At 37.1% G+C, this 63,190-nt stretch overlaps 2 protein-coding genes across 4 annotated transcripts; one reads left to right on the forward strand and one right to left on the reverse strand.

Annotated features, from left to right (window-relative positions):
* The first annotated feature begins 1,403 nt into the window (after positions 1 to 1,403).
* On the forward strand, positions 1,404 to 39,406 carry CRLF3 (cytokine receptor like factor 3). 2 transcript variants are annotated; one of them, XM_070937785.1, is made up of 8 exons: positions 1,404 to 1,528; positions 12,501 to 12,708; positions 15,173 to 15,260; positions 16,694 to 16,871; positions 18,335 to 18,557; positions 19,889 to 20,021; positions 26,593 to 26,705; positions 38,895 to 39,406. In XM_070937785.1, exons 1-8 carry the CDS (start codon positions 1,418 to 1,420, stop codon positions 38,927 to 38,929), a joined length of 1,089 nt encoding a protein of 362 aa, XP_070793886.1. In that variant the 5' UTR covers positions 1,404 to 1,417; the 3' UTR covers positions 38,930 to 39,406. The 2 variants fall into 2 exon arrangements, with proteins under 2 accessions (XP_070793886.1, XP_070793885.1); XM_070937784.1 differs by lacking the exon at positions 38,895 to 39,406 and adding an exon at positions 28,010 to 31,254.
* SUZ12 (SUZ12 polycomb repressive complex 2 subunit) lies at positions 33,360 to 58,020 on the reverse strand. 2 transcript variants are annotated; one of them, XM_070937782.1, is made up of 16 exons: positions 57,648 to 58,020; positions 55,955 to 56,001; positions 55,805 to 55,869; positions 50,306 to 50,374; positions 46,389 to 46,438; positions 45,098 to 45,183; positions 43,042 to 43,273; positions 41,915 to 42,017; positions 40,368 to 40,473; positions 39,668 to 39,845; positions 38,829 to 38,920; positions 38,342 to 38,485; positions 37,871 to 38,028; positions 37,382 to 37,580; positions 35,862 to 35,941; positions 33,360 to 35,557 (listed from the first exon to the last, which is right to left on the reverse strand). In XM_070937782.1, the coding sequence occupies exons 1-16, from the start codon at positions 58,018 to 58,020 to the stop codon at positions 35,209 to 35,211; spliced, it is 2,331 nt and encodes a 776-aa protein (XP_070793883.1). In that variant the 3' UTR covers positions 33,360 to 35,208. The 2 variants fall into 2 exon arrangements, with proteins under 2 accessions (XP_070793883.1, XP_070793884.1); XM_070937783.1 differs by lacking the exon at positions 50,306 to 50,374.
* Positions 58,021 to 63,190: the final 5,170 nt, after the last annotated feature.

Here is a 63,190-nt window from a genome sequence, read left to right on the forward strand (position 1 = left end):
AGTTACAACAACACTGAAAAAAGTGACTTATGATAGCTTTTCACACTTACGACTGTTGCTGCATCCCCATGGTCATGATCAAAGTTTGGATGCTTCACAACTGACTTATTTATGATGGTTGTAGTGTCCCAGGATCATGTGATTATCTTTTGCAACCCTCTGGCAAGCAAAGTCAATGGGAAAACCAGATTCACTTAACTGTTTTCTTAACCTAAAAGCTGCAGTGATTCACTTAACGACTGTGGCAAGGAAGGTCATAAAATGGGGCAAACTTCACTTAACAAATATCTCACTTAACAATAGAAATTTTGGGCTCCATTGTGGTTGTAAGTCAAGGACTACCTCTGGGCATGTCGATTTTTTCACCTTTCAATTTCCAAACATTTGGGGTGCTCAAAAGTTGTGACATGCCTTGAGGATTGTAAACATTTTGGTTGCTTTAATGTAATTTAGATGTGGTTTGTAACTACCGGTAACTATATAAATATAACTTTTTAACATTGTTTCATTTGTACAACAGCATGTAACACAAGTATGGAACAGCAGTGTTTAGATTATGACCTCACATCACACAATTTATCGTTTTGGAATCATCTTGGCTAGCTGAAAAAGCTATTCATAGATTTGTATTTATACTAATTACTTTGCAGTAATTATTGAAAGCTAGTGATTTATATTGTCCCTAGCATCCTTCTCTATGGGTTGATGGATGGTGCAAGTCCTGAGTGAGAAAGAACAACTATCAAGTTAAATAACTGACTCATGAAATATACTGCTCAAAAAAATAAAGGGAACACAAGCAGAAGACATCCGAGATCTGAATGAATGAAATAGCCTTATTAAATACTTTGTTCTTTACATACAGTAGTTTATACACTGCTCAAACAACTAAAGGGAACACAAAACTACTGTATGTAACGAACAAAGTATTTAATAAGGCTATTTCATTCATTCAGATCTCGGATGTCTTCTGCTTGTGTACCCTTTATTTTTTTGAGCAGTGTAGTTTCTCGGAATGACGATTTTATTCTTTTTAACACTATCTGCCCGTCTACCATAATTTGGGTGTTGTTGTTTTTTAAAAAAAGTCCTTTTTGATGTAATTAACTACGTCGGTTCGGTTAAAATCAGTCAAGGAAACAGCTCCGGATTAATAATCTTCATTCATTCTTCAGAGTCAGGCAATTGGAATCGGTGATAATTCCGAAAATAAAAACACTAAAATACGGGATTCGCAGCAACGAGCGGAGAACCTCGGAGACTCCGCCCCTGTTCCTGTCTCTCGCACGATTGAAATGCCCGGATGTTCTTCGCTTCCGGTTGTGAAGCTACTGCCCATAGTGGGCTTGGCTGAGCGGAGGGCCTGCCGCTCTCGCTGCCGACTGGCGGTGGGTTATCTATCATCGGGGGGTGGGAAATGGAGACGGAGACGTTGTTGCAGGAAGCGCACGAGAGCATCGAGGCGGCGCGTACCTACCGCCGTGAGCTGCAGCAACGCCTCAAAGGGCTGCACCTGGCTCGCCAGCAGGTAACGATGCCGGGGCGTGATGCAGCCGGCGCCCGCCTGCAGAGCTTTGTCTTGCGGCGATGGGTGTGTGGAGGGAGAGCGGATGTGCGGGGGAACCTGAGGAATGTACGCTCTTCCTTGCAATGCATTGGTCTCCTCTAACCTGGAAATAAGCGGGCTCCCTGGTTTGAGTTTTGCAAAGCGCTGCGGCGTTTTAGTCCATCCGAGGGGGCAGCTATAGACTCCCTCTGCAAAAAGGTTGCCAGAATGACACGGCGTTCACCCCCTTTTAACGAAGTATATAAAGCGTCGATTGCCTTGCCCCTTCCGTTCTGCTTCTTACGGGCTACTTTGCAGGGAGAACTTTCCTTGGGAGCCTAAGCGTTGTTTCTTTTCGCCGTGTACGGTTAATAGTGGCTGCTTCCAGCCCGAAGGGAAATTGAGTATAATTCCAGAAAGTTGGAGTGCCGTCTGTTATAATTTGAAGCATGCTTGGGTCCAAAGGAAGGGGGCTGGGAATGCAGAAGGGTTAGAGCCTTGGTGGTGCAGCGGACTAAGTGCTGTTATGTAGCACTTAGCTGCAATTAGTGCGAGTTAAAATCTCACCAGGCTCAAGGTTGACTCAGCCTTCCATCCTTCCGAGATAGGTAAATTGAGGACCCGGATTGTGGGGGCAATAAGCTGACTTTGTAGAAACACCGCTTATGAGGGGTCAAAAGCCCTAATAAACAGGTATATACAAAAGAATGAAGGCTATTGCTATAAGTGCATTATAAGCTGCCCTGAGTCTTCGGAGGAGGGCGGCATATAAATTGAACTAATAAATAAATCTCATAATAGATGAAGTATTGCTATGGTGCTGGCAAGAAATAACAGCACCAAAAAGAACTCTTAGCTCCTATTTCCGTGGCCTCATCTCTAAAATGGCAATATACCCTCGGTTTTTATTTGTGGGCTGAGACTTGCAAGGACTGCAAGCCTTTTAGGTACGTTTGTGAGAAGGAGCATTGCAGAATGAATGATGGAGAAGGATAATATTAAATGAAGTAAAAAGCTCCAGTACTCCAGTATTATTCTCTCTAGTTAGATTAGATTTGTTTTTATATTTTGAAATAAATTACTTATACAGGTAGCCCTCGACTTAAAACCATTCGTTTAGTGACTTTAGTTAACGACACTGAAAAAAGTGACTTATGATAGTTTTTCCCACTTACTACAGTTACAGCATCTCCGGTCACATGATCCAAATTTGGACTCTTGGCAACTGGCTCATATTTATGAAGGTTATAGTGTCCTGGGATCATATGATCACTTAATGCAATCTTCTGACAAGCAAAGTCAATGAAGAAGCCAGATTCACTTAACAACCATGTTACTAATTTAACTGCACTAATTCACTTAACAACTGTGGCAAGAAAGAAAGAAAGGTCGTAAAATGGGGTAACCCTCACTTAACAATTGACTTGAACGGAACTTTTGGGCTCAGTTGTGTGGTATTAAGGACTACCTGTATATTGATTTTTATTGCAATGTTATTTCCAGGTATGATTGATGCAGTTTATGAAGAGAAAAATGCAACTTGATTAAAATTTCTATAGTTTGTATTAAGATGATTTCTTTATTAAGATTAACTTGTATTACAAAATACTGTATGAATGCTTTCACTTTATGTATAGGTAGACAAACATCAGACAACATATTTTCAAAGTTTTTGAAAGTGCTCACATTAGTCGAAAGTTTCTCAGTCTCTCCCTTACTCACAAGTTTTCATTTCCCTTATATATTTGTCTTACAATTTGATTTTCATTCCTTTTGCTAATGAAACATCTTAAGGTGCTTTTTCATGTGGTATTCAATCTACATTCATTCAACACCCTATCATTCAGTCTTACCCCTACTTCTTGTTTTAGGGCAGATGTGTTAAGAAAGCCATCCCCACTGCTTCCAATTTACTTTTATGTTTATCCTGATAACCAATTCTCCCTGCCATAAAACAGAACTTAGAGAAACATATAAAAGCCACTTTTGCTTCTTTAACATTTATGCCATAGAACAGACCACATACATACAACCTTTCTACCAAAATTTCCATGTTTCCATATAGAAATCTGGACTGATTTTTGACTTCGTATGTTTTTGTATATTTTTGAGTGTATTTTATAACACTGTCTATAACTTGCAGTAGTTCATTCTGTTTTCACAGTCAAACACAAACATCTTCAGTCTTCCGTATTATTGCTGAGATTCATATATTACAGATCTGACTCTATGACCCATGAATTTAACATTTGCTGTAATCATTCAAGTTCTCAGTCAATAATAATATGGCATAGTCATGTTCAGAGCTACATACATATTCATACTCCTAGCCAAGATAGCTTTAATCACAAAACATTCCTTACATGTTATTTAAGACATTCATTAAATAATCAAGGGGTATCCTATATTCTTGTGTTACTCTATGTTTGGTTTTGAACCATGAAAATTTGTATAATACTAAAGTCTGTTTACTCCATTCTTTGATCAAATATCCATATAAGATGCCAGTCTCCATATTTTGATAATGCCAACTAAACAACATTAAAAATTATATGCGGAGGTGGGAGGGAAACATCGTGCCCAGACACCCATATTTACAGTTCTTACAGTTCTTATGAAGATCAGGTTGATGGGTTACTTACAGTTCTTATGAAGACCAGGTAGATGGGTTATTTCATATAGCACAATGGATGTCTGCCTATTTGGAGAGGGAAGAGAAGTAGCTAAAAGGTGGCTGGTATCTCAAGAGAAATGAGCATTTTCTTCTCTCCTGCTTTGCGTGATGGAGTTGGAAGAGCCTCAAAATTAGTCTAGTCCAGGGGTGGGCAAACGTGGCTCTTTTACAACCTGTGGACTTCAACTCCCAGAATTCCTGAGACAGACAAGCTGGCTCAGGAATTCTGGGAGTTGAAGTCCAAAGGTTGTAAAAGAGCCACATTTGCCCACCCCTGATCTAGTCCAAAGTTCTGCTACCTAAAATATCTCCAATGTGACTGATGCTTCTGAGTATCGTCGTCAGGCTGTTCAGTTTCATCTTAATTCTCTCCAACGAAACAGAGTTTATTAGCTCTTTGGGTAATGCGTTCTGCCTAAGGTCCTTACTGTTAGGTTTTTTTCCCTCTAAAGAATTTATAATGGAATAGGGAATAGGGAAGAGGAAGAGGATAGAATAGACCACGGAGGGCTTCAGAGTTGGAAGGGACCAGGTTGGACCTCTCTTTGATTACTTTCCATCTGTTGTTTCTTCTCTTGCCTTTGGGTGCTTTGGAAAATAGGTTGACCTCTTCTTTGAGAGAACTGAAATCTGCTTTCCTATAATTTTCTTGACTCAGCTCTGTCTTCTGTGATGTCCTTCAGATATTTATAAATTGCTACAACATTCCCCCATCATCTTCTCATTTTATGAAATAAATATATTTAGCTATTTCCATTGTTTCCCTTAGAGCTTTTCCAGACACTCAGCATCCTGATGGCTTTACTTTGAATGCATTCCAGCTCTTGCTGTCCTTAAATGTTGTGCCCAGTGTTCTAAATGCAGCCTAATTAACATGGAATACAGTGGAATTATTATTTCCTCAACCAGTGCTTCTAGGACTACTAAATGCTTTTTTAAAAAATAACTGCATCATATTGCTGACTCATATTTAGTTTGTGTATTCAACTAAAAGCCCAAATTGCATATCAGTTGTCTGGGAATCTCTCTCTCTCTCTCACACACACACACCCACACACACCCACACCCACACATACATTTTTAATGTCTAAAGTGCAAGATCTACATTTCTTTCAATTACATGTCATTTTAATTTAATTTATTTATATGCTATAAATATTATTTTGTTAGATCTGTATCCTGCCCATTTCTCCAGAAACTCAGATAGTGTGTATGGGTATGTTCCTTATCCCTTAGTAGGTAGCCTATAACAACCAATAAGGTTGGTGTAAGAGACAAGATTGGAGCAAAAATTTCCATAGCTTGGGTGGACTTGAATCTGAGTTTCCCCATCCCAGTTCAGGTTGTAACCATAACAGTAAGTAAATATGTGAACCAGATGGGTTTTTTTTCCTTTCTCTGTCTGCCTGGTTTTTCTGTGTGCAAAACAGAGGTTAACAAGTGGAATATTTCTGGTTGGCTGCACCATTTCCAACAGCAACCATTTTATGATTAGTTGTGCCCCACTTCTCCACTACCCTCATTTTGTGGTTGTACCCATCATACTTTTTCAAAATTCAAAATGCAGTGATTGAACCCACCCAGTTTATCACCCAGGGCTTCTCGTATTCTGTGTAGTAAGTAGTGTTGTAACATGAACTTCAGTGCAGATTGCACTTCTGATAGCCTTTGTGATCTGCACGGTGAGTAAAACAGAAAGTTTGTGTTCAGTGATATATAAAGATGTTCTGAACTAGAAGAGGGCAGTGATACGATCCGTTTTTCATATAATTTCATTATTGCTATGTGCTTCCATGGTGATTTTTCTAAAGGGGAAGGAAGACAGTGTCAGCTTCTTAGTAAAAAAAAATTGGCTTAATTTTGCCTTAATTTTTAGAGAAGAGATTGGCTATGCTTGCTGACAGTTGTAGCCGCAGTACATATTGAGGATGCCAGACTGAGGAAATCTGATTTAATAAATGAATTTCAATGTCTCATCCCTGGCTAATGAGCCCATTCTGTTTTGTGCTATAGAACATTATAGAAGGACAGTTACTTTTATTTCAACATCAGTATCAGAATGCATACTATGCCTGCAGATAGCCTTAACCTTTCTGGCATTCCCCCATCTACTTCCAGTCACTGTAAAAGTTTCTTATAATCATTTACAAATAGTCCTTGACTTACAACAGCTCATTTACTCCATTCGAAGTTACAAGGACACTGAAAAAAGTTACTTACATCTGCTTTTCACTTACAAACATTGCAGCATCTCCATGGTCATGTGATCAAAATTCAGATGCTTGGCAACTGAGTCATATTTATGACGGTTGCAATGTCCCAGGGTCATATGATCACCTTTTGCGATCTGCAAGCAATGTCAATGGAGAAGCCAGATTCACTTAACAACTGTGTTACTAGCTGAATAACAGCAGCGATTCACTTAACAACTGTGGCAAAAAAGGTTGTAATATGGGGCAAAACTCACTTAACAACTGTCTTGCATAGCGACAGAAATTTTGGGCTCAGTTGTGGTCATAAGTTGACAACTACCTACATATCCATGTCTACATTTCAATAATAAGGCTCTATTTGCATTTTGAAGTATGGTGTGAACATATCCTTCCAATTTGAGTAAATCAGTCTACAGAAAAAAAACTAGAGTACCATATTTTCTATCAGACTGGTTTATACTTCGATGGAAAACCACTGAGGAATTTCAAGGCTACAGATAGGCCAGAAGGTTAAATAAAATCAGAGAGGACATTGGAAACAAATAATTTCTGTACTGCTGCGAGAAAATTAGATGGATGAGTTTATGAAATCGCCAGGAGTCAGTCTTGAGTCATAGGACTTTTATCTTCTATAATTTTACCAACTGATTGATCAAGGTTGGGGTTAAGGGCAGTTGGAATTCCGGATTTTCAGTTTAAAGACTGCACATATATTTTGTCTTAGCATTAAATGCAAAAACACAGAAAACCCACTGGTACTTCACGTTTAGCCTCCATTATTAATTAAGAATAGTTTTAATCAATTGTGTGACATGTCAGGACACTTTTTAAAATTTTGTAATTAAGTGCCAATCACTTGCAGTAAGCAGAAGGTGAAAAATCTGAGTCAATTTGAGGATGTTAGAATGTTTATAAATGTGACCTGTCTCAATTCTGGCTCCTTACAAAGAGTTTCTCCCATGATGCCAATTGGCATCCTGTTCTTAATCATTAACTTGCCATCTATGAAGAGTAGTGGTAAATGTAAAGGTTTCCCTGGTCCAGTTATGTCTGACTCTAGGGGGCGGTACTCACCTTTGTTTCCTAGCCAAGGGAAACGACATTGTCCAAAAATGCTTCCGTGGTCATGTGGCTGACATGACTACATGCCGAGGCACATGGGATGCTGTTACCTTCCCACTGAAGTGGTATCTATTCATCTACTTACACTTGCATGCTTTCGAACTGCTAGGTTGGCAAGAGTAGCGGCAAGTAACGGCAGTTCACCCTGTTGCACGGCCCTCAGGTCTCGAACTGCCGACCTTCTGGTCGACAAGACCAGTGTCTTAACCTACAGGCCACCATGCCCCCTATGAAGAATATGTACCTGAATACATACATGTATTTTCAGATGATAATGTTGAGTAGATCAATAAGATCCTAATCGGTTACTAGCATAACTTTGGTTGTTCTTCCTCCATCAACTTTAGCCCTATCACTGCATTGTAGTCTAGGTCATTGCAAGTACCATATTTTTCAGACTATAAGACATACCTAAATTTAGAAGAGGAAATCAACAAAAAAAAATCTTTGGCCTCTGCGCGCCCCATTTTTGGGCCTTTTCCAGCCTTTTTTCTGCCCATTTTCTAGGCTTTTTTTAATTTATTTAAAAAGTTTTTTTTATTTTATAAACAAACAAACAAACAATACATAATCAATCATTCAGTGTATCATCTGAATACATCTTTTGTGTCTTCTTCTTACTCCTCCAATATTTATCATATCTTAATATTATCATTTCATTTATTATGACATTTCCCCCACATTTCTTACTTCTCTATTAATACATTTATCTATCTTTTTATTTTATTAAAAATTATACAACAATTTTATCCCTACACAACCTTCAACCCCCCCCTCCCCACACACACCCCGACTTCCCAGAGCAAAAACAGGGTATAACATTTAACAAACATAAGCTAAAATACGCTAACTTACTACAAGATTCAAAACTCCCTCACACCCATTTTCCAGGCTTTTTTTGGCCTGTTTTCAAGGCTATTTTTGGCCCATTTTCTAGGCTTTTTTTGGCCTGTTTTCAAGGCTTTTTTCAGCCCATTTTCTAGGGTTTTTTTGGCCTGTTTTTGAGGCTTTTTACAGTCCGTTTTTGAGGCTTTTTTCAGGCCATTTTTTCTGAAAAAATTGCCCCCCAAAAAAACAGGCCTAAAGAAACCTTGAAATTGGGCTAAAAAAAGCCTTGAAAACGGGCAAAAAAAAAAAGCCAAAAAAAGGGCCAAAAAAGCCTAGAAAATGGGCTGAAAAAGCCTGAAAAATGGTCCGAAAAAGGCCTGAAAAAGGCCAAAAAAAAAAAAAAAAAAGGCCTGAAAATGGGGCGTGCAGAGGCAAAAAAATGGCTAGTGGGTGGGCAGGGCTTCAGCAATATTTGGCCTATAAGATGCAAAGACATTTTCACCCCCTTTTGGGAGACAAAAAAGTGCATCTTATAGTCTGAAAAATACGGTAATTCCTGCATCCTCATACTCGCTCCAATCACAACTTGCTCCTACTCTAATGTCTTCTGCTGATGTTTTGCAGCAATGGGACAGTTTGAGAGAAAGGAAACCTAGCTGTACTTTTCCCTCCTCCTCCTACAGAATGCTGTTGTCATGCATGACCATACCACTATAGCTTTTGTTATGTGATGCTCTATTTATCCACCACAGTATGAAGAATCACATTTATGTAATCCAGATCTAAGTCACCAGTGAGTCCTCCAAGGTTCTAATGTCCACCCTTCCCAGCATCCATTTCATAGACTCACGTTCAAGACTTAAAAGATTTTTTTTTAAAAAAAAAAATGAGAACATAATTATTTCATCTTTCCTGCCACTTCTGTGGGTTTGGTTTTTTTTTAAATGTACAGAGGCATATACTTCCTTCTTTGAGTCATGGAGACTTGAAATAATAAAACTAACTGCAGAAGGACTACAAAATCCTACAAGTGTGACATAAAGAGGAAGTCAGTTTTGCATAACCTGACCAATGTAATGTATCCTGGGTTGTTTGTTAGTACTTAAAGAGATCAAGAAGCTACTTCTGGCTGGTTTTGCTCAGCTTTTCATTACGATAAGCCTTTTCCTTCTTGTAACTGTTCATGACTATTTCCTTCCTAAACAGAATTTTAAAAATTGGACTAAACCTTATGGTGCCGACACACCCTGCCTTTGCACTTCTGTACACTCTCTGATTTTGTTTTAGGTTCTTTCAACTAAAAAAAAAAATAGATACATGAAAACTTTTCAGTTTGCAGGACACTTAAGTACACTCCAGTATGCTTATTTTTTCTTTGATCCAGAGCCCCACATAGATCCTCTTAGGCCAGGAGTGTCCCCAACCTTGGCTACTTTAAGACCTATGGCCTTCAAATCCCAGAATTTCCCAGCCACAATAGGAGAACTGGCTGGAGAATTCTGGGAGTTGAAGTCCACAAGTTTTAAAATTGCCAAGGTTGGACACTCCTACTCTAGGCATTCTTTGAGTTTGGGGGCAATGATGAATGACTGCTCAGATAAAATGACAACTATAAATTGAGATGCTGTAGATGTAGAACATTCTAGTTAATGTATCCAGAACAGTCAATGGGGACAATACTTTGCAGTTGCAATCATTCATCCTTGCAGGCATTTTGTGATAGCAACACAGCATGCTGCTGAAGTTCCAAATGGTAAGAAAAGCAGCTTAATCTGTATTCTTTCTGCATTAAGGCCTTTTCGCACTAAGTTATATCAGGTCCATAGATAAACGGCTGAAAAAAAAGGAATTAAAACCGACTCATTTTCAGATATACGTGTTATTGTTACACGTACTCCTAGTTTTGGTTTATGGTCACACTCACACATTCACAGGGTCAGCAGCCACACTCAAATCACTTTCAACCTAACCCTGAGGCACAACCCATATTTTTGGAATACAAGGAGATCTAGTGAATTTAAAATAACATCAAAACTTTACTGGTTGCAATGTACATTTCCTCTTTCTGAGATGCACACATACACACTTACCTGTGTCGTTCTCAACTAGGTATTAGCCAGAAGGATGGAAGCCACCAAGCTGGGATCCAAAGATGACTCAAAGAGAGGGCTGGCTTCAGGATGCCTTTTATCCCCCCAAATTCTCACATTGTTGATTCTCAAGATCGGCAGCTCCACTTGCCTTGATTTTCAAGTCTGGTAGCTGTTGATAAGATTTGGGGAGGGGGTTTCCCATCATGCTGAGGCTCAATTTCTTTTGTCTAGTTCAGGTGATATTTTTCCTTTGTTTCCTTAATGGATTTGTTCCTTCGTATCTGCTTCTTACCTACTTCTTGATTCCTGGCGTACACTCTGCTTATATGTCTGCACATGGCAGCTTCAGCCTAGTCTCACACTGTGAACTCTTTTTCTTTACTTTTAGATTGTTTTGGCATCAGATGCTACACCATAGAAAAGAGTGAAGGCCGATACATGGGCTACCATCTTTCCCTCCCCTTTCCCAGCCAAGTGTGGTCCATTAATTAGACTTGGAGGTTAACATGACTTTTAAAATGACTCCTTTTTTGGATTTGCAGAAGTTGGACTTTGGAGCATTGCTTTCTTGGAGGTTTCAGTTCTGATTTCATTTGAAATTGCAGCTGTACTGAGTTCAAGGCTAACTCTGGTCAATGAGATATGCATAATAACTCGTTCCTGTGGTTTATATGTCATGAGAACATGGCCTTGCTAGACTGGATATAAAGGAGCATGTGGGAACCTGGAACTGACTCCAGAGTATTCTTTCTGGAAGATGTTTTCCAAACAACAGTGAAAAATTGCTTCAAAATACCTGCTTTGAAATTAAAGTATTCTTCTTGGAATTCATTTCCTGCTGTTTCTTAATCTGCATTATCTGTTTTCTTCTTGAGTTAATATTGAGACAAGAAACATCTGGAATCGGGCATCATGCCAAGCTAAAATGTGATTTATTTGGAAGGGGTTTTGCGATGCAAGTAACAACTGTCATGATTTATAAACCATGATTTATAGCTTAAAGCGGAGATCTCCAAACTTGGCAATTTTAAAACTTGCTGGCTGGGGAATTCTGGGAGTTGAAGTTCCTAAGTCTTGAAATTGCCATGTTTGGAGACTCCTGGCTTAAAGCATGGCACTGCAGAAGTTGTTAAACTGCATCTTAGAACAACCCTAGCCAGTAGTGAGGGATGTTGGGAGTTGCAATTCAACAACATCTGGAATGCTAAAATTGCCTAATTCCAGACCTAGATTGTATAAGTTCTGTGGCTTGTTTCAGTAAACCATGGCCTGACACGACGTGTGACTCTAGCAGAGAAAATTTTGGGGGTGGAATTGGTCCTTTGTGGAATGGATGAGAATGTATCGTGCCCAACTATTTCTTCCTTTGTGTTTATTCCGTTTCAAATTTGAGAGATTTTATTTATTAATTTTTTATGCTGCCCATCTCTCCTATAAGGCAACTCTGGGTGGTTTACAGATATAAAAAGATAAAAAGTTACTAAAATATTAAAACTATGCAGATTAAAATTTTGCATACTTGGCAGTCCTAAATATATTTTGGCTAGAGCAAGTTGCACACATTCAAAGGACCTTAATTTTATGGCTGAATTCACACATCATGCAAACCCCAAAAGTGGTTCATTTGGCTCTAGCTTAAAATGTGAATCCGACCTTTATTACTTGAAAATGGTGGCTTACAGCAAGGCTGTTAGAGATTTCCTGTGAAAAGTTTACTGCTATCATCGTGAATATTTTTAAGTGATAAACAAGGAGGCAGTTGGAGGAAACCACAAAAAGAATTCAGACTTTTGTGGGGTTGCTGAATTTTTGGAAGAATCTGATTTTCTTCAGTTACTTTATGGGGCTATGGTTTGATGAAGCAAACTCATTCAGTCCAAGATATGTTTTAATTCACCTGACATGCAGTGATTGATAAGACCAAGCAGGCTGAGCAACCTTCTTGCTAGCAAATTCAGTGTGGTAAGAGTCTTCTTTGAGCCATTCTCTTTCAAGGCCTTACAGATTTCTTTGTTTCCCTTCAGATCAAAAACAGTGCTGCACAAACCCGGGAAGTGCTGGAACAACATTTCAGTGACTTAAAAGGGACCTTGAAGAAGTTGCTGGATGAAAGATTGGCCTCCTTGCTCCAGGAAGTAGACAACATAGAACAGGAAAGTATCAAACCCTTGGATGAATGCCAGAAGCTCATAGAACAAGGAGTTGGGACAGCCAATGAACTTGTCCAGGAAGGTAGGAGAATCTGCTTTTAAAACATTTTTTGGGGGGGGACCATAGAGGATTTCTATCAACCTAACGGTCACTGGAACTATTGTATTTAATAGTTCCACCTATCTGCCAAAGTTATTTAGTGTGTGTCTAGAGGTCTTAATTAATCCTTTCTGCATAATGCTTCTACATGTGAAGAGGTATGGTTAAGACTTGCTTGGACAACAAGATAGCTTATACTTTAAACAAATAAGATATTAGACAGGGCTGAGAAGACCTAGGTTCAGGTCCACCCTTGAGGTGTAAAAGCTTGCTTGGTAAAATTGGTCCAGCTGGTATAATTTAACTGATCCTTCCTCATTATTGTTGTGGGGGGAAAAAGAATCAAGCATAGAATACTGTGTTTGCCAGTTTGAGCTTCTGTAGGAAAAGCAGGGCATAAATCAAACAAATGATAATTATGCATGGAATGAACATGCATATAAAGCTCATTTGTGAACCATTCATCAGAAATAAATTGCAGATGATATGTCTATTGTTGATCAAGAGGAAGGAGCTCTTGATGCATCTCCCTGTCTTTTCTTTTCCCATCTATATACACATTGGCTGGTCTACATACTGTGGTTTGTTGTAAAAATGTAATGTCTAAGAATATGTATACACATCAAGAGGTTTTATAGGCCATAGTATCTTGGTTTACATAAATAAAATCTCAATAAAGCATGTTATTGAACTGTGTTGGTGCAGTGGTTAGAATGCAGTATTGCAAGCTAACTCTGCCCACAGGCAGGAGTTCAATCCTGATGGGGCTCAAGGTTGACTGAGCCTTTCATCCTTCCAAGGTCAGTAAAATGAGGACCCAGATTGTTGGGGGCAATATGCTGACATTGTAAACTGCTCAGAGAGTGCTGTAAAGCACTATGAAGCAATATATAAGTCTAGATGCTATTGCTATTATGGCTTCACATAATGGGTGAACCCTACTCTTCTACCAATATGTTCATTTTAATTCAGTGAGATAAGTTTCAGAACAATTTGCTAGATGTGCAGGAAATTATCACAGCTATCAATATACTTAGAATTCGGAGCTGGGATATATTAATCCAAAAAACAAATTAAAGATGTCTGTTGAATTGTTTTGGCTGTTGAATAAGATTGCAAGAACTTCAATTGATAGAACTGGGACAAGGATGGAATATGTAACTCAGAGCTGTTAGCAGCCTTGCAACTGCTTGTCATAGCTGCTCCTGGGCCGCCTTCTGCAAGACCATAATAATACTTAATTAAGCAAGTTGTGATCTCATCCTAGTCAGCATTTTCTTGTTCATTTCTTCCTTCATGCAACCTCAGGGATGAAGGGTGGGGAATTCTGAGCATAAGGAGATTGTGTCACATATCTTGCATAGCCATGCTATTGCAGAGATGAGAACCAGCATGTTGCTTTTCCTTCAATCTTGCAATTTGGTAGTGGTGAAATGATTTGCTTGATGATATTTAGAATTAGAACTACAATATCAAACCCGCTAAACATTTGCTTCTTTCTGTAAGTAGAATCTCCTTGTCTAAGAATGAACTCAGTGAAGCTTAGCAGTTGCTCTCTGGTCCTAGATGATCAAATAAACACTGGAAGTTATCATTTGGCAAAAAAGACTGATTTTGTGAAGTCATTAGTGCTCTCAGGACTCCACAGTTCCAAGGACTCCATAGTTCAACCTTGAATTTCATATATTATTTTCTATTAGAAAACATATTTTACCCATTGTGTTTGTTTATTGACTTATGCCTCACCTCTCTTTTTGTCTGAATGCTTCAGCTGATTTGCAGCAATTAAACCATTACGAAATCTAAAACATAACCACTGCCCTACACCATTCTGGACAAATGGCTGTCCAGCGGCTTCTTAAAAGCCTCCAGTGCACCCACTTCTAAAGGCAAGGTGTTCCACTAGTTCAGGGGCGTCAAACTCAAGGCCCGTGGGCCGGATCCAACCCGCGGGGTGCTTAGATCTGGCCCGCGCGGCTGCCCTAGAAACAGCAAAGGGCCTGCCCACAGTATCTCTGTCAGCAAAAGAGGAGCTCCATTTTTGCTGGCAGAGGGTTGTAAGAGGCCGTCCCAGCCGAAAATGGAGATTGGAAGCCCGTTTTCCCTGGCAGAATGTTCAGGCCACCACAGACACCCCCTGACACAAGTGATGTCAAGCTGACCACGCCCACCCCAGTCCCCTGAGGTCAAACACAACCCTGATGCGGCCCTCAATGAAATCGAGTTTGACACACCTGCCCTAGTTGATCTGTCAGGAAATTTCTCCACTGTGGTCAGAATTTAATGATCCATTGCTTTTGGACCTCACGTACTGTTAAGATGGCCATAAATATACACATTGGATAAATGTCTGCAAAGAAGAGGTGAATGCCACAGAAACCTGTGGAACAGTTGTCCTTGGCTGTGACTCCGTTCTTAGTAATAATCTCCTGCTATTGCATTACAGGTGAAAATGCCATTTGTGGAATTACAAGGGACAACAGTGACAAGCTGTGCAGTTTTACAAAAAAGGCTTTGCATATTCAGCTGGACAGGTAACAGCCACAAATTGGGGCTGGATTTTCAGAGTCGGTGGCTGACAGAAGTATCCTTGGGTTGTAGAGGCCCTTTTTCCAATTAGGGTAGTTTATGTGAATGACGCAGAATTGCCGTTTCTAAGGTACAGTTTAGACTACTTGATCTATTCAGATAGAAGGATTGATGCTTATAATAGCAACGTCTAACCTTCAGATAGCATTATTTGACAACTGTTCAAAAGGCGATTGATTTACATTGAACAGCTTTCCTTTGAAAAGGGTAACCAAGTTACAAATATAAAGGTATGATAGAAATATGATATGAAAATGATAGAGGAGGGAGTAGAAGACACAAAATATGCACTCAGATGAAACACTGAATGATTAAGGATGTATTGTTTGTTTGTATGTTTGTTTAAAAAATAAAAAATAAAAACTTTTATTTTAAAAAAAGAAAAGGGTAACCAAGTAAACTAATCTTCAACCAGAGTTGCTTTGTATAGTGAGATTATTATAAATCTAACAAACAAACAAACCACGTGTAGAACTATCCCAAGGGGAAATCTGAGCACTCAAAAAAAAAAAAAAAAAAAAAAATCTCAGAAAAGCTGAAAAGAATGTACAGTCAAGTAGTCCTTGACTTATGACTATAATTGAGCCTGGTATTATGGCCATAAACCGAGGCATCACCTAACCAGACCTGTTTGGGGTTTTATTTACATTTTTTGTGGTGCTTGTTAAGGGAATTTATCCTCAATGGGCATTTGTTTTGCCTGCAAAACAATTGCAAATTGCAGTCACAGGATGGTGCAAATGGCTGTAAATATGAACTGATTTCCAAGCACTCCAAATGCTATCACATGACCATGGCGTTGTGTGCCTAGTATAACTATAAGCTTTTGTGTGCGTGTGTGTGCGTGGGTGTGTGTGTTGTAACTTCAAATGTTCATTAAGTCAGCGGTTGTAAATGAAGGACTACCTGTGTAAATTTGAGAATTTCAAAATTATTATTTTAAGGGAGAAAATTGTCTTCACAGTGGGATAGACATTAATTAAACCAGCCCAATGAATTTTCTGAATATTTCCTTGGCGAGAAACTTAAACAATCCAGAGTTTCTTTCATTCCATCTTCACCACCTTTCAAATTTATATTTTTCTATTTGGGAAACACCATGGGTACAGAGGAGGTGATGCTAGAACCCTGCCTTCAAATTTACGGAGGTAGGGTTGGTGAATAGAAATCTGTAGCCTAACATTTTATACCTGTTTTGATGTGCTTCTTTTTATGATAAAAATAAAGAACATAAGATATAGATTGGAGTGGCTAGAGAAATTAATCGAAGACATTTTTCTTAAAAATATCAAATCAAGAGTTTCAAACATCGCTAAAGATTCTGAATGAAAAAAGTTCCTTGCCTGCTATGTATATTGATTATGTTTTCTCTCTTTAGTTTACCTGAAGTGCCATCGCTGGTTGATGTGGCTAGCTTATCTGCTCAATGGGATGACTCCTTTTTTACAATAATGAAAAGCTACATCTTCAGCCATGGAACAGTAGCATCTCGACCTCCGATACAAATAGAAGAACTGATTGAGAAGCCTGGAGGCATCTTAGTACGATGGTGCAAAGTGAGTTAACAGCCTTTTCAGGATCAGATACCACCTAGGCTTTTTCTTTTGTGTTGTGCCTTTAACCCAACAGCCTAGTGGTGATTTTGCGATGGGCAGAAACACATTACAGGTAGTCCTCTACTTACGACCACATTTCAGCCCAAAATTTCTGTTGCTAAGTGAGACAGTGAGTTTTGCCCCATTTTACCACCTTTCTTGCCACAGGTATTTTAAGTGAATCACTGCAGTTGTTAAATCAGCAACATGGTTGTTAAGTGAATCTGGCTTCCCCATAGACTTTGCTTGTCAGAATGTGATCACATGACCCCGGGACACTGCAACCGTCATAAATATGAACCAGTTGCCAAGCATTTGAATTTTGATCGCATGACAGTGATGGCTGGTACAACCATTGTAAGTGTGCAAATGGTCATAAGTCACTTTTTTCAGTGCCGTTGTAACCTCGAACTGTCACTAAATGAACTGTTGTAAGTTGAGGACTAACTATATGTGGTAGAGATTTGGGATATTCCCCATCACATGAACATCTCTTCCTTGAGAACAGCATGTGGATAGTGGTTAATACAACAAATAGTGGTTATTATGTGGGTTATTGATTTCTATTTGAGATAGCATTCTTTTTAAATTGTAACTAATTTAATAGCTATCTGATAACTGGCACATTGTGAAATGGATTCCATGTGATTGTTCCTGCCTCTTAACATTTATATCCCGGATTGTGGGGGCAATAAGCTAACTTTGTATAGAACAATACCACTTGGGAGGGGGGCGAAAGCCCTAATAAGCAGATATATACAAAAAAGTATGCAGGCTATTGCTATAATGCATTGTAAGCCGCCCTGAGTCTATGGAGAAGGGCGGCATATAAATTGGCATGAGACTGAGAAATATATTTTGTGTCTAACCACTCACCCCACAATAGTAATTCTGCAATTGTGTCCATTACACTTCCTGATAATGCCCATTGTGCTTCTAATCCCAAAACACCGAGGAGCTTCAAGCCTTCGCCTTTCAGAGAACATGTTAGTTAAAACAAATGTTTAAAGAAGGAAGAGTTTTAAGATATAAGGTAAAAGTAAAGGTTCCCCTCACACATATGTGCTAGTCGTTCCCGACTCTAGGGGGCGGTGCTCATCTCTGTTTCAAAGCCGAAGAGCCAGCGCTGTCCAAAGACGTCTCCGTGGTCATGTGGCTGGCATGACTAAATGCCAAAGGCACACGGAACACTGTTACCTTCCCACCAAAGGTGGTCCCTATTTTTATACTTGCCTTTTTTATGTGCTTTTGAACTGTTAGGTTGGCAGAAGCTGGGACAAGTAACGGGAGCTCACCCTGTTACGCGGCACTAGGGATTCGAACCGCTGAACTGCCGACCTTTCAATCAACAAGCTCAGTGTCTATGGCAGTGAGCCACCGTGTCCCCTTTAAGATATGCCATAATGTAATTTATCTTTGCTTAGGTTGATGAGGACTTCATCCCACAAGACTACAGACTTCAGTATCGCAAGAGTACCACTTGCCATTTTGAAGATGTGTACGTTGGTTCTGACACAGAATTCACGGTGTTGCACATTGATCCCAACGTCGATTATCAGTTCAAGGTTTGTGCGCGGGGAGACGGCCGTCAGGAATGGAGCCCGTGGAGTGTTTCTCAGACAGGGTGTTCCACATTGGTGCCTCATGGTATGCATTTCGTCATTTTACTCTGCAATAAAAAAATATTTTGGTCTTGCTTCATCTTCTTTCCCTGACCTGTAAATCTAGCCTATTGCTATCATATAGTTTGCTCTGTATGATAACTTTTCATATTCAGGTACCCTTGTTTGATGCTAAGGCCCTTTATTACACAAATATTTAACTGTATGGAATATTGCTGCATTTTCAAATGCAGATCACATGAAATCAATTAAACTGGTTTTTAAGCAACATTGTAACTCTGAGTTCTCCTTTGAAAACTTAAGTGTGTTGATCCTAACAAGGCTTGTCTTGTATGCGGTAGGTTTGTATGGGATCAGACTGTTTGTGAATTACAGTTAGTCCTCAAACTTATGACCACAGTTGAGGCCAAAATTTCAATTGCTATGTAAGGTAGTTAATATGCCCCATTTTACGACCTTTCTTGCCACAGCTGTTAAGTGAATATCTGCAGTTGTTAAGTGAACCATCCAGTCATTAAACAAATCTGGCTTGCCCCATTGACTTTGCTTGTTGGAAGCTGGCTGGGAAGGTGATGATCACATGACCCCGGGATAATGAAACCATCATAAATACATGCCTGCTGTCAAGTGTCCGAATTTTGATCATGTGACCATGGGGATGCTGCAATGCTCATAAGTGTGAAAAATGGTCATAAGTCACATTTTTCAGTGCCCTTGTAACTTTGGTCACTAAACGAATAATTGTAAGTCAAGGACTACTGTGTACAGTAGTCCTCAACTATCGCAATTGAGGCCAAAATGTATGTTGTTAAGTGAGAAATTTGTTAAGCTAGTTTGCTCCATATTACGACTTTTCTCACCTCGTTTGTGAAGTGAATCACTGCAGTTCTTCAATTAGTAACACGGTTGTTAAGTGAATCTGCCTTCCCCCATTGACTTCCCCCATTGACCTGCTTGTCAGAAGGTTACAAAAAGAGATCACACATGACTCTGGGAAACTGCAACCCTCATAAATGTGAGTCAGTTGTCAATCATCTGAATGTAAATCACAGGGATGCTGCAAAAGTCATAGTGTGAAAAATGGTTATAAGTCACTTTTTTCAGGGCCCTTCTAACTCTGAGTGGTCACTAAATGAATGGTTGTAAGTCGAGGACTACTTGTACATTTTTCTTTGTGCGCTTTCCTATCTTGGAATGTGTACAAAGCCATAACTAAAAACCGAAGCAAAGCACAAAATATTTTCTGAAAAGGCTGCGCCTGTGGTGCTAGCGAACTAAGAATACTATGTTACGTTTCGTAGTTTGTCCAAACTAGGATTGGGCCCCTGCATTTACTGTTGGTTCTTCTTTCCTTAGAATGGACTCCAGGTATTGAGGGCTACAGCTTGAGCAGCCGAAGGAACATAGCCCTTCGAAACGATTCGCAAGCAGGTGGAGTGCTGTATTCCAAGGCTCCAACTTATTGTTGTGGTCAGACGCTGACATTCCGGTAAGAAAAGGTGGATCAATCAATCATCTGGTTGTATCTTCCCAAACTGAACTTTGATGGCATTGATAGCAGTAGCGCTTAGACTTATATACTGCTTCATAGTGCTTTTACAGCTCTCTCTAAGCGGTTTACAGAGTTAGCCTATTGCCCCCAACAATCTGGGTCCTCATTTTACCCACCTCGGAAGGATGGAAGGCTGAGTCAACCTTGAGCCGGTGAGACTTGAACTGCTGAATTCCTGGCAGCTGGCAGTCAGCGAACTAAGTAGCCTGCAGCACTGCATTCTAACCACTGCACCACTGCAGCAGCACCTTTCATTTCTTCCTTTGTTGAGCTAGGCTGTGTTCTAGTTACCCAGGGTTGACTCACTAGGTGTCACTTCTGGTTTTTATGCTCAAAACAAATGATACCTAGACTTTAATTTGAAGAAGATTGAAGAATTATGTACAGGTAGCCCTGTTCGAAGGCTGTTCATCCCACAGCGCATAGCTAAATGGTGCAGGAGTATGAAAGGATTTCCAGAAACAAAAATTGCAGACTATAGGATTCAGGACCCAGAATTATTTGTACCTGAGGTACAAATGAAGTTCCAAGTGGCCTCAATGACTCGGAATTTTTTGAAATGACCATCAGAGCATTAGTATTTCCTATATTATGATTAACACATCCTGATGCTAAGGAGTTAGATGTTCTACTCCCCCTCCCCACCTGAAAGAACTCTGTTCCAACTGCCGCCTGGGCATGGGCGTGGCCAACACGTGACTCATCCGGCCTGCGGGCTGGGAGTTTGGAGAGGATCAATAGGGCCAGCCTGAGGGAGAGAAGGGGATAGATAGGAGAGGCCTCTGTGGGACAAGCCTGAGGGAGAGAAGGGGAGAGGAGAGAAGAGGAGAGGCTTCTGTGGGGCAAGCCTGAGGGAGAGAAGGGGAGAGGAGAGGTCAATCGTAACTACTTATTAATGTTCAAGCTTTAACTGTCAATTTATCAAGTTCGATCAACATAGTTCTGTAGCGAAGCACGGTTATCCAATTGACTAGTTATGAATATGCCTCAGCTGCACTCTTTGAGTTAATTGTTTGATCACTCAGATGCAGTAAAGCTTTCTCTTTCTTTGGAGAAAGTGAGCTGGCTTTCTGAATCATGCCTCTGAATTGGTCTCCAATCATTCAAAGTAGAGTGGGAAACCGGAGCATTTCCAGCTTTGGATGAATGACAAGTCTAGCAGCCACCCAGCAGCCACTGGGAGTCCAGCAACATCTGGAAGGTGACCAGTTTCTCCCTTCCTAGGTGGGCTCTTCTACCGTTGGGGAGCCTTTTAATCAACTTGAAATCAAAACAGTCCTAGTTCAAATAAAGTGCATTTCCTGTTTCTTTGTGGAAGAAAGATAGGCTTTGGTTACTGGACATTTAGGTTTAGGGAGCCAGATTGTTCCAAGCTGATCCATCCTTTGGTCTTCAATTTTGGCTTTCTCTGTTACTTGGCCTTGGACTTGCACCCACCCCAAACTTTGTTTTCCAGCGAAGAGGAATGTCTGTCCTTGAATTTGCTAGATTTCCTTGGCCAGGCTTTTTCCTCCTCCTCCTCCTCCTCCTCCTCCTCCTCCTCCTTGTTCCTGTGGACTTGATTATCTTTCTCCTCAAGGGCTGCTCTGCTCTTCTTTTGTGCTGGGGTTGACAGGATGTGTGTATGAAAAGGAGGGAAGCAATGCCAAACTGCAGAGAAACAATGAGGTCAATACTCAACTGAAGGAGGAAAGTCTCTAGAGAAATCAGCGGGATCAGATTTCGTTTCCAAATTGAGGGGGGGGGCGGGATTATCAAAGGGAAATGCGAGAGAGTTGTGGAAAATGGCAAGAGAGATTTTGTCACAACCTAAGCATGTAGCAGGAATAGAGACAGACATTTTGGTCTTTTGTGGGTCTTAGTGGAAGAGAACGATCAATGAATTGAACCTCCTTTGTAATGATATAATTGGTTTTGGAAGCTGGGAAACATTTTAACCAGGCCTCCTCCCAACCTTTTAGCCTAAGGTTTTGTCTTTCAAAGCTTGGGTTAGGATTAGAAGGGTTGTGTTTAGCTTTTGAGTTTACTAGTATTGGATTATTTGCTTTTGATTGGTTTCTATACTTTGTTTCTGCAAGAGATCAACAAGCTTTGGAGGAGGAATCAAGTGGGGAGTTAGCCTTGAATCATTTTGCAGCCACAAGAGGTCCAGGACTGTCCTATTCCAAGCTGTATTAAACCTTACTGTATCTATCTGTTCCCAAGAGAAGGCAATTTCTGGGGAGATTCCTGTATTACAGGCAGAATACAATAGAATAGTCTGCTTGAATTCTGCATGTGTAGGTGTGATTATTTGTATTGCACAATAGATGGGGTGTGTAAGAGATTTTATGTAATTTTTTGAAGTACATCATGGATATCCTATAAATGCAGATTACCAAAAGAAAGATTTACAAGCTTAATGGAGTCTGATATATGTTTTTTTAAAATTTCTAGTAATATAATTTCTTTTTTTGATTAAGAAAGTTCACACAAATCATTGAAAATAACTCTAAACTTTGAAAAGAGGAGGAATATTCTGTAGCACGGCTCAGTAAATAAGCAAAACGATGAAACAACTTGTAACTGCTTTGAGATTTCAATAAGAAAGAAATGTTTAATGGCTGATTTAGTGGGCCACAACTGCCCGTAGCTGTTGCCACATAAGCTGTGAAGGAGTTGATGGGTAAGTGGAGGTTGCAGATGGCTGTGTGTTGTGTGGAGGTCATGCTTTGCTTGCTGATTGGCTCTGACTTCCTGCTGGGAGGCGGGAGGGAGGCAAGGCACACTCAAGCGGGAAATATTAACAGTTGCTGATGTATAAAAGGAATGGCTACGCAACTGTCCCCAAATGACAGCTGCATACCTTCTGTGCAGTGATGTGCAGCTGAAGTCTAGTCCAACTTTTATAATGTACTTGATCAGCCCAATAGGAGTTGGCATTTTAGTGTCTTCATGCCCCCCTAAAAAAGGCTGTGATAGTCCTTGCCTGCATATCTGGGCAGCATCGAACAGAGGATTGTGACAGTCCCAGCCTATGTGTCCTGTTTAAACTCAGTCTCGTATAGGGTGTCCTATTTCGTATTGCAGAGAGTGCATTCAGTCATGGTTCAACTTCACACAGGTCTGGATTTCCCTTCCTCCTCCTGAATACTGTGTAAGCTACCCGGGTTACTGGGAATCAAGCAATATCTAACTTCAATAAATAAATACACATATACATACAAGTATATGGTTTACTTTTAGATTGCTGTTTTATCCAGGGTTTGTGCTTTCTTGTAAACTTGCAAAACATTCTATTTTGAGCTTCTGTATCTGCAAGAAATTGCTGGATCGGAGCATAAATTAATCCATATAACCAAATGGCATTTCCAGGAACTGCAGTCATCCATCTAATAAAGATGCCAGGGTCACAGTTGGTAAGCATTAGTTTCATGCTCTGCTTGGATACCTCCCAGAGACATCTAATCAGCTCCTTTTGGACATGAAACGCTAGCCTAGAGGTTTTTTTTCCTCACAATGGACTTCTTATGTTCTTACCAGCTAGAGTTGTAATAAGAACTAAATGTAGCATCAAAGGGGAACATGTCAAGCTTAATGCAAAATTTCCACACCAAAATATATTGAAGTCCATGGTTAAAAGAGCTAAACTTAAAAACAGCCTTTTTGAAAAATGTATCAGCTAGCAATGTATAATTAAGGATGAAACAACTGGAGATTGTAAAAATCTCAGCTTTTGCTTTTTTTTTTTTTTTTTTTAACAAGTAACCTTCTCTTATGGATTGCTTCCAGATGTAAAAGATTCCTCCTCCCCCTCCCCCATTTTGTAACATTAGCCTTCAGCTGAGTCTCTTCCTGAAGAAAAGGAAGACTGGCTAAAATATTAGCAGGACAATATGGTTCCTGTTTTGAGGTCTACTCAAAATCGAGGGGAAGAATTAACTCATTGCTGCCCAACCTGTACTCCTTAAAAACATGGGGATTTTTTTAAACATTTCCCTATTTCTGAAATAATTGTGCTTAAATTTCTGCTGGCACATGTACTGTGTCTGCTTCGTTTTAAACACAAACTGTTATATAAATGCAATGGCTTCTAAAATAAACCTAGATTCCCCCCCCCCTTATGTTGGAAGAAACATCTGGTCCGGGAGAAAGACGCTGGAAATTATATGGGGGCAGGCTGCAAAAAAGGTGTTTGTTTATTTGGTAGCCAGAAACTTCAGTGACAGCAGCATGTTTCTGGGGTGACTGACAAAATGTGCTTGAGAGTAGGTACATTCTTTGGGGCCTTCTGATTGAGATGCTTGTTCCTGTGCAAGAAGATAACCTTCAGTATTTTAATGGCTGTTGCCAGATTCCTGTGGGGTCATGTAGGGGTCATGGCTGGCTCTACAGGCAAAAGGGGAAATGCAAATCCTAGGTGTTCGTCTGAGCTAATCTTGTCTACTTTGGCTTGCCTAATTGTGTTGCTTATTTGGAGTCTCTTTGCTTATCAACAGATTGGCCGAGTCTTTCTGAATGGATACAAAATCTCAATTCCTAAAGATTAACCTCTTCTGCTTGAGGCTGTTTTCCTATGGCAGGAAGACTGGGGCTGCTTTCTGCCTTTGTTAAGATTTTTCTCCTCTTCTCCTTTAGGGGAAATATTCTATCCTGCCTCTTTTAAATATTAAGAATAAAGAATATTTTAATCTGGGGAGATTAAAATATTTTAATCTTCCTACCCTTGTACAAATATATTGGCCAGAAGAAGCAGGCCACTTAAAGGTTCATTACTTTTAGGTTCTTATCTCCTACAGGGACATTACTTTGTAACTTGAAAAAGAGGGAATAAATTTCTAGCTCTTGCTCCTTTTTCCATTTTACTTCCTTTTCTTAGCAAACAGGATTATCTCACATTTTATGATTGCTACTTAATACAGGTAGTCCTTGACTTACAACAATTCATTTAGTGACAATTTGAAGTTACAGTGCCACTTATGACTGTTTTTCACACATGAAGTCATTTAAGGTGTCCTTAAAGTCATGTGCTCAAAATTTGGATGCTAGGTAACTGACATGTATTTATGATGGTTGCAGAGTCCCGGGGTTATGTGATCACCTTTTGCAACCTTCTGATAAGCAAAGTCAATGGGGAAGCCAAATTCACTAAACAACCATGTTACTAACTTAACAACGGTGACAAGAAAGATCGTAAAATGGGGCAAAACTCACTTAACAACTCTCTTGCTCAGCAGTAGAAATTTTGGGCCCAGTTGTGACCATAAATCAAGGACTATGTCTCAGGGTTTCCTCAGAGTCATAACCATAGATTCCAAATGGTTAAATGAAACTTGGAAGATAACTTTTATTTCCCTTGTGTTAAGGTGTTGCTGTTCAGGCCATGCCATGCCATCAGCTTGTTTTAAATTTCTTCTCACATAGCAGGTTTCTGCACAATATGGTACTTCTGACTGCTACCATTATTAATATAGCATTTGAACACATTATCTGTTCCGGAGATTCTGACAATAAATGCTTATTTGGTTGCTAATGAAAGCTACTTTGAGCTTGTTTAAATAATGAAAAAGTGGGACATCTGTTCATAAATAAATAAATGGAGGAGTGTTTAGTCTGAAAGTGGTACCCTGTAGAGAAAACAGAACAATTTCCCAAAGGAATGGTTTAAAGATAAATAATTAGTTCTATTGAGAAGAAAAAGCAACAAACTGTGACATGATAGCAAACCAGTGGTGAAATTCAATTTTTTTTTACTACCGGCTCTGTGGGCGTGGCTTGGTGGGCGTGGCAGGGGAAGGATACTGCAAAATCTCCATTCCCTCCCCACTCCAGGGGAAGGATACTGTAAAATCTCCATTCCCACCACACTCTTGAGCCAGCCAGAGGTGTTATTTGCCGGTTCTCTGAACTACTCAACATTTCCACTACTGGTTCTCCAGAACCTGTCAGAACCTGCTGGATTTCACCCCTGTAGCAAACATCTTATTCATTAATGCTGGCAGGCAGAATGTTACTTCTCCCAATATGGTAGGAAGAAGTAACTGTATGGCAAATAGCTACATAATAGGTTAGAACGTTCATCTAGCTATATTGTTCAGAGCATCAGGCATGGTTCTCCATCATAACCGGCAGAGATTTTCATTATCATTTGCTATTGTACCATTTTAGCTAAAGAGGCTATTGTTCCAATGAAGGCCTTCCCTTATGCAAAACATGAGGGTGGTTGGTTTTCCCAATCCTAGAAATTTTCCATCTTTAAGAAAGATGAATTGAGGCAAATTGAAACTATCTTATCTACTAGAGTAGTTTTCCCAAAGCTGGTAAGTGTTGTGAGCGTTGAATACCGACATATTTTGGGATGGTAGGATTTGGATTTCAGTATATGTGAGGAACACCAGATGGGAGAGAGCTGAATTTGCAGATTCCTAGACTCTGAGATTTAAAGGAGGGTGCATTAAATCAAGGACGTGGTTTATATTAACATTTTTTCTAAATATAGCTGCTTTTTCCTCCTCCTTTCTCTTCACAGAATTGAAACAGTTGGCCAGCCAGACAGGAAAGATAGTTTTGGAGTTTGTGTTGAGCAGCTGAATGGCTATGATTCTTTGCAACGGGATAGAGCTGTGTGCATTAGTACCAATGGTGAGTTGCAAAAAGATCTGATTTGGCCAACCTTCTGACCTGCAATCTCCACGGTGTCCTGATGTATTGTTGTTTTAAGACCTACTGTATATAGAATGACTGTATTATGATATGGAGGAATCCTAAATAGGTGATGGTAAATAATAAATGTGGTGTTTTCCCAAGATTGCCAAGGAAAGAGTGCAAAAAAGCAGTATCTTGGGAAAGAGGCATGTCAAGACATAGATGTCCATTGTCCTAGCAGGCTTCTAATTTTCAAAACGACTACACGACTAACCCCATCAATACTTATCATAATGATGACGACGATGTTATCCATTCAGTCATGTCTGACTCTTCGCAAGTATTTCCATATCTTCCGACCTTGCACTATTTATTTGGAGTTATTCTATGCTCTGGCTGGTGTCAGCTTTGATGGTGTCCAGCCATGGGGTTCTTTGATGGCCTGGTTTCCTCTTAACATCATCATAATAGACCCTCCTTTTCATTTGGCAGGGCGAAAATTATAAATACATGAAGATCAGTAAATCCTAAGTTTTATGTCATTAAGCTTCTGTACAGAGAATGTAGCCCTTGACCCCAAACAATTAGGCAACCCTTTACAACAATATTTTTTAAGATTTGCCATACCACTTGTAAATAAGAATTGTGAACTGAGAAAATAATTTTTCCTCTTTTCTTGCTGCCAGTATGGTAAATGAGTACTACTGATGCGTGTGTCAGACACTATGTGGAATAGTGTGGGAGTCCTAACCAGTGGTGGGATTCAAATAATTTAACAACCTTAGGGTTCTCTGCCCTAATGATTTCTTCCAACAACCAGTTCACCAAACTGTTCAGAAAGTTAACAACTGGTTCTCCCGAAGTGGTGCGAACTGGCTGAATCCCACCACTGTCCTAACTATTTTGGGGGCAATGGCACTCTTATAAAATGGTCTTTCTTGGGAGGTTTAACTGTTAATAACTGTATTGGTCAGGAGACCAACTAATGAGAATGTTCTGCTACTGTATTTAGTTCCCCGGGATGGTTTTCACCATTCACTTTTGATTTGGGGAGTTGGATATGAAAGAGAAGAGGCATATTTGGGAATAATGAAATTGGAATACCACTTTTGTTTTGCAAGCAAGCCAACTTACTGTCTTTAGTGACAAGAATGTAATTTAACAAGGTGTCCATGAAGTGTGTTGCAAGTCATTACAGAAGGGTGAATTCTGAAAGCTCAGAAGTTACTTGATTTCCATGGGAAATTGAAAACTCTGTTATGTGACCGGGTTGGCTCACCAGCATTTCTTATCTATTACAGGAGCTGTTTTTGTCAATGGAAAAGAGATGACCAACCAGTTGCCTGCAGTGACTTCAGGGTCAGCTGTAACCTTCGACATGGAAACTGTGAATTTAGGCCCTTGCAATAATAATAATGGGGGGAACTTCAAACTCAGAGTGACAATTAGTTCCAACAACAGGGAAGTGGTCTTTGACTGGGTACTTGATGAATGCTGTGGCTCTCTGTATTTTGGATGCTCCTTCTCCTATCCCGGCTGGAAAGTTTTGGTATTCTAACTCTTAGACTGAGAAGTAGTAGTTGTCTTTCAGTGGTGTCATTCAAAGGGTTTGCACTCCAATGACACAATTATTTGCTCATCCAGGCTGTTAGATCTGTGTGTCTTTGGTATACTGCTCTTGGTTCAGTGAGCTGCTTGATGCCACTTTTCTGAGAGATAAACTTTACTTGAACTCTGTCTTCTCTACTGGATTCACCTGAAATATTGGTGAAACGCTGAGTAACCTGGAAAAGTTATGTAAACTGTTGTGTTTGCTATCGACTTCATGCATTTTGAGTATTCTTTTTTTTTTTTTTTAGAACAGCTCTCTCCGTTTGGATGTTCTCCAGAGGGCCTGGACATGATCTTCCACAATCCCTAGTCAAAGACTTAGTGAAAGGGGGATTATAGGAGTTGTAGTCCATCTCTGGAGATCACCAAGAGAGAGTGTGGTCTTGGAAGAAAAAGATAGAGATGATTCTGTTACTGTGGTCCTGCTATCAATGCTTGGTTATGCTTTACTAAGTTTTCCTAGTGTTATTCTTTGGCTCAGGGTTAATGGACCAAAACTCTATGTATGTTTTCCTATTCATCAGAGTTCGGTACTGAAATGCTGTACCTCAACCTGCTCTTGCCAAAAGCTTTCTGTCCACTGGGCAATAAGACCTTTTGGCCTCTACATTATCCTTTTCCTTCAGTGCCTTGCTATTTACTGCAGAAGAAATCTGAGCCAAAACATTTTTTTTTTTTTTTTTGGCGAGCGTATGATACCGACGTGCCTTAGTTTGATGCTCCTGTTGAACAGTATTGCACATGTGAAAGAGAAAATTTCATTCATGGCATTTGTCACTTAAGCGGCATTTTCCCTGCTCCTCTGTGCTCATTGCAATGCTTTCTATAGCTTGTGCCTTTTTCAAGATGATATCAACACAGTCCCAGGAAATATTTAAGGCGCAAATGTTTTAGACCTTTCCTGAACAACTTGTACGGAGCCTAGAGTTTTGTGTAGCAAGTAAGTTATGTTTGCCGCACCTGTCTTTACGTAGACTTGCGTTCAGATAAATTTTATAGAAATGGGGGTCAGGCCAACGGTATGCAAGCCAACTTGCAAACGAGGAGGTACCATATAGAAAAGAACACATTGTAGAGCTCTCTTATCATGCTTTTTAGACTTTGGTTGACGTAACCAAGTTAGCAGACGAGCCAGGTACTAACTTTAAGCAGAGACTAACAGCTAAAGCATTCTTGCTCTCAGCCTCTGCAGTTAATCACCATTTTGCTGTTTTGACATGGGCAAGTGAATTCCCTCTTTTTGGGATCTCCTTTGTATGATTAAATTGCTGGCATGCCCATCTCCCAAAATGGGGGAACCCTGTTTTGGCAGCTGTTTTCTTGCAATAAGGGTATCCCATTAAGTAAGATTGGCAACTAGTTTCTTTCTTAAACTTTAAGTCTTCAATCCCAGGCTGCAGTCCTTAGCTGGTACCCCATCTGATAAGTAAGCAAAGAAAAAAACTGTTGATAAAAAGAAGAGCAAAATTCCTCCCTTCCCTTCTTATATGATGGGATTCCCAGCTAGGAGTTACTCCGGTTTCAGCACTAAGTAAAAGTTGTCGCATTAATATCTGATTAATGGGTAGTAGGTCTTTTGGTTCAGGAATATGTAACACAAGGAATATGTAACCTTATCTCGTCTATTGCAATCTGATGTTTTCTAGATATATTTCACTTCATTTCCTGTTGGTTATTAAAATTATGGGGTTGAAGTCCCAATATATCTGGAGGCAGAATTTTGGGGAAGGCTAACGGAATACTCTGGAGCAGAATCTAAATAAAAATGGTTAGCACCTCCTCCCCATCTCAAGATATCCTGTAAGAAGCTGGGATTTAAAGATGTTAGAATCCTACCTCTGCCCTTCCCCAGTTTAAAATCAAGCCATACCAAAATTCTTCTCTTGTACTCAGATAAATCACCACCTTGCCTTATGTTCATGAGAATATAGACTGGGAAAGAATATTAATGTATTAACGTTCGTTTTTTAGGAACGTCAAATGCAAACCAGATCATCCATATACTTTTTCTCTCTTATTATTGTTCTCTGTGAAAATTTATCTGAGCATAAAACAAAACTACCCTTCTCCCCCCAAAAAAAGAATGAGATACTTTAGTTCACCTTTAGCTTTGTATGTTCATTATATGATGGTAGGTTGGAAGTTTTAGAATGCTACACATAAATCGGGATTTGCAAAGGTATTCAGACACGTATGTATGCAGTTTCCTCTTCTTGAAAGATTGCCACAGGACATTTGCAATCTCATGTACTGTATACCATACAAAATGCCTTTACAATGTTCTAAAATAAGTAACTTTTTTTTTACATCTAGTGACAGACGGAATGGAGGACATAATCCAAATGTTCTACTTTTAGAAGACCAAAAAATGTAAATCAAAATTTAAAACAGCTGGATACTATCCAGATGTCTGGGTCATAGTTCTTATCCTTTCCTTGGATAGAGTAAGATCTTCATTTTTGAATATACCACAGACCTCTGTCTTGTATGAGGAAGGCATGTAGATGCTGAGCTAATAAGGAATTTTTTTCCCATTTCTTAAACTTTTGTAAAAGCTTTTTTGCTATAGCAATAGAAATTTGTTCCCCCAGCAAAGGCTGACTTTCTGCAGCTGGAGATGGAAGAGAAAGAGGAAATAGATTTTATCTCTTGAGAGGGTAAAGGCTGGTTTTGAAAAAAAAAAAAAGCTATGAAACAGGAAAGCTACCTTGAACTTGATACGAGCAGCAAAAATGTTCAAAAGAAATCGAATCAGTATTTTAGAGCCATAAGAATTCTGAAAAATTGGATTCTTTGTTCAGACAGTATTCATATGAGGTGGCAATACTTGGAGGCAAAGTTAGCATGGAATTGTTTTGTATGCACTTGTATGTATTTACCTCAAGATACTTTGTATCATGACTTTTTAATAAAGATTTGACTTTATTGTACCCTATCCAGTCGTGGTGAAATCTTTTCTCTGAATGTTCTCATTCATCCAGGTCATGGTCGCTCCAGAGGTGCTTTTATTTTAAAGGCAACAGCTGCTTTTAAAATAAAAAAGACCTTTGGGTCTTTTCTCTGTTGATCTTCAGAGATATATCAGGAGATGAAGGCAAAACAGTTGCTTAAAATTATGCTGTAGAAAGCTAAGGAAAGGAGGGTTTTTTTGCAAGAAAATTTGGTTCTAAATTTATTTTCGAAAGCCTACATTCCTTTAGAAGTAGTGATGGTGTCATTGCCCTCATATCCAGGAATTTTCAAGTAGTTGTACACATGAATAGAGGCGAGATTCAAAAGTTGTAAGATGGGATACAGAGTAAATCAGCGATGTTTTTAACATTTTTGGTAATTACAGCAACAGAAAAAAATGAGCCTTTTGTTTCTGTTATACTAGGACCCAAATTCTTTGAAAGTGTCCGATTGAAACTTCAGGTACAGAAAATTAGGAGCCATTTTTCAAAACTATTAGTCTTGCTTTCAATGGAAGCTAGGTAGACATCCTACTAAAAGTTTAAAAATAGCAAAGAAATTTAAATAATCAGAATTATTTACTTATTTTATTCAAAGTTTGAATACTGAAGAAGTTGCTTTTGGAAAGTAACTTAGCTCAGTTTTGAAAATGTTCATTACCTTTAGTACCAAAACAAGATATCAGAGTAACAATACACAGAATATGCCTTGAGGGTTTAGCAATTTTATTCCCCAGAAACTTTGTGCTGAATTGCATCAGCTCATAACGGAACATAAAGAGTTTAGTAAATGTATGAACAGAGGTATACCTATATCTGCCAATTTATATCTAAGACAGAAAAATTGCTCTTGGAAATAGCTGATCATCCCTCCTTAAAGTAGGGCAGTGTGGTGGTTCAGCGGTTAAGATGCTGATCTTGTCGGCTGGAAAGCCGGCAGCTCAAGTTCAAGACCTGAGCACCACACAATGGGGATGAGCTCCCATCCTCACTCCGGCTCCTGCCAACATTATCACTGCAATTGATTTTCACTATGAACAACTTAATAGGTAAATGATGAAAGGACATTATCTCTATGTAGCAGACCAATATCAAGAAGTTTGTAAGCAATTACATTTTATGCTTTGAATTCAGCACATTACTAATAGCAGCTGAACTAAAGTGCTAGAACCATTTGTTGAATTCCCATTAGAAAAAAATTGCGAAACAGGTGGTCCTTGACTTAAAACCATTTAACAACTGTTCAAAAGTAAAATGGTGCTGGAAAAAAGTGACTTGTGACAGTCCTCACATTTAAAATTACTGCAGTGTCCCTATGGTCACCTGATCAAAATTTGGGCATTTGTCAACCAATATATATATTGGTATATACACACACACATACACAAAGGTTGCAGTGACCCAGTCACATGATTGCTATTTGAATCTTCCCAGGGACCCCTGACAAAGTCAATGGAGGAAGCTGGATTCACTTAATGATCTTGGTAAAAAAAAATGTCAAAAAAAGTGATTCAATGACTGCATCGCTTAGCAAGGGAGGCACAATGCTGTTGTGCCCTAAGTTGAAGACTACCTATTACTCCGATTTCAGAAAGGCTGCACTTATGGCCCTGGCTGAATTTGGGTAGATCAGAGACATACATTTGGAAGTATGTTTTTACCATCTTAATTTTCCAAAACATTTCTACTTGATGTTAATGTTGCAAAAAATAATTTTGCTTTTGTGTTTTACTGATTGGTAGACAGGAAAAGAAAAAAAATATTTGTTACCTATCTGAACGTTGATCATTTCTGATTCCTTCACGGACAATCATGGCATCAGACTTTATCTTTGAGATACTATTGGTATGTTTTATCTTGATTACACTTATTTTAACTACAAGTCTTTTAAAAAAGGGGGGGGGGGGCTTTTAAAAAAGTATTATATTCAGAATGCAGGCAGGCAGAAAAAGCCCATCCATTTCAAGTCCTATCACAGATCATAATTAGTCCAAATGCAAATACTGCGCCCCCCCCCCCCCCAACTAAATTTGCCTGGTTCTGAATTCACTTTGGCATATATATGAAAAGATTCAACATGACACATTGGCAGATTTTACATATTGAACTTTATGTACAAAATTCAATTTCAAATAAACATTTAATGTAAAAACAAAAGGTTCATTAAACAATTGTCTTTATCTACTGTACCATTCAAATGTTCATCCAGTTTACATGATTTCTTCAAAGTCTCATTAAGAGTACATATAGAAAATCCATCTTTATTATAAATAGAAACAAAGGGATTCTCAGCTTTTATTATAAATGGACATGACATACAAAGTTTACTTGACAGAAGTAATTTGATTACTATTTTTGGGGGTCATCAACTTTTTGTGCAAAGAATGCTAGCCTCCTTTTAAGCATTGAGAGCGCGACTGCTTAAGTGACATAAGCAATAACTCTACATCTATGTCTCTCCTAAAATATTTCTTTACATATGTGCACAGCTTTAGCAAATTAAAGCCCAAGAGAAATGCTTGCCGGCTATTCAAAGGTGTAATTAGAGTTTGCTACAACTCAGAGCAGACAAAAGACATCTAATGAAAACTGTAGTCTCCCTCTTTGCTATTGACACAAATCTGTGACTAAGAACTTAATACTGGATGACAAATCACATCCACACCATTAGTTAAATAGTCTCACAGTTAAACACACCTTTAGGGACCAAAGTCAGTATTTACAGTTTTTATAAAGTTTTGAAAATCTCCATTAGGAAGCTTCTTCCCCACCCATTCCAAAGCCAAAATTCAAAACAGGGAACTGCCTCCTTACGATGATGGAATGAAATAAAAACAAATGTAAATTGTATTTACATAACTGATCCTTTATAAATAAGGAATATGAAAAATGAACTATTTAAGAATTTTTTTAAAAAAAATGAGGTGATGTCACTCAACCACAGTGCTTGCTGGAACAAACCCTTGGTGCTGATACTGTACCAGTAGTGAAGCTACTTTCCATTGGAAAAAAAGAAAATCTGTAAACATATGCTTTAATGTGTTAAGAGCAGTGCAAGACTGCACCAGACTTTTAGTTAGCATCTGTATTGAATGCAATACATCACAGAATACTTGCAAAAGAAGTGCAACACATTTTCTGGACCAATTTTACAGTGTATTTTCCCCCTTAAAAGTAGCATCTAAAAGTCCCAGGTTAACTGTGCTTTGATTCTGCAGTCTGTATACATGCAAATATAGGCAGAAATGCCCACCATCACCTGAAGGTGTTAAAGCAGCATATCGTCATCTTCATCCACCCTAAACAGTCTGATCTCATATACCAGATGATATCAACAAATTCTTTTAGGCTACTGGCACAATTAATATAGTATATCCCTGTGTTTGCAATAGATAAAGCAATTTTCCCCCTAAATGGACATTATAGAAGTGCAATATTACACTTGAATGTTTAAAAATGTATTTAAAAACTGCAGTCTTCTAATTTGATAGAATAAAAACAAAGGATCAAATTTAAATGATACATTATTTTCTACAAAAAGGAAACAGAATTTTTAAGTACAAATTATAAACTGTTCCAATCTCTTCTCATTTTTAACTCCGTGGTAGGAAAGTCAACCATTACTGATGCAAAAATCTTTATATAAAAACTGGTTTACATATACTTAAGTTATGTAAATTCAGTACATCTCATAATTAAAATTTCCAAAAATTGTATTGCTCTTCATGCTCAAACTTTGAGTATTGTCATTACATCACTAGAACTGATATACATGTTGCACTTGCGTAATTATTTCAATAGGAACCATATCAACACTATCTGTGATGAAATCCTTTGTTTCCAGCAGTGCCTGTTAAAAATCTGTGTATCTTATTAAATTCCTTATAGAGTTCATGCATCTTAGAATATCACTTCATTTTTTTTGTCGGCTGGTCTTTTCAGATCTTCTGTTTTCTATTCTGTTTTGTCATACAAGATGTATTATCTATTTCTGAAGACCGTTCCCTAGAATTAGCATCGCTATAGCCATTAGTTGCACCCGTCTGTTCTTCTGTAAATTCCTCAGATGATGTGGCTGTAATGGACTCTCCTTTTTCTAATTTCTGTTGCATTTCTCGGAGCTTAGTAACGGCTTTGTCTATTGACATAATGCTTATAAGATTAAAGTCGTGCATGCTGACTAGATGAAGCATAAAATTCCGACACAAGTTCTTCTTAATAATTTTGTGTCCATAATTTTCTACAAACAGCATACAGGCATGATTCATTTGATTGTCAGCAATAAATCTGTTAACATTAAAACATAAAACAAATTATTACTATTTAGTTGGGCTCACAGTCACTGCTGAAAAAACAAAATTTGGATTGATTGCTCGGAATTCTCAAAAGATGCAAGTTTTAAAAGAATCTTGCTTAGAAATACCATTCTTGCCCATATTGCCACAATTTCCAACTTTTTAAAATTTTAAAAATTCTCAGTAAGGACAGCAAAATATTTAATATTTTTTAAAATTTGAATTGAAAATCTGAATAATTTTCAGCCATATTTCTGTTGTTCTTGCCCATTTTAGATTAAAAATAGAACACATACCCATGTTTCATAACATGTAGATTCCATAATTTCATGACTTCTTTTTCTCCTTCATTAACATCAGAAAACTCTTCAATTTGCTGCAGTGAGACAACCGTTGGACGTTAGTTAAAGCAAAGGAAATAATAATTATAAGGATGCCATAACACTTGGTTGGATGGGCAATACTGGGGTCTAAGTACTAAGAACTCTAGCATCTCTGGAAACAAATACATCAGAAAGTTATAGAATGTAATATCTAATTAAAAATACCCTTTTCCTCATGCTAAATTGATTTTATGGGGAAACCTAACTTTAAAAATTGGGGGAAAAGATGTAATATAGAAAAAATTGGATGGAAGTGTAGATATTTTGACTCTGGACCAACTGACAGATGATAAAGATGAATTTTTAAAATATGCTGTGTTAAAAGATAAATAGCATCTATCAGATGTGATCCAATAGCAATATTTACAGTTACAACATTTTTAACACTATAATAAAATAAAATAAAATATACTACTGGTATTGGTTTTATAGGTATTTGTTATCAATAAATCAGTGAGATATGCAGATGCTAAGAAACAAGTGGAATAAATAATTATTGGGTTCCTATATTGCCTAGACAAACGAAGGAGTGTCTTAACTTCTATAGCAAGTGTGTCAGTGGACCTCAAATTATGATTTAAGCCAGCAGCCTTTTGGGATTCAAGGACCAGTTCCGTGGAGAGGTTTTTCTGTGGACTGGAGACCGATTTCATGTGCTGCCTGCATCCCACGAATGGGGTTAACTTGTTTACATGGACAAGTTTACATTTTTCTGGCATGCTGTAGACTGGTGCTAGTCTACAGACTGGGTGTTGGGGACCCGACTCATGCAACAAAAAATATTTAGAATTTATTGGACTCCCATTTATGTTTGTACAAAAAAGAATGGTTTAAGGCAGTATTTGGTTGGAGATGTAATAAAAATGTTTCTTTAAAACACATGCTTTTACAATGTCCTACACATAACAGGTTTTGGGAGAAAATAGTGGACTACATAAACATGACCAATGCGACAAAAGCTAAAAATTTCAAAGGATAACATTCTCTTGAAATATACACCTATATATTTGGACAATTGGACAATATAAATGGATATAAACTGGACAATATAAATGGATTCTCTGGGCACTTGCTATGGCAAAAAACCCTGATATTGCAACATTGGAAAAATAAATGTATGACCTCATTTTGTGTCGAATACCTGATTATATTTGCCATCTATGAGCCTCTAGTTGTAAAATATGGAAATCTTATGACCAACATCCGATCTAAATGTGAAAGGTTTTCTTCCCTACATTATATTTTTCATTCCATAGTAATTAAATTAATATAGAAGAAACATTTCAAAATCTGACTGACAATAATAATTTCCTGTTCTGTACATAATCCAGCTTCTTGCTATTTACACCAGCAATTGTACCACTTCCACCTACTAATAATATTAGCAGATTAAGAGAAGGTATCACAGTCTGCTGTGATACAGTCAAAGTTACCGTTATAGTTTTCTCCCGTAGCCATTCGGGATCTTTTTCATCTTCACTATCAACTTCCATTTCTTGTGGGCGTAGAGGTAGACAAGTATCACTGTGAAAGTATAATCGATTATGGCCACTGCTATATGTTCTTTGCTGTTCTACTTCTCCATCTTCAGATTCAAGAAATTCCGACATGCTGGCTTTTGTACGCTTTGGTCTAAAAAATGAAGTGTTAATGTTTTCCAACAGGTATTTAAACATTTGAACAGCACTGCAACCCTACAAAGACCACTTGAGGACTGAAGCCTAGAAACCTACCGGTAGTTGTTTCCTGGCAGCAATATATCCAGATTATCAATTATTCTTGTAAACTTCATTTAAAAACACCAAAATATCAAAACTGTAAGCTCTCATAATATCACAGTTACTTTCTCTAATGTGACGAGAGCATCACAGATGTGATTTTTACTCGTATACATCTGCAGACGAACTCCATTTTCTACTGACCTGCATACAAGGATATGTGTTATTGGAGTTCGCTTGACTGGTCCGTTACGACTGAAGGCAAACCCAGGCTGACGATGAATATCCTGAGGGTTTCCTGCATAGGAGCCATCATAACACTCATTGATAGAAACATCTATCCTAGCACCTTTTGGATGATACTGCAATAAATAAAAGAATGAGTTTTCTAAATCTTGCTGCACAAAGATTCCAAACCAACTTTTAGCCACTATTTGTTTATTCTGAGTTACTGGGTACATTAAGAAGGATGACAGCGCTTAATGTAGATTTTTCACTGTTGTAGCTACTATTACTGAGTAGTATTGAATAAAAAGTATTAAATTTGTTCACTTACCTTCTGGGCTCCATCTAGAAATTTACAATGTAGCTTTCTATAATAGAATACTCTTCCACTAAGACACCACCAGTGGAAATAAAATATTAAACTCAAAGTGGTTTTACTAGAATACTTACCACATAATTGAAAATAAATCGGCTGTGACAAAGCTTGAGATGTTTAAGTAAGCTGTAAAGCTTGCGACAGTTCAATGTGCACCATGGGCAATGCAAGTCATCTCTAGCTTCAGTCTGTTGCCTTGTGTTGTTATTATAAAGAAACTAAAAAAAGAGATTATGTTACCATGAGTTTGTTTAGGAAAAAACCTACATTGCAATTCATTTTCTTTCTAGTATGCATTTTTTGAATCAATGAATATTTCTACTGAAAACCAAGAAGTGATAGCTAGCTCCTTCTTTAATAAAAAACAGGGGGAAATGATTAAAAAACCAGTTTTGCCTAGTGGTTAAAGCACCAAGCTTTAACTTTATACTTATAAAGTATTTATAAGTACTTTATAAGTATAGAGTCACTTATAAAGTAGCAAAGGTAGAATAAAACTCTAACAGACAGATAAAATAAAACAATGACCCATAACAAACAGAAATATTAGATAGTCAATACCTGATAAAATATTCTCAGTTTCTGGCGAGGCTCATTTGTAACATCTCTCTCTTTTCTTGTTTGTAGATCTGATGGCAAAGATTCCTTCACAGCTGAAATAGAACGTGAATAGTCAATGGCTATATAAATAGTCTTAATACAATGTATAAGACTGAAGTCTTTTGAAGGCCTTTTTTGCTACATATGCCAATTACAGCAATCAGTAACTGAGTGATTTAAAGTTTTATTTCACAAAGAGATGCTTTAACTAAGGCAACAAATATCAGCACCTGGGTGATTTTCTTTAGGCTACGAATCTAAGGAGGGTTCATCCTGATCAGTATTTTAGTGGCATGATTCCAGCTAGACTGTGAAGTAAAAAAAATCTGGAATACCTACAATGGAGGAATGGTTGGTGAATTTGATAGAATGATAGATGATAAGAGTTTGCAGAGATGGCAAAATTGACTTGTTTATTAGGGAAAAGTCTACATTTGATAATGATTGGAAACTCTATATGGACTTTTTGCTGAAAATGAACAAATAAAGATAAACTTGTGTGATTTCCGAATTTTATGGTTAGAAAGGGTATAATGTGGGAGGGAGTCATTACATAACCTTACAGAGAGGGATAACATAAATGTACTATATTTAAAACTGCTGTAAAGATCAGAAACCATTTCTTTATATTTTTCTTTTTAATTTATTTTCTATTTACTTATCACTTTTCTTTTAGTTTAATCTCAATATGACTCATGTAATATTTTAAATTTACTTGAAATAAAAGACAGTTTTAAAAATTACTCCGGCAAGCAAGCAGCACAACTTAACTAGTATTTCTGCTTCAAAGATTCACCTACCTATAGTTTGTGTAGGTTTAACAGAACTTGACTTATTTTCTTGAGGGAGACTCTCTGAATTCCGTGTTGAAAGGGGCTTAGCTATAGGAGTGGCAGGTTTATCATTTGTTTCTCCTGTCCATCGAAGCGTAAACTGAAGTGTTGGTCCCTGAGAAAATGTTTCAAATGGTGGAAGCCTCTGAAATAAAACAAAAAGAATATTTTTAAAGAAATTTCCAAAAGAGGGTTTCATAAGGTGAAATGGAACAAATCATCCATAAAAAATAATATTGAGAAAATATCATTGTTAAACTGTTGTTAAGAGCCAAATAACCTTCACCGCAATAGTGGGACGGTGGAATGGCTTGTGTACTGCAAAGACTTATAGTGAAAACATACCATACTTTACATCTAATTATATTCTCATGTAAAAATTTGTAAATTTTATTTCCCCTTTAACTGTTCAGTCTCAGCCATCGAGACATTTCAAATGTGATCCCAACACATCAGTAATGGTCAGTCATCTGAACAACAAGCCTGATGTAGGAAAATCCTCTAAAGAAGAAGTATATATTTCAAAATATTTCATTTGGAGCATTGCTGTATTACAGAACTAAACTGTTCTTTTCCCTATGAGTCACTTGCCCTATTAATAAAATTTCAAGTCATTAACATCAGGAGCTAAGGAATTCATCAACTTCATGGCACTAGTGGTTCTTACCTTCCCATCAAGTATTGTTTCCCATGTTGCTCTTTTCTTGCTGATGGGACATTCTTCCATTTCTTGCATGGCTACTTCATATTCTCCATCAAGAAGCTGCAACCTTCTATTGCAAGAAATATTATTCAATATTTAATTATGGTCACATAGCTTGATTTAATATTTATGAAGTTTATGGGTTTTCTTCATTATCTCTAAATTACCCAAGTTAATGTTGTCAAATAAATACAAATTTCTTAATGTGGAAAGGTAATAAACAATATAATTGGAACAAGAAAATGATAAGAAAAGTAAAATGTCAAAACATACATATTAGGGTAAAGGATTAAAGACTATTTCCAAAACTAAAATCTGTTAAAGGAATTCATAGATTATAATACATTATATTTTAATTCAACTGTTAATCATGTTTCTATGTTATTTGGAAGAAATATAATATACTGAAATGTTAGTTGGCCTATTGTTACTTTTCATATCCAAGTGTTTGGTCTTTTTCACACTGGCAGAATTCCTGTATCAGAAATATCATAATCATAATTTAAAGATTTAGTGCTAAAAATGTTAACTGTAGCTATATGCCCTTTGTCTGTGAAGGTGATTTATATAAAATAACCTATTTTAGAAGGAAAAAATGTTGATTCTTTAGTACACTGATCTCTGCTGTGTTAACTATGTATTCTGGACTGACTTATCACTTGACTTAATAAAAAGAGGCTGGATCCCAATAGTGTAGGATCCCAATTTTAAAATAGGATTGGGAAATAGGATCCCAATCCTATTTTAGGATTGGCAAATACAGATAGTCTTCAACTTATGACCACAACTGAGGTCAGGACAGTTGTTAAGTGAGTTTTGGCCCATTTTACAACCTTTTTGCCACAGTTGTTAAGCGAATCACTGCAGTTGTTAAGTGAACCATACAGTCATTAAGCGAATCTGGCTTGCCCCATTTACTTTGCCTTGTTGGAAGCAAAGTCAATGGGGAATTTTTTTCAGTACCGTTGTAACTTAGACCAGTCACTAAATGGTTGTAAGTTGATGACCATCTGTATATAATATTATTGCTTCTATTATCTCTTCTATCAAGCTTTGTCTGCTCTTTAAATTTGTTCCCAGATGGTTGACATACACATCCACCCACCCATGTTCAGCCTTTTCTTGCTTCTTCCCACCCTTATAACCGTAGATTTACTTCTCATGTTTGGTCCATTTGGATGAATTCCATTGTTTAAAAAACAGAAAAAATGTGGCATTTCAAAATATATTGTACAAATGCTTTGTGTGGTCCTAAAATAACACACACTGTTTAACATATTTTTCGCAGATATAACTACTTTTCAGTCTATTTAGTTGCCATAGCTACCATTGTTAATTGTGGTTAACAGAATTCTGGCAAAAAGATAACCCTTGAAGTCCAATAAAGGACCCTATTTTAAAGGTATTAAAATTAAATTTCATAGGGAACCCTCAGGCTAAAATAAAACCCAGATTTAAAAGCTAATAGAAACATGTGCCAGGGAAAAAACTCCTTTTTAAGAACACATTACCTATTTTTATCAAAAACAGTCATTTGTGCTACAAAAGTCTTTTCCCCATCTTCACGGTTGGAAGAATTTCGTTTTCTTCGAGCTGGAAGCTCTTCATTAACATCTGTAATTAAATACAGTTACTATATAAACATACATAATAACTAATATAATTCACTACTCGTGCAGTTGAGGTTTATTATTTGAGTTTGCTCAACAGCTGTTTACAGATAAATAGTAAAAATAGAAAGCAATTAAAAAAAACTAAAACCATAGCCCTTCTTTGGTATAGAAATCCTTTCTAGGCAGCAAAGTTTTAATACGAACAAGAAGATTTTATTAAAACAATTCACTGTTCTAAACTGCATGTGCTCTAGATAAAGAGTACTAAAGTACCATAAAAGTAAATTCAATTTGCATTCTGCTAACATAGGCTCTTTGGATGATGCTGATAGGAAATCCAACTTCAAAATATGTTAAAAGAGAATGGAACTTGTAAATTTGTAGTCTTGTTCAGGACTGATCTTTCTTTTATTCAAGGTGTATCATTTCTCAAATACTAGCCAGAGTACTTTCATTACTCCTGTTTCAAAATGTCTGACTTACATATGCTATATGTAATCATTTTCTAGGGCAAAACAGATTCTAGTCAATATGGAAACACCAAACTACTTAACTGATTTGTATTTATTATAGCAATATGTTAAACTTTCTCAAACTACCTGCAATAAAATGATTGCATCAAGAACTGAAAACCTTGCCCTCAGGAAGTGGATTATTCTCCATTTATGTCTTTTTCCAAGTTGCTGTTCTCTCCTGTTTAGATTTATAATACACAAGGCCAAGGCCAAAAAGCAAAGTTATGTAAGTATTAGGTTTTAAAAATATGTTAATATTCTATTGGACAGCTATAGCAATGAATTTAGGCTCCTTTGGAGAATAAAAGGTAGGAATAAATAGTGATGTGAGAATCTTTTACAATCCTTCCTGAAAAAGAAAACCTTACTCAAGGACACATGGGGCTGAGCCAAAACTGAACCTAGACAGATAAAAGGTATGCATGAAATCTTATGCAATGAATGCCTACACATTCAAGAACTGGCTATATCTTTTTTTTCAAGTGAAAACAAAATAGACTATATTCTTACCAATATTTTCATTTGTTTCACCATTTATCATCCCATTAAATTCTCTTCTTCCTGGACGAGTTACTCTGAATAATAATGAATAAGACTTCACCATGTGGCTGTTACTGGGTTCAAACTCATTGCTGGAAACAGCCAATGATGGAAAATTGCCTGGCTTTATTTGGTTGGTGTCTGGATTCAAAGGTACCTGCTTTTTCCCTGTAGGTACTTGTCTTATGGGACAGCTAACATCCTGCAAACAAAGATAAGATGATTTGCTGAACACAACAGAGCAAAACCCAAGGCTACCCATTTATTTATTTTACAAGATTTTATATATTGCCTCAATACATAATCTGAGTGGTACACAGCACCTCCAACTCACATTAAAACAAAGCAATAACTATATGGTGTTTTAGAACAACCCACTATGGGCCAAAGAAAGATGGTTTTTTAGGATCCTCCAAAAGGAAAGAAGGGTAGGGGATACTGGACAGTACCTCCAGTGGCAGCGAATTCCAGAGAGTGGAGGCTATTATAAAAAAGGCTTACATTTTCCTTCTCTTCTGTCTCTAAACGTTTGAACCAGACAGGAAGAATCTGTCTGGTTCAGAAATTTGGACAATATTTTTTGTCAGGTCAATTACAAAAATGAAAATATTTTTACAGACTCTAAAAATCATTATTTTTACATCACCTAATTTGAGCTAGCTCATGTTTGCAACTTTTCCAACAGATTCAGAAGATTAATATTAGAGATGCATTCCATCCAAAATACATTGTAATAGACAATCAAAGAAACAAGTTTTATATGGAAGCCTGGGGACTAGATATACATTATGTCAAACACCAATCAGCAATACAGCCCCATCTTTTACACTATCAGAAAATATATTTCCATTTTAGCTAAAAACAGACTCCTGCCATCTAGATTTTTTTTTTTTTTTTTGCATTCTGACCTTGAACTATATTAACATTTCTTGTTTCTAAGCAGAACAAGGACGAAATAACACACCGGCAGTGTATTCACAATATTCAAGATAAAAAGGAGAAAGAAAGAAGAAAAGAAACTGCTGATTTGTAAAACAGCACCTGAAGCTGAGCTATGATCCATTGACAGGTTTTGCATCATTTACAAAATATCAATGACCATAATAAAGTTATTAAGTTCGCACATTTTATAATTTAACTTTAACTAAAATTTTTAATAAAACATTTTCCTAACTTAATTATACCTTTCATTTTAAATCTAAAGTTGTAACGCTATGCCTGAAATTCTGCTACATAATAATCTTGCTGAAATTTTAATTAAGTTTAAAAAGTAGAATACCATGTTCTTTCAGATTAGTCAAAATGTTGTCTTTTTCACATTCCTTCCAAGCCCAAAGGTAGAGAATCTGGTGAAGATCATCACTTATTTGCTCATCAAGTCTCATCATTCTTCCAGTGTTAAAAATTAGGTGGCAGTTTTTAACAACCCTTTTCTAATGTGTCAAGGGGTCTAAAGAGCCACAAGGACTAACAAGGAGGTTTTGGCCTTTCTCTTGTTCTTGGTCTATTGTTCAAACAACTTTTTTTAAAATGTTAAATCATTGGCACATTTTAAGACTCATCATTCAGCTTGCAAAGCAAGCAATTTTTTTAAAAATTGTAAAAACTCTTAAGCTACATTTTAAAAAAAATCAACAAAGAGAAAAGGCTATCCATCGAAAATATTAAGCTCAAAGTTTTTAAATTAAGTCTTTATATTGTATATTAAACTCAAGAGTTTGAGGCAAAATGCTCTCTTTCCTTAGAATTCAAGTAAACAAACTGAAGAAAGTAAGACCTAATTAGAACTTACTATTTCATCTTCAGTAAAACATGAGAAAACCCAGTCTTTAAATGAGAGATGCGAATAAAAAAACAGTGAAAGAGAAACTTGACAAAGCAAACAAATGGCTTATTTGGATAATTTACAGCTTCTCATAAGAAACAGCCTAGTGTTAATAACACACTCTTCCTTTACCAACTATAACTTTTGCACACATCTTTTCTATTTTTTCTGTTATTTTAACATTTGTTTTCTAGTACTTACTTTTCGTTTTTTGTGGCAAACTTTTACGAGCAATACTTCCAGAGTTACAGAACTTTGTTCATTTTCTGAATTTTGCAATGGCTTATCTAGACAGTCAATATAGAAAGAGAAAGATTTAAAATCCTGAAAACATTAATTGCATGGCCAAGATATATTTACAATAAGATATTTTGCTGGATGCCTTAGAAATGCCCACTCATCCCTAATAGAAGGCTCTCATGTCAGTAGGAATTGCCTAGTGTAACTGCCATTTTTTTGCAGAGGAATTTCTCAAGACACATTGTTAAAAAAATGCAGAATTAGGCAGAAAAGCAGTTGTCTAGTGATCTCCATTGGCATACATTCTATATTTAAGCTTGACAAAAAAGCATATTATTTTTAACCGCCTTAGTTGCAAAGCCAGACCTTTCTCAAATTCAAAAACGTCCATTTATTACCCGTAAATAGAGCTGCAGTTGTTTTCCATCACTCAGAAATGATATAAAAATGTATATTTTAAAATAGTGAAACAAAGTCCAATGAAATCTACAATATTCACCAACTAAATACAATTGAAATACAAAGGCCCAGGAGCTTTGGATTTAGGGGAATACCCAAAGCACACAACATTCTTCTTGAAGCTCAATTTCAATCCTGGGTACAAGTAGGCCTTAATTTAACATAATAGGGCCCCAAATTCTCATTGCTAAACAAGATAGTAAATGAGTTGTGCCGCATTTTATAACCTTTTTTGCCATAGTTGTTAAATGAATCACTTTAGTTGTTAAGCAACTCATGTGTTTGTTAAGTGAATTTCGCTTCCCTCCCTTGACTTTGTCGGAAGCCAGCTGGGAAGGTTACAAATGGTGATCACACGACTCCAGATGCTGCAACTGTCATAAATACATGCCAGTTGTCAAGCGCATGAATTTTGATCATGTGACCATGGGGATGTTGCAATAGTTGTAAGTGTAAAAATAGGTCATAAGTCACCTTTCACAGTGCCGTTGTAACTCCAAATGGTCACTAAATGGATGGTTGTAAGACGAAGACTATAACAAATGTTTAGTACTCCACACTAATATATAGAAATAAAATAATTAAGATTGCCATTAACCTTCAAGCTTTAAAGCCAATTAATTTGTCTGACAGACTAGATATAACCCATATTTTGCAGAACACAATAGTGTTGTATTAGTAAATTTTTAAAAGTATTTTTTATTGTCTTAGTTTTATTCCCCCATTCTATAACAAATGACATTTGTCAATTGAGAGAAAAGCACCACAAGGGGAAAAGAGAAAAACTACTTACCATTTTTATGGAAGAAACCGGTAAAGGTGAGATGTAGATGAGCAGACAGGCTAAATTAAGAAAATAAAAATTTACTGATTTGAAGATGTGACATTTTTAAAGTCTTTATTTAAATAGTTTATGCAAACAATTTTTTTTTACATTTTATCCATTAAAACACCGCATTTATAAATAACACATGCACCACTATACAATTACTTATATGAAACACAACAAGTGTTGTAAGTAATAATTTCAGCTCCTTTGCTAATATAACACATATATTATTCACTGGGCATTTCAAGTAGTTGACATTAGATGTACAGATAGTTCTGAATGAGATTGCACTTTTCCTCTAGAATCTAGTTTTAATTACTGTTTCAGGTATGCTTGGTTAGCTGCAGTTGGCACTTCCTTACATTACACAAACTGACCTAGCATTAATTCCCTAATTGCCTGGCTTAATATTGTATTCTATATTAGAATGCTTAAATTAAGAATTTCTCATGCTTGAAAGTGTACTTTACTAATTATGACTTATATTTACTTCATATGTGCCAAAAGTATTCTGGGTCCAATTCAAAGTGCTTGTTTTAATATTTAAAGGCCTCTACCAGACAAGACAAAACCTGGAAGATTCACTCACCACACTGGCAATATAATAATAGGATGGGGATGACTGGAGTTACAATGCAATATATCTGAAGTCATTAGTTGAGCAGGCTGCTCCAAAAAATTTAAGCCAAAATTTCTGAACCTCTTGTTCCCTTCATTATCTGCCTAAATCGTTTAGATTTTGAATAGTCAATTTGAAGGAACAATGTCATAAATTAATTTTGTTAAAATATTTATAAACAATTCTAGTTATGTGAATTACCACTGAAGATATCCCACAATGTTTTAAAATTCAGTTTTGTAAAGGCCATACAATAGTAAAGTTGCTGAATAAGGAGACAGAATCAACAGTATCCTAGTCAAAACATTAGCTTCAACAGCCTGCTGAAATCAAATGACCCTTAACAAGTACAAAACCACCGGAGGGGAGTCAACTTCAAGGCATTCCATGAGATGGTACACCTTGTAAAAACAGGTGACGAGTTGAGCAGTAATTAGATGAAAGTTATATGGTGGAAGTAATCTTACCCTAGCATTAAAATGACTATGCTGTATACTAATAAGAATGTACTGCAAATAAATTTTAATAATGCAGAGTTTTAAATTTTGCTGGTAATTATATTATTTATTAAGTTTGCTTTGATTTCTTTCTAAAAGAGGTATGCTATAACACTTCCTAGATATGAAGTATTGAAAGTCTTGTTTACTGAATTAGGATAAACTGGGAGAAAAGCATTGTCAGCATTTACTACACAATGATTAGTTTTTCTTTCTTTACATTACTCATCAAAGCTTGAGCCTTTCACATGTACTATAACACCAATGTTGGTGATCTCAAGATAAACCACTGTCAAGAACCATTTTAACAAATCTGATAAATATCTTGTTCAATGAAATTTAATCACTGGCATCTAAAATTTACAAATTTAACATCTTAGTAGTTTAATATTTTAAAGTATGTTTACACTTTAAAACATATAACTATCTGTAATTTTCTATGAAGGAAAATTAACATCAGTTCCTAAAAGCAAATAAACTCATCAAGAAAAGCCATTAGGATCATAAGTTATTTAAGAAATTCTTCACTTGAAAGATTTTATTTTACATTATTATGTGTAGGTTATGAGCCTATGTCACCCAAGAAAACTGAACTGGCAGCGGATTCATGGAAATTGGAAAATAAAATTGAGTATTTCATTAGAAAAGCAATTTACAGCCCTAAGAAAAGATGTATTTGGCTTGAGAAATTAAAGACAAGTCTATGTTTGTACCTCTGCATACAATGGAGTATCTTTTTGTCTTAGAATTCAAAACTCTACTGCTGAGCTTCAATGTAATCTAATCTGCATATAAGCAAAGTTTGAAAACATATTCTGTGCATAAAAGTAGTGATCATTCCCACATTTTTTGTACTCCATAAAAAGCAATGATTTAAGCATTCTTGGGAAAGAAATTTCCCAGAATAGAAGCAATTTTCATCATTATTATAGTTTTGAACATCCCTGATAGCCTAATCTTCATTTGCCATATTTTTTCATTACATAAAAAAATGATAAGTTCTTTTGAATTAAATTCACATTTCTAAAAACAATTCAATAAAAGCTAATAAAAATGTATACAACAGGTTGTGTTTCTTTCACAATCACTTCTTCAGTAACCATTTTGCTGCAAAGTAAATGGGGAAGCCGGCAGGAAGTCAGAGGCTGCAGTTACATGAGGTCCTTGCTTAACAATGGCAAATGGGGCTGCTAGAATTGCCCTAGCTAAGCAGCACAGTCAAATAATTTTTTTGACTTATGACAATATTGCTGAATAACAGACTTTCCAATCCCATTAGCATCATTAAGCAAGAACTACCTTTATCTGTTTTTTCCCCCTAAAAAAGCTGATACCCAAGTTAAAAAATGTATGAAGACATTATTGAAGGAAATAAAATTCCTTAAAACAGCAAACTTCATAGCAGTGTATACCTATCAATCTCAATCACAAAAATATATTGCCTTCCTAAAAAAATAATTCATGCTTTGCCAAAAACCCAAAGAGAAGTCAGACCAATTTCTGAAAAATAAATAGGCTACTCAATAGACTCCTTCTCCAGTTCCAATAAACTGAATTTCTAATTATATAAGAGCTTTTCAAATACTATATTATTTCAGCAGATCACATCCAAAACCTTTTTGAAATATGGAAGTCCAAAACTATGTCAATGTACTGAGGGTAATAAAGTAGCACTTTGAACTGGCCCCAGGTCAGCTAATATAACTATTTCAGTACGATGTAATATGCTGCTGAACATTTTATCTGCAATGTCACAATATTTTTGAACATTTAAAGGCAGCCAAAGAGTACATAGCAGACATGCAGGTGTGATGTAATTGAGACTTGTTATTATCATTCACAGGTTTGTCTTTTTTGAGGAACAGATACAAAAAGTGTGAGATAAGTTAAACAAAAGTGACTATAGCTATAATTGTTATCACCTGGGCATCTATGGACAATATTAGTTTTAGCAGGAGAGTTCCATTTCCTTGAAAGGTATGATTAAAATACACATTTTTAGAAAAACAATGTAGCCTCCATAAATAGGTCTAATAATCAAGAGTAGACACAGTCGATTTACTTTTTGATTTAGCAGCCTTCTCACAAATTAACTCACAATTTAAGGATAACGCAGAAAGAATAGTAATAGTTGGAATTAAAGTTTAAGTGAGTTTGGGGCGTTACATTAAGTTTAACAATCAGCCTACATAAAAAGAAAACCGATTTGCCACAAAACCATATGCTAGCCAATGTATGGTCAATTTCAGAAAACTTTCTAGTATTTTGGCCTATTTATTGGCTCCAGTAACTTTTCCATAAGGTGTTGTAGCAATTGATCTGCAGCAAAAAAATGGAGAAGTGCATCCTCATTTGCAATATAACATACGTAACACTGATCCCAATCCATACTGCAGTGCAGAGTAAATGGAAATTGGACTACATAATGGAAATCAATGAAATTTCAAAAAAATAAATAAGTGGATCCAGCCTATAACTACCCAAAAATAAATGTCTACAGAAGTCTCCTTCTGCAGATGCAATGTTATATAACATTTAATGTTAACTGGGACAATACACTATCAAAGTACAAAACACATCTCTTTAACAGAATTAATTTATGAATATTTCATTATGGGAGAAGCCGATGCAAATTATCTTCATCTACATCACATTTCACTTCCATTTCTGCATAAATTTTATTGATACATTATTTAATCTATCATGTATTCATCGCAGTTGAAACATTGCTACTGAAACACATTGGTTGATAAAACAAATGTTACCTTTGCAAGTCGTGTTCTCCCTTTGTTTTCTCTACTTTCGTCAGCATTCCGTCTACTCTGAAAGTTTTCCTGCAATAAAAGTTGGCTTTTGAAATTGCACTGATTTCCATTATGTAGTACAATTTTGTTGCATAAAAAAATTCTTCCAAAAAACCACTATCCTTCAGGAACCAAGTCTCGGGCATTTTTTCCCCAAAATCATACTGAATTTATGAGGAGCATCCCAGCAATTCCTGTTATTTTAGATTTTTTATATATTATTTGTTGAATGCAATTAAAATATCACTACGAGAACAAAACATTTACAAGGTTTTAATCCAAAGTTAGAGAGATCTCTGAACATAGCTAAAGCTACAACTGAAATTCAATTTTGCATTGATGCCTTTACATCATTTTACATCATTAAGTTACCTACCAATCCCCCCATTTTGGATATATCCAACAGCCCCCCCCCCTTTTTTTGAAGTAGCTATGAATAACTGCAGATAACTATATTTCCTTAAGTAAGCAATGTCATCCATTAATTTTAGCATTAATTACTACAGGAAAAACTTGGAAACCATGCTACATTATTTGGGAGACTGATGCCAATGGCGAGTCACCAAAAACTGAAAAACATTGGCTCATCTAAAAAACAAAGAACCAAATAGAAAGCAACGCTGTAACTTCCTTTCAGGTTTTACTATTTCTATTATCTTTGTTCTATAAATGATATAATCAAGCTGAATTTGAAAACCGATAAAAAGAAATATTTGAGTTTGAAAACACTCACACAAGACAATACTGAAAAGGAGTAGAAAATGCTTCAAACAGCCTCCTTATATTCAGGAAATCCCCAGCAACAAAGCGGCAATATTTTACATCTTTATCAGAATGGATGACATTAAATCAAGGATTTTTCACCCTTCTAAAATATTTTTCATTATCATGCACAGGATATTAAAAAAAACTAATATATCATACTGTGGCCACTGTTTTGAGAGGCAGTTGTGAAAAATTATTTGCCCCTTAAAGGTTTATATAGCTTTGCTGCTGAACGTTATCAGAGTTTCACATAGAGCCACTATTACATTATTGCTTAAATCTTTTTTAAAATACTTATATATTACTTGATATTTATAAAATTATATCTGAGCTTACTGGCATTTTTTAAACACTTGGGAAATTTTAGCCTTTCTTAGTCACTGTCTTTTTATGCTATAGATCTGTAAACTGCTTCTTGGTTGCTAGTTCTGAATATGTTTCATGAAGAGAGATGATAGGTCATTATTATCTAAGAAAATGGAGAATAGGCTTTATTGTTGAAAAACAGCAACTGCCTTTTCATGATATAATGCCCTCACAACACAGCTTGCAATTCTTTTAACACACATAAAAATAGAAACCATAGATTACAAAACGAAGAGAAAAGCCAAGTAAGATTAATCATCCTTCTTCTCTTCTGGCTCATGGAGGTCAATCTACCTTACTTTGTCTTGAGGAATTTGAATGACACATGTCAGAAGTTGCTGAAGAATTCATCGCTACAATTATTTGTACAGGATAGTTAAACCTGGCTTTATGTTCTGGGTAGAAAGAGTTTGATTTAGAAACGCTAGAATTAAGTAGTGGTTCCTTTGACAATCCCTTCAAGCAACTATCCTGCATAGTGTGAAAACTAGCAATAGTCTTGCCTCTGAACTGCAGAAATCCTCTGAGAAATTTACTCAAGAACATGATTAATTTTTGGGAATCTTAGCATGGGAAGAGCTTTCAGCTTTCTATAGCATGTAGAAACAATCCTCTCTATCAGTAGCCAAACTTAGCTACCAAGCTTAGTTACTACCTTAGTTAAGCTTTGTATAATAAACCGGTGGGAGACTGCCTGAATCAGACTACTGACAAATTATGATTTCCGATCAGTGTCCTGATCAAGGTCTAGGAATTACCGTGTTTTCCCGAAAATAAGACCTTGTCTTATATTTTTTTGAACCCTGAAATAAGTGCTTGGCCTTATTGCCATATGCTCAAAAGCCCGATTGAGTTTATTATCAGGGGATGTTTTATTTTGGGGGAAACAGAGTAGTTTTACTCTGATCACATTCTAGCTATTTAAAGGCTGCTTACAGCCTAGCCAAAAGGAAAATAAATTGGATAGAGGATTCTCAGTGTCTAGTTCATTAGTACAATTGTTCACATCCACTTTGATCAATAGCACACATTTTACAGCTGGTCTTGAGTAACACTAACGTTTTGTTTTTTCCTCTACATCTAAACATTTAAAAAGATGAAAGATTTATATTATCTGAAGAGAACCCAGAGTAAACTTGTACAATCTAACAATGAGTGTACAGTTTTGTGGCAGAATATCACATATACTTCTTTTTGCATACTGGATTATAAAACCACTCAAATTAAATTACAGTGGAAAATTGTATTTGAGAATGATTGATATTCTGATAGCATTAAAACTGTTGGAAACATCTTTCGAAAACATCTTACTCAATTTTGTTCATATCAAAAATGGTATGACTTGGAAAAACACCATACCTGCTATTATCTGGGTCCAAGGTAGATGTAGAATGTATTACTTTGCAACAGATGTAGTATCTTTTTAAAGGTAGGCTTTGACATATGTGATGCAATTTGGCCTCCCATACTGTTAATAACTAAGAACAAATTCCTGGATGAGATAATTCTAACAGCTAGATCAGGTACCACAATTATTTGAATACCTGAATATATTTCATATACCATTCTTTGATCCCAGCACAATAGTGGAAGGCAAAACTAATGCTTGGGAATAACTGAAAATAAATTAAGGTATATTTTACATAAGGTAGAATTTTGGTCAAGGAATCTGGAAATAATTTATTCTGCATGTGAATATATTTCAGCTAAACATTTATAGCCTGGAAATGGGCTCTAGATCAAGCACTTGGGAAAAAGCAGAGGTAAGGATTCTTTCACATATATAATGGTAAGCGAGCTATGGTACAAGTCATACAGTCACCTGACATATTTTGATCATGATCAGGTTAGGTCACTATAATAGGCTATTGTGCAATCACAATAGTTCCAAAAACTAGAATGGTACGTTCCAGCAGAAGCCAAGAGATCATCTCTTTTTCATCTGTTATACAGTATTGCCAATTTTTAGGTTGAAAGGTGCTGACTTAAATCCTAAAATGTAGAACCAAAAAGCACTGAAATCTTATCAAAACCCATTCTATGAGTCAAGGCCTTCCATTTCTCTGCTATTTAAGGTAAGTTGAATTGATTTTCTAACCACAGTGTTCACATTTATAATACTTCCCTTATAGGAATATATAGGGATAGTTCATTTCCAATTTGTCATTTCTAAAGGAAGCTTTATTTCAGTGAGGGACTTCTAATTTTATTTTGGTAAGAACTACCTTGTATTAATTCATTAATTAGGAAGTAACATCTTACACTTACTTGACAGAATAAAAATAATTTACAGGATAAAAATCATTTATGAATATTTTATTTTAAAAGAATATAGCTAGTTAAACTAATCATTTTCAATACAGATGTTTATTGCATTATTTTGTGTTATATCTCCCATAACTATTTAAAAACACTTGAAAAGTATGTCAAAAAATAGCTTTCAAAAATTCAGCAGGGTACCCATGGTATCGATTTTTCTGATTTATGAAACAAGACATTTTATTGGGACTTATGGACAATGAATTAGAAAAGACTTAAGGTAGACCGATTTTATCTATGATAACTGCAGCAAGATAATCATATGAAGAACAATGGAAAAATAATGAAATCCTCAAAGTAGAGAAAGACATTGTGAAAATGTCAGAATTCACAGAAATGGCAAAGCTGATTTGTTTGATCAGAGGGAAAAAACTTTTTTGAAAGACTGGAAACCTTGTATGAACTTTTTGCTGAAAGAAGAAGAAATGAAATGATGATTCATGGATTTGAAGATTAAAGTGGACTTGGATAAAATGAAGAGCTGAAGAGATTTGTATATCATCTAAAAGTGGGGAAAGACAATATTGTAACTATCTTTTGAAAAGAAGATTTATAGTTGTTTATATAAAGAAGTTTATATATTCCTCTATTTATTTTCCTTCTTTTGTTCCTGCACTTCTTTTTCTGTTTTCATTGTCTTTTATTCTGTTAAAAATAATTTAATAAAAAATTATTAAATTTATAATAGCTTCACTATCTAGCATCTTTGCTTTGATCGCTTGTAAGACAAATAATTACTTAAAAATATATTTTAAACCAGAGTAGAGACCCTTGGATTGAAATAATTTATGATTCTCCCTAACAAATACTTTCAGAGAATACCACACAATAGAAGAAGTATATTAATCATGATGCACTTTTGAAGCAGAGTGAAATAATTGTGTTACAGCAGTACAAGCTGGATAATACTTTATATATATCAACACTCATTAATCACGTTCTTAAAAATACCTTCAAAACTTTCAAGAGTGATTATTATATTAATCTATACATCACATATGACACAAATCCAAAACAAAAAAAATTAAATTATGGCTCAATAAAATAAATGGACTCAATCTCAATATTGGGAAAAATATTCCAAAATATTAGTCTCCAAGTATGAAAACAAAGATTCAGAAAAAAAAAATTAAAGTCACATATTTTCCTTCGATTACAGTCCAACAGCAGTAGTCACTAACAACGTTTCAGTTACACTGAATATTAGAAATTAATCCAAAAAATAGCTCAGAATTAATCAGTTAAAACTTCGTGTACTACCTTGCACCTGCAGCCATTAAGTCATGCTCAAATGTGTCTACATAATTTTGTCCAGTCACAAGTGTGAAAGTCTTAATTTTGAATTGCCAGAAAGTTTTAATCACTGACACCTGTCTATTACATGTTTGAAGAATTCACTGTAGCTTTTTCCCTACTAAATATAGATCCCTATGATGAACATAGATCCCAATCTTCATCATTGCCTAACATGTTACCTTATTTATTTAAATGGAACTGCATCATTAATCCCATGTGTTACAAAATATCTATAGCTTCTTACTAATACCATACTGCAAAGAATCTAAAGAAAATTAAACCCACTAAAATACATTAAACCCACTAAAAATAGTTAGAAATGCTTACTTTAAAATAGCCAGATAAACTTTATGTTTAAAAATCAGACACAATAAAACAGAAAACTACTGTTATAAATATGCAAAAAATAATTAATGCACATCATTTTTGTTATTCAGCAAGCACTTTGAATTACCTGTCTTGATTACTGGAATTGTATTAATTTATAAATAAATCACTGAGACAAAATTCCCAAAACTATCACATAAAATATGGCACATCAAACAAGCAATAAATGTCAAATTTCCTCTGGATAAATGCCTGTATCAAGTCCATCTCATTATGAAGATCAGAAACATTTTAGTTTCAGCTTCAATGACAGTTATTGACAAGACACATACTATTTTGTGACTTTTTGGAAAACAAAGCCTTTGTTTTAATTACTGCTTAAGTTACCTTTTAATATTTGTTCGGGAGTTTCTGTGAGACATATAAGTGAGAGTTCTATGCAAGAATATTGGCTGCAACAGAAAACGGAAAAAAAAATCAATTCAATGCTGATATGAGAGAATCTACAAAGTTAGACAAAGATGAATAGTTACTCACTGCTATAAGATTGCGGGTACGTAGAAATCTATATATTTGTGTTGGTTCTGTGAGGAAAAAAATAAAATATTCTTTACTCAAAGCTGCTAATCTGAGACTTCACTAGCTTTTGTATAAGCACTACAAAGTCATACATAAAACATTCTCACTCATATCAAACCTGTGTTCAGATATACTTCAAATATGAGATGAATAAGTGTTTTCAAATGGTAACCCAATAAATATCAATATCACATTGTTGCAGAGATCACAGAAAGTCTGTGGAGATTCTCAATCATCCAGTGTCATGGTTGTCCCAAAGGTGTTTTTTTTTTCCCCCAAGAGGCAACTGGATTTCCTTGGTTTTTTTTTTTAAAGTTTCACTTCTCATCCAAGAAGTTTCTTCAATTCTAAGTTCTCGGATGAGAAGTGAAATATTAAAAAAAAAAAAAAAAATCCCACCAAGAAAGTCCAGTTGCCTTTTGAACAGGTCACAGAAAGGTACCACAGTTGGTAACTATCCTACTGTACAGCAGACAATCAGGGACCTTAACATACACTAGTAACATTTATATGGAAATAAGAGCGTACACCATCTTGTGTATTGGAACCTGTGGTACAACAGCTAGAGGAGCCAAGTAATGAGCATAAGGAAGAAAACAAAGATTCTGACAACAATCTTAAATATTTTAAACTTTTCAAAACCTAAGCTGGGTTTATAGATCACATTATGCATAGCAGCCTGGCAGCCTAGTTTGCACAAATCACCTAATATATTATTTACAAACCAATCAAAACTGTTAATTGTTCTATTAAATAGTTGGAATTGTTTAGATCTAAAAACTAGTCAACTAAAAAAACCAATCTTCCCATATTTTGGCTACTATATGTCAGTGTTATAAGGTATCATACACTGGATACTCACCCATCTATTTAACATGCTACAATACTCTTTTAACAAGTTACTCTTTTTTTGTTTAGCTCAGGAGTGTGGATCAACCTCTGCAATCCACTTCTCATGCACCGGACTATAACCTTAATTATAACACCTTACAAACGAACGGTTAAGGCTGCATTTAGTACATTAAATCGCTTTACTGTACAAAAAACACCTATATTTCTATTTCTTAAGGAATTCCCGAGGGTAGGAAGACGATACTGGAAACAACACCAAGTATCGCCCATACAACACCCCCCCCCCTCTGCTCCATCCCTCTGAGAGAGAAAGAGGGGGACCCCAAGCGCAACTCTACACCGCGGTGCGGAATCCCACGGCTCCCGAAAGGCTCCCGGAGTGGGCGTGCTTGCGTGCCGCTGGCTCATTAACGAAAATGATTAGCAAGGCACGAGTTTCCCCTCAAGAGTCCTCCCGGACTGACAAACCAGACACAGAAGCCGCAGCAGCTTTTTCCTCCAGCAACCACCTCCCGCCCAAAGGTCCGCGGAGAGTCTCCAAACATCCAGGTCGCCGTTGTCCTCCAAGGTGCTTCTCCAAAAGGCAAGAAAGTCCAGTTTGCCTCTTTTGGAAAAGCACCTCGGGGGACTCCCGCCCGATTGGTCGCGGGGGAGCCAAACGCCGTGGCTGCCATCAAGCTCGCCTTGCCCCCGCTCCTGCGGCGCGACTTGGGGCGGCGGGGGTAGGGGAGAAAGCGGCGGTTGCCGTGGTCCTTCATTCCCTCCCACCCACCCGTCCCCCACCAGAGCCCACGCTCACTCTCGAAGGCCTGAAGGAAGAGCTCGTGGTCAGCCTGGATCTGCTCCATCTTCGGTTTTTTCACCGGGGGCAGGGCCGCCGCCGAACCGGCCGCCGCGGAAGATGCCGACGAACCCCCGCCGCCGCCGGAATAACTGCCGCCGCCGCCTCCTCCACCGCCGCCTCCTCCTCCTCCAACAGCACCGCCGGATTTGCCGCCCGGCGCTGCGGCTGAGGTGAAGCCGCCGAAGCTCCCGCCGGCGCCTCCGCCCGTGGCGGTGGCAGCAGCGGCGGCGCCTCCCCCTCCGCTTGGAGCACCTGAGCTGGGCCCCGCGTTGCCCCCGCCGCCGCCGCCGCCTCCTCCTCCTCCGCCGCCGTGCTTTTGAGGAGCCATGAGGCCTTTTTCCTGCGGGGCGGGAGCCGGACGGCAGGTGCGGACCGACCGCGAGAGGGGAAAAGGGCGCAGGAGCGCTCGCGAAGGTGAGGTGGCGAGGAGGAAGTGGAAGCGCTTCAACTCTTTCGGAGTAGCCCCGCTCGGTTTCTCCTCAAGCGCCCTCTCCGCCCAGCCAAACCCGACGGCGCCGCCACCGCCGCTCCCGCCCCCTCCGCCGCCTTCCTACTGGCTCCCGCGATGGCGCCGTCCCGCTTTATTGGCCGACGGAGATCCCGCCCAGCCATGACGGCAGAATGATTCTGCAAGAGTTTGGTTGGACCGCGCGCTTCACCGCCGGGAGCTTCCCTTTTCCCCTCCCCCTCGCTCTTCCTTTGAACTGAATTCGCGGGAAAACGAAGCTGTTGCTGCTTCGTCTCTTCCTTCCTCCTCCACCCCCCCCCCACCACCACCCCGGAGTGCATGATGGGAAAGAACGCGACTTGGAGGTCTGGGTTTGCTCTTCTTCGAACCAGCGACGCGTGTCGGATTGCTAAGAGAAGCGGCGGCAAACGGCGGCGTGAAAATTCCGTCCGTGTCTTCGCGGAACGGTTTTGAAAATCTGAGCGCGCGGAAAAGCGATCACGCGCTAGTAGAGCTGGTCCTACACGTGCTGCGGGAGGGTAGTTTGGGGTGCCATCTTTGAGATCTTATCTCTTGGTCAAATTCTACCAGTAGAAATTAATGTCTCGTTGGGAACGATCGATGATCGTCTTTTTTTTCCCCTCCACTCCCTCTTGCGAACATATTCTAGTTGCAGGATAGCGTTTAACGCGTCTTTCCTTCCATTGTCTGGTGAAAACAAAAATACGCTGAGCGGGGAAAAAAATCATCTTTTGAGCCCTTTCTAACCTTCAAAAGTGATGGACGTTATATGTAAAGGTTATTCCTTAGCCATTGATGCTACGAAGCTTGAAAGGTGCAAAATGTTTCTCCTCACAAGATCTCCGAGACACAAGCCAAATGCAAATTTAAATAAAACAACTTACATGTCACAAAATTGTTAAAAGGATGTAATTTCTGTCTTGTGCAGGTGAACTATTGATAATGATCAAACTACCATAACGTAGCTGTTCTTTTTAGAGTATGAAACAAACACATTGGAAGAATAAATAAAGAATAAATAAAAAGTAAATAAACAAATGCAGGCTATGCTTTTTTTTTTTTTTAATTTGATTTATATGCCGCCCTTCTCCGGAGACTCAGGGCGGCTTACAATGCGTTAAGCAATAGCCTTCATACTTTTGTATATTTATACAAAGTCAGCTTATTGCCCCCACAAACTGGGTCCTCATTTCACCTACCTTAGAAAGGATGGAAGGCTGAGTCAACCTTGAGCCTTGGAGAGATTCGAACCAGCAGAAATTGCAGGCAGCTGTGTTAATAACAGGGTGCACTAAACCCCTGTACTATCAAGGCTCTTTGAGTTTGTCCTAATGAAATTCTATGGAAGCGATGTGATTGCTCACTATGTTTATGAAATTAAATTGTCAACAGGGTTGAGCTTTTGGATACCCGCATAATAAAACATTCAGATGTTTTTACTGTGCTCCATAATAAATTTGTTGTGTTCAATGGACCTCTTACCTAGAGTGACTGCAGCTAATTAATACATGATAAGAAATAAAAGCAGCAAACAGTTTTGATCAAGCTTGTAATACAATAAATGTCACCTATCATTCTCTAGTTTTTAAGAGGCTGGACTACAGTCCATACTTGCCTGAGGGAATCGTTGAGTCTTCAGACAATTTGTTTCAGCCTAATTTACCTCATTGACTTGTAAAGAAAATTAGTGTAGGAGGTGCAGTGTGTGTCACTTCGAGCTCTTGGAGGAAGGTGGGATAGATTTCCAAGAAATAAATATGCCATCTGCCTGATTCAGGACCTTTTTACCATCCATTTTAGAAACCAATGAGGTTTTTTTTCTTTTTTTAATGTGTGTTCCTTTGAGACAGTTTTTAATTCCTGGACTAGTTTTCATGCCAAGATTTTTCAGACATGGGTAGTCCTTATCTGCTTCCCAGGGCCGAGAGAGAACTGCTCAAGGTCATCCAGCTGGCTTTGTATGCTTGTTTTTATCCTGTTGTCTTAACCCCCACAGTACAGCAAACCAGCTGTCTTGACTTGATATTATGAGAATATAACTCAAAAATTTCCATTTTCTCCAATGTAAAAAAACAGTGTAATCAACTAATTTATGTATTGATAGTAAAAATTTGTTTTCCATGGAAATTCCCAGACATTGGGATAGTTCCAAACATTCATTATTTCGATTACATAACAGGTCTTTTATTGGCATTGGAATTGGAAGATTAATTTTAGATACTTAAGTGGGAATTATAGTGAAAAGGATAGGATTGGCAACTTAATATTTAAGTTAAAGGTTTAGGAGCAAGAGGGAAAAATTACTGTTTCCATGTAGATTAACAGAACATAAAATTTTCTAATATAAATTAATATTAATGAATAGATAAAATAACAGGTCTCTGGCTTAATTCATTTGTAGCTAATATGAGAGATAAAATCTTACAAGTACATTTTACTGAATTCAGTGAAAACTTCACTCATTTAAATAGCTATAAGATTGCATCCTGTATTTCAGCAGTTAATACATGAATGATATTTGATTGGTATTTAAGGGAAAATTGACGTCATAACCTATAGAAAATGATTCGCCTACATAGTTGTCCTCCAGATGGAACTAAGGCACAGTTAATTTTGGGTCTGAATGAATAATAAGAAAGATGACTCATAAAAATTCATGCTCAAGTTGTTAATATATAGTAGTATATTATGTAAGATCTGAAATCTAGTCTCTTCAAAAGGAGAAAAATCCCACAATTTTTGGACCTAGCTATTTGTCAGAATAAAAATTCAAAAACTTGTGTTATAGATTGCTGCTGATATAAACACAAAGCTTGCTAGTTTAACTAAATAAGACACATCATTTTCTAGAATATTTTTTCCATACATTTACTGCTTTAGAGTATTTTAGTGTTGCCTCTTTGAAACTGCTGTTGGTAGAGAAGCATGTTTTGACTAGAGATTACCTGATGTTTCTTCTTGAAGCACAAGGAGATTTTATAAAGAAGATACTGGGCAATAACAGAACTCTGTTTATGTGATTATTTAAGGATATTGGGCCACTAATTCTTGTAGTGGAAAAATAGTTAAATTTTTATTTCTCTTAATATAAAATGTGATGTCTTGAAATAGTTTATATTACATTCAAATGGGTTAAAGTTATCATTCTGATGCAGATTAATACAGATTATTCATATTTATTTGACTATGGACCCATATTTTGGTAGAAGCTTAGAGCAGTAGATAGATGTACTTTACAAGAATTTGTACTGTAAATATCATAAAGGTCTTGATACATTTGCCCAAGATAGAAAAACTATTCTAAAATTAATATGTGGTTAAAACATTGTAATAACAATAACGAATGAAGAACAGCTACTGCCATCTAGTCATTATTCCTTTGTCTAAGACCTTAGTCTCTGCTACTTTAAAAAAAAGGATCCTTCAACTATTAATTTTTTGTTATATGTTCAAATGGTGAACTTAGGGGCACATGGGAAACATTTACAGGAGATTTTCTGAAGGAGGCAGGAACAAAAGACATGTCAAGTTGCATTTTAGTTTGCATTCCAAATCTACTGAGCAGGGTTCTTACAAATCAAGTTCTTTCTTGCCTGCTACATACACTGCATTTGTTACTCAGGTCTGAATACTTTTGACAGTCCATAATGTTAATTGTGTTAAGATAACTAGAAGCAGAATATTCTTCCCAGTTCTCAGGTGCTATATATTTAGATATATAACATCATCCATATATTTGTCCCAGCATTTTCAACTTCTTGGTTGTTGCTCATTGTCTCTGTTTCAGCAATTTGCTTTTATGAACTTCGAGAATGGAACACTTTTAAGATTATATTGTTCTGCCTGTATTGCTTTCTTTCTAACAATTATGGATCATATAGAATGGTTTCAACTTTGCTATGATGAAAACTATGCCCCCGTTATGGAATTGTTAAAATTCTGAGAAGTATTCACACACAGTTTTAGTGGCCAGTTGGCCGGCATTGCAATGTATTGTAATACAGAAAACATATGAATATAAACAATTAAACAAATTTAGTGAAGCATGTTGCATAATATTACATAGAAAACATATACCGGTACATATCTGGCATTACAAAAATTTATGAGTAAATAAATAATGGAAAAAATGTTTATTGAATTGGGATATTTGTTAATCATATTAATTATGGATAATTTATTATTGTGGAAATAATATGGCCACTTGAATCAGTGAAACAACCGTAGCAGGGAAAATATGTAGATAGTCCTTGACCACTAAATCATTCATTTAGTGACTGTCTGAAGTTACAACAGCACTGAAAAAAGTGACCTATGACTTTTTCCACACTTACAACTGTTGCAGCATCCCTGCGATCAAAATTCAGGTGCTGAATTTTCAGCTGTGTTACTAACTTAACAATTGCAGTGATCTACTTAACAACTGTGGCAAGAAAGGTCATAAAATGAGGCAAAACTCACTTGACAATTGACTGGTTTAGCAATGGAAATTTTGGATTCAATTGTGGTATAAATCGCTGGCTACCTGTATTAAAATTCTGTGGCTATTGGTTTGTCCAAGTACTTTCTCAAATCTGTGTTTTATATGATCAGAAAGCCTCTTGCTTATCTTCCTCAAGCAGATCCAGACAACCAACATGGATTTTATTCTGCTTTACCTGGCATGGGTTCCTTCTGATTCTCTCTATCGTGAGATAAATTGACTACAATGGATGCGACGTTTGCTCCTAGCCTACAACTGCAGCAGTGCATAAACCAAACAGGGTTTTGACACTCAGAAACACAAAGCTGGAAGTGGAAAACATCTCACTGGTATGCCATTTTCTTCCTGTTAAGAAAGCGAGTTTTCTAAGCAAAGCATTAACGATCGATCCCCTCACACTCTCTCAATTCTGTTAATAGTACAGAGAAAGTCCCAAATTCAAGCGCTGGTGGGACCGCGAAAATCTCCTCCATCCCAAACAGATAATTACCCTGGATGGTACAGCTGGGTTGTTCCCATTTCGAATTTTACTGCCATTCTTTGGAA

The sequence above is a fragment of the Pituophis catenifer genome, unplaced genomic scaffold (genome assembly GCF_029215685.1).
Source record: "Pituophis catenifer annectens isolate HBS135680 unplaced genomic scaffold, rPitCat1.0.hap2 SCAF_2, whole genome shotgun sequence".
In the NCBI taxonomy this organism is placed as follows: Eukaryota; Metazoa; Chordata; class Lepidosauria; order Squamata; family Colubridae; genus Pituophis; species Pituophis catenifer.

Coding starts and splice junctions, on each gene's coding strand:
- SUZ12 (XM_070937782.1), bottom strand. CDS start 58,020: ATGGCTCCTCAAAAGCACGGCGGCGGAGGAGGAGGAGGCGGCGGCGGC. Junction 40,474..41,914: donor ACTGTTTTTGATAAAAATAG/GTAATGTGTTCT, acceptor TTCTTGCAATAG/AAGGTTGCAGCTTCTTGATG. Junction 39,846..40,367: donor AAACAATACTTGATGGGAAG/GTAAGAACCACT, acceptor GTTTTATTTCAG/AGGCTTCCACCATTTGAAAC.
- CRLF3 (XM_070937784.1), top strand. CDS start 1,418: ATGGAGACGGAGACGTTGTTGCAGGAAGCGCACGAGAGCATCGAGGCG. Junction 16,872..18,334: donor TCTTAGTACGATGGTGCAAA/GTGAGTTAACAG, acceptor ATCTTTGCTTAG/GTTGATGAGGACTTCATCCC. Junction 18,558..19,888: donor TTCCACATTGGTGCCTCATG/GTATGCATTTCG, acceptor TTCTTTCCTTAG/AATGGACTCCAGGTATTGAG.